The following is a 69282-nucleotide window of genomic DNA, read 5'->3' on the forward strand; positions in this document are numbered from 1 at the left end:
TGCTTTACTGCAAATTTACTTGCACAAGAATTCACGTGCAGTGTAGACGCGCCACAAGTTTTTGCACAAGAACAGTTGTTCTTGAGCAAAATGCCTGCAGTGCAGACGTGGCCTTGGTGTCACCCAGCACTGGACTGCCTGGCCAGGAGCAAGAGTTAGAGCCTCCCACTCGCCCCGCTGCCTCTCACGGGCTCCCGTCCGGCCCCAGCCCTGGGCTTTGCCCTAGCGCATCCCAGCAAGGCCTCTGGCCTGCACTAGACCCATTGACATGTGGAGAATCCACCACTGCCCTGGGGCGCTTTTGTCTATGGGACTCGGACTCACAGCTGAGCATGGAGCCTGATTTCTCCCAGGACTTGGGCTCTTTCCTGGCCAGGCCCTGGAACTGGTTCCACCTTTGTCTGCCAGGGACCGATACTGTCTCTCCAGGGAGGCCCTGCAGTGCAGGCACCTTCCTTTCCCCCCTCGGGAGCAGTCATTGTTCTGCACCCCACAAAGCAGTGGGGGGCTCCTGGCTGCCCCAGCTCCAATCTCTGAGCTTCTCTCTCAACGGGGGCCAGGCCTGGAGGCTCTAGTCCCCCTGGGTATGTATTTCTACACTACCCCGCTAGTTTGAACTAGGGGGGTAATGTATGCATACCGAACTTGCTAATGAAGCCCGGGATTTGAATTTCCCAGGCTTCATTAGCATAAAGCCGGCGCCGCCATTTTTAAAAGCCGCCTAGTGCGAACCCCGTGCCGCGCGGCTACACGCGGCACGGGATAGATAGTTCGGACTACGTAGCCATTCCGAACTATCTGTACTCCTCGTTCCACGGCACGGGGTTCGCACTAGCCGGCTTTTAAAAATGGTGGCGCCGGCTTTATGCTAATGAAGCCTGGGAAATTCAAATCCCGGGCTTCATTAGCAAGTTCGGTATGCATACATTACCCCCCTAGTTCGAACTAGCGGGGTAGTGTAGACATACCCCCTGAGACTCACTGGTGCTGGCTCACCCCCTGTCCTGCTCGTGGCTCCGTTGTCCTCCTCCCCGCAGCCCCCCCCAGCTGTAAATGCTGCTCACATCAGTTTCCCTTCCCCGTGGCCAGGCCCTGCAGGGCTCTGGGGGCTGGTTTGCTGCCCTCAGCCCTGCAGTAGCCTGCTCCCCAGTTTGCAGCCCCTCCCATCATGCGTGGGGTCTCCTGGTACCGGAGGGAGGACGGGGGCAGACCAGGAAGGTTAATTTGATGTTGCAGCGGCAGGAAGAGGAGGGGTGGCGCAGAGGAGCTGTCAGTACATTATCCCAATACGCCATCCCAGTGCAGGCGTCGCACTCAGCTCTACCTGCAGAGGAGTCTCTATCTGCGGTGAGCAGAAAGGGGGTCTAGGACACACACACAAGTAGCCCCAGAACCACGCAGGAGCAGAGTCGTTCTGCGAAAGGGAGAGGTTTATTGGGTCTGCGAGGGCGGCCGTAGGGGGGTGTCGTGTGTGTGCCACTCATCTCCGTCTGGGCAGCAGCACCGGTCGGGCTCAGAACTGGGCACAGGACCCGACCACGGCACCATCGATCTCCAGTGTATCCATCTGCTGGAAGCCGCGGCAGAGCTGAATTGCAGAACGGCTGCCCATTGGCAAAGACCTTGAAATTCTGGTTCCTGCAGCCGATGGAGAGGAACCCACTCCTCCTGGGGGGAGGAGCAGCCAAGAGAGGGACCCACTCAGACCGGTCTGGCAGCGTGACGTAGTGGAACCAGCGCTGCCTAGGTAGGGTTTTACCTCCCCCCAGTCTGCTTCTGAGACCGAGTTTCCCCCTCTGCCCCATGGGCTAACAACAAGGCACTTTACAAACATTCTCTGTGTCATCGGCATTGTATGAAGGGGGAAACTGAGGTATGGAGCGGCATTTGATTTATATAACTCAAGCCAGTCCCCACCCCTCTCGGTCTGCAGGAAAAGAAGCCAAGTGCTCTTGTTCCCACTACTCCTCCATTCCCCTGCTTCCACCTGATGTCAAATACACAAAGCTCACTACTTCTTCTTTCCTGCACTTAAGCCAAGCAGATCAGGATGGGGAGGAGACATGAGGGAGCCCCCAGGCTCTTGCTCTTTCTCGCACATACACACACATATATTACTTTAGAAAATGCCAGGTGTGAGCTAGAGGAGAATCTCCATTAACTGTTAGCACTATAGGGCATATGATACATACATACAGCATTTACAGTCCATCCAGCAGAGGGAAACAATACACCCCGCACACATGTAGCTCCCCCTCCTTTTCCAAATGCCCCAAGATTTAAACTACTGGAGACTACCCATTAGCTGTTAGTTGTATAGGAACTATGGGTATGTCTACACTACAAAGTTAATTCGAACTAACAGCCGTTAGTTGGAAGTAACTTTTATAGGTGCTACACATACAAACCGCTAGTTTGGACTTAATTCTAACTAGGTAAACCTCATTCTACCAGGAGTAACACCAAATTCGAATTCAGTAGTTGGAATTAAGGGCTGTGTAGCCACTTAATTCGAAGTAGCTGGAGGCCAGCCCTCCCCAGGTTCCCCTGGGTGGCTGCTCTGGGCCAAACCAGGAAAACTCCTCTCCTCTCCCCAGCCCTGGGGCCCTTAAAGGGGTAGACTCTGGCCAGACGGCACTTGCCAGAGCCAGCCCTGCCAGCAGTCTCTGCCCCGAACCAGCGGCTGCAGGATGAGCCAGGCAGCCAGTGCCAGCGAGCCGTCCCCCCGCCCAGTCCCCCAGCACCCAGGGGCCAGCCAGGGGCCGTAGATGGCGCGCACCCTCCTGGTCTAGTGTGGAGGTCATGGACCTCATTGAGGTTTGGGGGCAGGCCCCCAGCGTCCATGATCTCTGTACTAGGAGGAGGAACGTGGCCCAATAGGCACATGCATGTCTGAAGAGACCTGACATGCTCCTGACCCTGGGGCGGGACCCAGCAGGATGCTTTCCCTCCACACGTCTCCTCTACATGGAGGCAGGGGACATCTCCCCCCCCCCCGCCCGCCCACCGCCCCGGCCACACTATACATGGCACAGGGACATGGGTGCGGTCTTGGGGCAGCTCCCAGTCCCGGGGAGAGCCAGACATCCTGACCATGGCCTCTGTACAAGCACAGCGGCTCTGACGGTGCAGGGCATGGTCGCCCTCACGTTGCGGGGCGGGGGGAGGGGGCTGGGCATCATCTACTGTGTCCCCAGGGAGAAGTGACCACTCTCTTTCTCTACAGCTGTACCAGCTGCTCGTGCAGGGCGCACCACCCCACCCGGGACATGCTCCCGCACCCATGGCCTGCTCCGGTCCGCCACCACAGAGCAGGAGTACTGGGACCAGCACCTGGGGTCCTTGCGAGCCCTGCACCACACCGTCAAGGCCTGGATGTGGGAAGACCTGCAGCTCCGCCAGGAGCAGCTGGCTGAGGACCGAGCCAGAAATGCAAATCTGCAGGCCCTGCTGCAGAGCATGGTGCCCTGTGCTGATCCTGCACCTGCTGCCCCCCCAACAACTGTCCCTCCTCCCACTCCTGCCCCCCTCCCACCTCTTCCTCCTCAACCCCCACACCCTCCTCCTCCTCAATGTCCACACCCCCCACCTCAACCTCTGCACCCTCCACACCATCCCCCCGGGGACGCCGAGGCCCCCTCCCTTGCCGTGCTGGGAGGCGGTTGGCCCGGCGTCACCCCCACCCCGATCCCTGAGTTTCCCCTCCCCCTCTTTCCCCTTGCTTTCCCCTTCCAGCTCCCTCCTCCCCTCTCCCACACTCTCTCCTGCCCTTTCCTGCCTCCTTTCCCCCTCTCCCCACAGTTTTATTTCCCCTCCCCAGTTTTGTCAAATAAAGAGAGTTTGTATTTTATTTTTTTACATCAGGAAGCGGGGCTAGGGAGGGGTAAGTGGAAGAAGGTGAGGGAGGAATGGGGCATGAGCCCCCGATGGGGAGGACTAGGGTGGCTCTGCGGGCTCCTTGGGGTGGAAGCTCTCCTTCAGGGCCTCCTGGATCCTGACAGTCCCCCGATTGAATTCAAATTAGCTTTTAGGTCTAGATACACTAGTTCAAATTAGCTTAGTTCGAATTAACTAATTCGAATTAAGTTAGTTCGAATTCGTGCTGTAGTGTAGACATTCCCATTAATGACACACTCTTGCAGTTCTGATGCCATGCAACAGAGGGCAACAGACTGCACCGAAAACGTTGCGTATGAAAAAAAAAGCTTATTGAAGTTTTTCTACAATATTTTACCAACATTTTTAAAGCACAAATCGTTTAATTTAAGTTAAATCTTTGCCCTCAACACTTCACGTGCAATGATCTTGGGCATTCCACACAATAATTTAGCATTGAAAGGCGATCTTTTCCTGTGCTTTGCGGTGACAATTTGGATTTGGGCATCCAAATCCAAACTGGCAGGAAAATGTCTATTTGAAACTAAACCTCACACAAGCCATTTGTGCTTCTAACTGACCGTTCTGTCTCCTTTCATTTGCAAAAAACTCAAAACAAAGGAAAATGTCAAATAGAAGCCCAGGTGGGATGATACGTCTGGTGCCTCCTGCCACAGCAACCCCCCACCCAGTGAGTGCAGAGGAGGCAATAACTCACTGGCTGCCGGGTTACGACAGGGGCAGGGAATTCCAGAAGAAACTCGCCCAGCAGAAGGGTTTGGCATTCCCCCTCGGAAAGAGCCACTTTCCTGCCCTGAAAAGACATTTCCAGGCTCAGTCATGCTGGGCGAAGCCCAGGAAAGGGGCATGGAGACAAAGCATCTCATTGGACGAGCCCGCCCCCCCTGTTGTGTCATCATATTTCCTTTGGCATCCGTTGCCATGTGTGACGGACCGGACGGGGCCGTGTCTGGGCACAGCTGAGGGCATCCGCTCAGGGCGAATTGCTCAAATTCGGGGCTCCTTACAGCCCCCAGACTGGCGACCTTTCCAAACAGGCCACAAACCAGTCCCACGGAGCGCTTCAGCAGCCTGCCTGAAGCCTCCCGAGCAAAACCCCTCCGACACCCCAGCAATATCCGTGCCCCAGATGGCCCCGGGCCTCATACACCGGTGAGGTCACTCGTCAGGTCGGGCCGGTGAACTACGAGATCTATCAACCGGATCGGAAGAAGAAAACCCAAATATTTCATGTAAATTTCCTGAAGCACTGGCGAGAACGGGAGGCCCTGATGATTACCCCCTAGCCAGCGGAGCCCACTCTAGGGCCGGAAATACCTGATCTGGGGGAGGAAAGAGAGCCACAGCTGGGAAACACCCTCTCTGCAACCCAGGTGAAACAAGCACATTGTCTCATAGGGTATGTCGACACTACCCCGCTAGTTCGAACTAGCGGGGTAATGTAGGCATACCGCACTTGCAAATGAAGCCCGGGATTTGAATTTCCCAGGCTTCATTTGCATAAGCCGGCCGGCGCCATTTTTAAAACCCCGCTGGTTCGAACCCCGTGCAGCGCGGCTACACGGGGCACGAACTAGGTAGTTCGAACTAGGCTTCCTAGTTCAAACTACCGTTACTCCTCGTGCACGGGGTTCGAACCAGCGGGGTTTTAAAAATGGCGGCGCCCCGCTTATGCAAATGAAGCCTGGGAAATTCAAATCCCGGGCTTCATCTGCAAGTGCGGTATGCCTACATTACCCTCCTAGTTCGAACTAGGAGGGTAGTGTAGACATACCCAGAGAGACATTTCGAAAGACCTTCACAACCCAACCCGGCCATACTGGGGTAATAACACATAACATTTGGACCCCTCCAGGCCAAGTGGTACGAGAAGGTACTCGGCCTCTCCCCCGCCAGATGCGGAAGGTAGTCGAGGAGGAAGTCCAGTCGATGCTGCAACTGGGAGTGATAGAGCGCTCCCAGAGCGAGTGGCGTAGCCCAATCATCTTGGTGCCGAAGCCAGATGGCAGTGTCCGCTTCTGCATCGATTTCAGACGAGTAAATGAAATTTCAAAATTTGACGCCTACCCCATGCCGCGAACAGACGCACTGTTAGAACGCTTGGGGAGAGCCGACTTTATAACCACCCTAGATCTTACAGAGGGATATTGGCAGATCCCCCTGGACTCCGAATCGAGAGAAAAAACTGCCTTTTCAACTCCCCCGGGATTGTTCCATTTTATAAGGATGCCATTCGGACTCCATGGGGCCCCTGTAACATTTCAGCGAATGATGGACCGCTTGCTATCCCCGCATACGGCGTATGCCGCCGCGTACCTAGATGATGTGGTAATTTACAGCCAAGATTGGGAGGAACATCTCGAGCGGGTAGCGGCCGTAATGCGGACATTGCGGGATGCCGGCCTGACCACCAATCCCACGAAATGTAAACTTGGCTGGCAGGAAACCACCTACCTCGGGTACCAGCTGGGGTGGGGCCTAGTCCGGCCTCTAGTAGGGAAGGTGGAGGCGGTCCAAAACTAGCCGGCACCCAACTCCAAGAAGAAAGTAAGACAGTTTTTAGGGTTGGCAGGCTACTATCGCCGTTTTGTGCCACACTTTGCAACTCGAGCCGCGCCTCTCACGGCGCTCCTCAAGAAAGACAGTCCTCAAAGGATCAGGTGGTCGTCGGAATGCAAGACAGCTTTTCAGGACCTAAAAGCCGCTGTGTGCAGCGAGCCAGTTCTGTTCAGCCCCGATTTCTCCCGGCCCTTCATTGTCCAGACGGACGCGTCAGACTGCGGACTGGGGGCAGTACTGTCCCAGGAAATTGAGGGAGAAGAACACCCAGTGCTGTATATCAGCCGAAAACTATTTCCTCGAGAGCGCCGCTATGCCGCAATTGAGAAGGAGGCCCTAGCGATAAAGTGGGCCATCGAGGCGCTGCGGTATTACCTCCTTGGAGACTCTTTTATTCTTTTTACAGACCATGCACCCCTACAATGGCTCCATCAGATGCGGGATACCAACAGTCGCATCATGAGATGGTACCTGTCCCTCCAACCGTATGTATTCACAGTGAAACACCGAGCAGGGAGGGACAATGTCGATGTCCTGTCCCGCAGGGAGGAAGAGCAGAATCCCGGTCCCGGAGATTGGGAGCTGGACTTAAGGGGGGAGGAGTGTAGGGGGGTGGAATGGCCACCCACTGAGCCGGAGGCGGAGGAACCCCTCTGGGAGCCATTTTGGGCCCAGCCTAGCCCCGCCCCCTCACCTGACCGGAAGTCAAAGGGCGGGACTAGGACTATAAGAAGGCTGCCTGGGAGCTCAGTCAGGGCCCAGCCCAAAGTTATAGTGAGGAGGCTGCTGTCAGGCAGCCCCATCATTGGGGAGCTTCACAGATCCCATCGAGCCCTTGTGGGGGATGAGCCGGGGGCAGAGCCAGGATTGTGCACTGGGAGCAGGGTGGGCTCAACCCCCCTTGCAGCAGCAAGCGCCCCGCGATCTGCAGGGTGGGAGGCGAGTCCCAGTCCCCGCGATGGCCATGGTGCGAATCCTGAGCAGCGCCACTCGCCTTCCACAGGCATCTGTGGGGACTGGAAGAACCATTTCACAGCGGCGCAGAGCAAGGCCTTCGACGGGATCTACCGGGACCGCATGGGAGGCCTCCTGGGGGCGTTCCCCTGGGATGCGCCCTGGGATTGAACAGTGGGAATAAAGCATCCAGGAGACCACGAGGAGCCAGGGCTGAGTTGCTGGGAGTGGCTGGCTGCCGTGGTTCACACAGCCTATGGGAGGGAATGGCTCCGGCCTGGCAGGATGGACCAGGCTGAGGAGCGTTGCCTGGCTTGGGCATTTCATGCCAGTGCTACCTGCCATGCCCTTGCCCTCCCTCCCACCAGGTTCCATAATCAGCCTGGCCTCTTATTGCCACAGGGAGCACCTCCAGGGTCAGCCTCCAGCCACTGCAGCTCGCTCCCTCGGCCTGTGACACCTCCCTGAACCTTACCGGCACCGCTCTACAGACTGAGGTGCATGTTCTGGGAGTGAGGTGTTGTGTCATTGTCTGCCCTGGAACTCTGGGTGCCTTAAATGCTCTGCTGCTGGGTTCACAGCCTGACACCCATAGCCTCCGACAAGCCCACAGAGCCCTGTGTGCGCCAGCCTGTGGCTTCCTTCTTCCCTCCAGAGCTGAGTTTCCCCCAGGCAGGCTTTTCGCAGGAGTACGAGGTGCAGGCTTCCTGTCTCCTCCTTGCTGGCAGGGCCCATCCCACTTAGCTCTGACTCCTGCACTCCCCACACCGCCAGCCCCCTGCCCTGAAGGACCCGAGCAAGGCCAAGTAAGTCTTCTAGTAAAATATTACAGCTTAAAAAGAGAAGCAATGTTTTGGTAGGAGTGTGAAGGAGAGAGGTACAGATTGGCCTTTCTCACCCTCGTTGTCTGAAGAAACAGTTCAGCATTCAGTAAGTAAAGGGTTCACCCTGGAAAGTGGGTGACCAGGAAGTGTTGGCAGGTAGCCAGGAGAACCAATGGGAAGAACGTGTTAGAGTTGGCTTGAAAGGGAATCTGCCTGCTGCTTTTCCTTTGGGCATTCAAACCAAGAACTGGGGGGAAGGGAGATGAATACCCATGCCTAGAAATGGACTAGACTTTGGAAGTACAAACATGTGAGTAGATAGGGAATGTTTATAGTTATACACAATTTTCTTTGTTTTGGTGTTTAGTTACCCCCCCCCCCCCCTTACGCTGTAACTAAAACTGAATCCCAGGGAAGCAATTCTCTGTGTTTTAATCTATTCTTTTCTCAGCTGCTCTATAACACCTAGCAATGAAGTATCCTTTCTCAAGAATATCTTTTTGTTTTGTTAATAAGAACACCCTTTTAAAGACTAGGATCTGATTCTTGTGTCCTGGAAAGTAATAGGAGGTGGGTGAGTGCATGACTAAGACTGAGAGGTCAGCTATCAGAGATTATTGGGTTTTCTTCAAGCTTGCTAGTGGTAGCAGAGCTTGGGATACCCCTCTGAAGAAGTTCCCAGGAGCCAGCATCCCACACCGGCAGCTCCTCATAGTTGTGCCATCCTTAGCTGTGGCATCTCCTGTCTGGGATCGGATATCTCTGCTTGGGAAGAGGGAGGACGTGGCTTTGGAGGTCACTGGGGGGCCTGGTGCTGTGCAGAGGCAGCAGTCGGGCCCCACACACACTCCCCACATCAGTAGGAGCCATGGGGAAGCAGAGCACAACAGAGCAAGTGCATTTGTCCAGTGCTGTATGACTCCGCCATGGCTCCTGCCACACAGAGACTAGCGGGGGCATGACTGCTGCCTCCATGTGGTGCCAGCCCCCCAGTGATCCCCAAAGCTGCATCCTAGGGTACAAGATGCCACGCAGGGAGAGGGCGGGGTGATGGTGGGAAAGAGCAGGGCATGGGGCAGTAATGGACAGGAAGTCCCAGGCCAGATTGTGCAATTGCTCCAGCTGAGGATGGTCCATGGGCTGGGGACAGTGCTGCTGAACACGATCTGGGGGTTATCCAAGATCACAAATGGGCATATGAGTCAACAAGGTAATACAGCTGCAAAAAAGGGTTTGTCTAAACAGGGCTCTGGCTTGTCAGATCTGGGCGGTGCCTGTCCTCCTCCACCGGTCTCAGCTGACGGACTCTGTTGGGTTCTGGCTGCCACACTGTAGGGAAGATGTGGGCCAGGTGGAGCGAGTCCAGGGGAGAGTCACAAAAATGATAAAAGGTGTAAAATACCTGACCCATGAGAACGCCATAGACAGTCTTGAGAAAAGAAAAGGTAGGGAGGGCCGATAACAGGCCTTCCCATGTGTTACGGGCTCTTCTAAAGGGGCTGATGATCACTTGTCTCTATGTCCACTGAAGTTGGACAATGTGTGAGGGACTTTACCTGCACCGAGGGAGATTTAGGGGAACTTTCTGTCCCTAAGGGCAGTTAAGCTCTGGAAGAGGCTCCCAAAGGAGGCTGTGGAATCGCTGTCGCTGGAGGCGTTTAAAAAGAGGCTGGGCAGACACCTGTGAGGAATGGTCCAGGGTGACGTGCTCCCCTCACAGCTCAGACTTGAAGATTTCAGGGGGTTTCTTGACGCCCTGCCCCTCCAGGGCTCTGTGCTTTCTGCCTCGCTGCTCTGAACGAACTCCCCGAAAACATCCATTGAGCTGCCTCATCATCCCTTCCCTCCGTAGCACTCCCCGTCTCCATGACGCCTGCAAAGCCAGGAGAACCCTGGGGCTGATGGTGTGATGAGACCACTGCCTCTCCTGGAGACGATGACTCCTTGTGCTGCCCTCCCAGGCAGTCTGGGCGCTGAACTTCTCTTCACTGATCAGGTGCCCAGCACAGGGCGGTTCTCCTCATGGCGCAGCAAACGGCTTGGCTGGGGCTGTGACAGACCAGACTGTGTCTGGGCACAGCTGAGGGCTTCCGCTCAGGGCGAATTGCTCAACTTCGGGGCTCCTTACAGTCCCCAGACTGGTTACCTCTCCAAACAGGCCACAAACCAGTCTCACAGAGCGCTTCAGCTGCCTGCCTGAAGCCTCACGAGCAAAACCCCTCCGAAACCCCAGCAATATCCGTGCCCCAGATGGCCCCGGGCCTCATACACCGGTGGGGGGGTCTTAGCACCCAATCCCACATACCCCGAACAAGTACTGTCCGGTTCCAAGAAACCAGACACAGATCCCTGGTCAAATTACCCTCTGGAACTTACCCACAAATCATGCTGAGCCAATCCTTTAGCATCTAACACCTAAAGGTTTATTATTACAATAAAGAAAAGCATGAGAGTAAGGTTGTTAAAGGAATAGTATGTTACATGCACCGAATCTCCCAGTTCTCAATGCAGCCTCTAGCAGAGATGTTACAGCTGCTGGTTTAAGAGTTCTTGTTGCACATCCTAGGGTCAGGATGGGTTCACAGGTCTCTCGGGCTCTTCGATCCCTGCAATGCTGCCTCTGGGATGAAGTGCTGAGCTGAGAACCAAGATGGCATCGACCACATGGCCTATTTATCCCTCCTTCCTGGCCTCTTCTTGGCTGCAGGAGATCACCTGGTCCTCAGCCTCTCTCTGCTGGCCGCTCTTAGGTGTCCGCCCTCATGCTTTAGGTGTGTCCTTGGCCCATTCAGTGCCATTGTCCCACAGGGCCTCGCTAATTAGCATGTCCACAGGCTGGGCTCTGCCCAATGCTCAACCACATGCAGAGAAATAGTCAGGATCCACACAGACTACAGATTCCTAACTACACACACAGACGTTATACAACCACATAAATAGCTTACATAGGACTATCAGATAATAAGCTTCTATTCAGCACCCCACATGGCCCCCTTTTCTACCATTTTCTGGGGCCAACACCCCCACCTATGGGTGCAGCAGTGATCTGGCTGCTCCCCTCAAGATCCAGTAATGTGACAAAAGCGACGAAGAGTCCTGTGGCACCTTATAGACTAACTGAAGTGTAGGAGCATAAGCTTTCGTGGGCAAAGACCCACTTCGTCAGATGCATGTAGTGGAAATTTCCAGAGGCAGGAATAAATATGCAGGCCAGGATCAGGCTGGAGATGACCAGGTGGATCCAATCAAGGAGGATGAGGCCCACTTCTAGCAGCTGATCTGGAGGTGTGAATTCCAAGAGAATAGAAGCTGCTTTTGTAGTTAGCAAGCCATTCACAGTCTTTGTTTAATCCAGAGTTGATTGTGTCAAACTTAAAGATGAACTGTAGCTCAGCAGTTTCTCTTTGAAGTCTGGTCCTGAAGTTTTTTTGCTGCAGGATGGCTACTTTTAGATCTGCAATAGTGTGTCCAGGAAGATTGAAGTGTTCCCCTACAGGTTTTTGTATGTTGCCATTCCTAATATCAGATTTGTGTCCATTGATTCTTTTACGTAGGGACTGTCCTGTTTGGCCGATGTATATAGCAGTGGGGCATTGTTGGCACATGATGGCATATATTACGTTGGTGGATGTGCAGGAGAATGTACCAGTGACAGTATGGCTGATCTGGTTAGGTCCTGTGATGGTGTTGCTGGTGTATATATGTGGGCAGAGTTGGCACCGAGGTTTGTTGCAAGGATTGGTTCCTGAGTTCGAGTTATTATGGTGCGGTGTGTAGTTGCTGGTGAGAATATGCTTCAGGTTGGCGGGTTGTCTGTGGGCAAGGACCGGCCTACCTCCCAAGGCCTGTGAGAGCAAGGGATCATTGTCCAGGATGGGCTGAAGATCACTAATGATGCGTTGGAGAGGTTTTAGCTGGGGACTATAGGTGATGGCCAGTGGTGTTCTGTTGGTTTCTTTCTTGGGCTTGTCCCGTAGCAGGAGGCTTCTGGGTACACGTCTGGCTCTGTCAATCTGTCTCCTCACTTCCTCGTGTGGGTATCGCAGTTTACAGAATGCTTGTTGAAGGTCTTGTAGGTGTAGGTCTCTGTCTGAGGGGTTGGAGCATATGCGGTTGTACCTCAGTGCTTGGCTGTAAACAATGGATCGTGTGGTGTGTCCGGGATGGAAACTGGAGGCATGCAGGTAAGTATAGCGGTCGGTAGGTTTTCTGTATAGGGTGGTATTGATATGACCATCACTTATTTGTATCGTGGTGTCCAGGAAATGGACCTCCCGTGTAGATTGGTCCATGCTGAGGTTGATGGTGGGGTGGAAGCTGTTGAAATCATGGTGAAATTCTTCCAGAGTCTCCTTCCCATGGGTCCAGATGATGAAGATGTCATCGATGTAGCGTAGGTAGAGAAGGGGTGTAAGTGGATGAGAGCTGAGGAAGCGTTGTTCCAGGTCAGCCATAAAAATGTTGGCGTATTGTGGGGCCATGCGGGTGCCCATAGCAGTGCCACTGGTCTGGAGGTATATGTTGTCACCAAATCTGAAATAGTTGTGTGTGAGGATAAATTCACAGAGTTCAGCCACCAGTTGTGCTGTGGCATCATCAGGAATACTGTTCCTGACAGCTTGTACTCCATCTGCATGTGGGATGTTTGTGTAGAGAGCCTCTACATCCATGGTGGCTAGGATGGTGTTTTCTGGAAGATCACCTATGCATTGTAGTTTTCTCAGGAAATCCGTAGTGTCACGAAGGTAACTGGGAGTGCTGGTGGCGTAGGGTCTGAGCAGAGAATCCACATAGCCAGACAGTCCTTCAGTAAGAGTGCCAATGCCCGAGATGATGGGGCGTCCGGGATTTCCAGGTTTGTGGATCTTGGGTAATAGATAGAACAACCCTGGTCGGGGCTCTAAAGGTGTGTCGATTTGTTCCTGTGTTTGTTTGGGGAGTGTCCTGAGCAGATGGTGCAGTTTCTTAGTATATTCCTTAGTGGGATCTGAGGAAAGTGGCCTGTAGAATTTGGTATTGGAGAGTTGTCTGGCAGCCTCCTTTAGGTAGTCAGGCCTGTTCATGATGACAACAGCACCTCCTTTGTCAGCCTCTTTGATTATAATGTCAGAGTTGTTCCGGAGGCTGTGGATGGCATTGCGTTCTGCACGACTGAGGTTACCAGGCAAGCGATGCTGTTTTTCCACAATTTCTGCCTGTGCACGTCGGCGGAAGCATTCTATGTAGAGGTCCAGACTGTCATTTCGGCCCTCAGGAGGAGTCCATGTGGAGTTCTTCTTCTTGTGCTGTTGGTGGGAAGGTATCTGTGTGTCAGTGCACTGTTCAGTGTCGTGTTGGAAGTATTCCTTGAGACGGAGACGGCGAAAGTAGGCTTCCAGATCACCGCAGAACTGTATCATGTTAGTGGGGGTGGCGGGGCAAAAGGAGAGTCCCCGAGAAAGAACAGATTCTTCTGCCGAGCTGAGTGTGTAGTTGGAGAGATTGACGATATTGCTGGGTGAGTTGGGGGTACCATTGTTGTGGCCCCATGTGGCAGGTAGGATTTTAGACAGCTTACAGTCCTTTTTCCTCTGTAGAGAAGTGAAGTGTGTAATGTAGATCTCCTGTCTTATTTTAGTAAAGTAATGTGACAGGCAGTGACTGGAGGAGCTGCCTGGGCATAGACTGTAACCCAGGGGCCCACAGTGCAGCAATCATCAGCAGTGTCTGTGTCTCCCCAGCCCCCATTCAGAGCTGAGTACAGGTACCTCCCCAGCCCCCTCCCCACCCCCGTCTCCTGCTCACAGCAGGTCAATAGGGTTCTCCCATTCTTGGGCCTCTGGTTCCCATGCAGCTGCTCCCAACAGGAGTCCCTTGCAGCCCGGCAGGCTGGGGCAGGCCCCATCTCTCCAGCACCAAGGTGATGACGGATACAGACACCAGGAGGAGCGAGACGAGGGTGCAGCCAATGGCCTAGGGGGCAGGAGATGTGGCCGGCCCTGCAAATGGAAAGGACCTGGTGACAGTCGGGTGCAAAGTGGCAAATGGCTCTGCAGTGCCAGCACTAGGCACAGAGCAGCTGCCGTGTAGAGACCTTGTGTGAGTGCCCAGCGGGCTATATCTACAGGGGATCATGCTGCAGGGGGCATGTTCCCCCGACAGGAGGCCGAAGTGACAGAGGCTGTTGGGGACTCTCCTCCCTTTGCCCAGGTGGTGTTGGAGGAGCAGGGAAGGACCCAGGTTTGCTCAGGCTGCACCAGGACTCGATGCAAAGGCCTGACAGGAGCCAGCAACGGACACAGCAGCCCAGACCCTCTCGCCTCTCCCCAGTATGGCTGGCAGCTCACAGGGGCGAACCCGCCCTGGGCACGAGGCCTTGGCACCGGCTGTGGGCTCAGGAGGGGGCGGACATGGGACATAAGCGATGCCGAAGGGAGGGGTGTGGGCATTAGAGGCCACTACCATTGCCCCGCCCCCTTCCCCGCACCTACCCCTGCCCCTGTTCTGAGGCCACGCCCCCACTCATTCCACTCCCCCCTCCCTCTGCTGCTTGGGCTCCCCCACCCTCACTCAGGTTCGCTGGCCTGAGGCTGGGGTTACGGTGCAGGATGGCTGGGGAGTGGGGCGCGGGAGAGGCTGCGGGTTGCAGGCTCTGGGACAGGTTCAGGGCAGCGATGGGAGTTTGGGTGCAGACTCAGAGGCAGTTAACTGTGGGAGGAGGATCCAACAGGAGGCTGGGGTTTGGGGTGGGGGGTGTCTACCCCAGCTGCCTGAGAGATACTAGACTGACTCTGGTTTCCTTGTGTCTCCCCGGCTGGGCTCTCACTCCCACTTCTCCTCTCAGGGTCCCTGCCGGCTCCCCTGCTCTATCTGAATGCGTCCCTGGCGCCTCCACCCCCCCAAGCCTCACGAATGTGGCCCCGACTGAGACATCTCACTCCCCTGGCACTCCAGCCCCAGCACAGATTAGCTCTCCTGGGTTCCAGGGAGAGTGGCATTTGCGGGTCCCTCTCAATCTGAGGGGGGGCCAAAAATGAGGGATCCCCGAACCTCAGTCCTCCCTGTCCCTTCCCCTCACCTCAGTGAGGCTTGTGGGTTTTGGAAGAAGGGTTTTTGTATTTTGCTTTTCTCGTGTGTGGTCCCCAACTGGTTTTTCTGGGGGTCAGTGGCCCTGGAGACAAAAAAGGTTCCTCATCCCTGCCTTTAATAAAGAAAACTTTGAAACCCTTTGTGGTAGACAGAAATTAACATTTTACCTTATTTAAAATGAAGTTTCCTAAAGTTAAAACACCTAATCTGTGTAAACATTCAAATTAAACCAGTCACCCAAGCTCCAGCACTAGCACAATGGCGCCGCGTGATGATGCAATGGACGGTGCGCACCCAGGCTCCTACCCTCCGCTCTCTTCTGCACCCAACCGCCCCGTCGCAGACCCCAAACTCCTCGGTAGAAATGTGGCTCTTGACCACTTGCCAAAATGCCCCCCCCCCATTAAAAATTATTGACAAAGCCTGATCCAAATGTTTTTTGAAACGTTATTTAATCAGAATTTAAATACATTCTATACAATTGGGAGGGTTGGGGGGAGGGGGACGCAGCTGCTGGCTCCTCAGCTCCTTGTGCTCTCACTGGCTGTCTTCCTGCTGCAAGGGAAGCAGAATCCGTCACATTCATCCCAGGGGACTCAGGGGTACTGGGCCCCCCCAGCATTTCTACCCTCCTCCCCCCTGCGCTGAGACTTGTTCTGCTCTCTGGTCACCCCCCGTCAGGCCCGCAGGGTGAGCTTCTGACCCACCCAGCAGGGACGTGGGGTGGGGGCAGCATGAGGAAAGGGGCGGGGGACTCCCTGAGGGGATGGGAAGGAGACCCTGGCCCTGCCCCACTCTCCTGCATCTGCTCCGGCTGCTCACCATGTATCCCAGGAGCTGATGGGCCTGCCCATGCAGGGCGTGGGCCAGGACCAGCCCGGCCTGGCTGGGGCGCCTCAGGGGGGAGCGGGCAGCGAGCAGAGCCTTGTCTAAAAAGCAGTTCTCCTGCTCTGGGGTGAAGAGCTGCCCAAAGACCTGAAATCAAGAGCACGGGAGGTTTCAGCTGACGGCCCAGAGCCCGGCCCCAACTCCTGGGGCTAAAACAGCTTCCTCCTTCTGCAAACTCCCTTCCAGACCCTGCACCCAGACGCTCTCCTCACCCTGCACCCCAACCCCTGCCCCAGGTCACACCTTCCTCCTGCCCCCAAGACCCTCCCAGACCTCACCCCCCTCCGCACAACAGAGCAGCCCTAGGCCACTGGCCAACATCTTGGAGCGACCTCCATCAAAAAGTGTTGCCCCCCCCCGCCCTGCTTCCCCTGCTATGGGAGATCCGGGGCAAGGTGCGGCGCTGCCCCTAGGAAGCGCCGCCCCTTTGAAACGCCGGGACAGCGTCACAAAGGGGCAGCGCCGCCCTGTCCACGGCTCGAATAGTCGAGGGAAAATGCATCGACCATTCGATCAGCGACTCCCCGCTTCCACCCCGCGTCCTACCCGCACGAGGGCCCCAGCCAGCCCCCCCCCCCGAGCCCTGCCCTGCCCTGGCAGCGCGTCCTTACCTCTCCCACCCTGACGGTGTTGCTATGCGCCAGGACCCATCTCTCCTTATAGTAGTGCCTGCACCACAGGTCCTCTGCCTGGTGGATGTTGAGGCCTGCAAGAGACAAACCAGGGTGATTCTGCTGGCAGGTCTGAGCCCTTCCCCTCCCACGGGTCCCTGCAGGCATCCCTGGGCAAATGGAGGGGCACAGGGGGCAGAAGGGGAACACAGAGGGACGCATCCCCCCTTGGGCCAGTCTGGGGAAAAGGGCTGGGTCCCCTCCCCCCGCCGCCGGCACCCTCAGGGTGTCCCTGGGGCCCAGGTCCCGGCTGGGTTCCTTACCCCTGTGGTGCAGGAGGAGTCGGTACAGGCTGTGCACCCCCTTCCGGGCCAGCCGGCTGACGTCTTCGGATGGGTCCGAAATAAAAAGGCCCAGCTGGGCCACGTGGTGACCCATCCTCGGCCAGTCGGCGGAGTTCTGAGGGGAGAGAAGAGGGGGGGTCCCTCAGCATCCTGGGGCTGCACGTCCCATGCTAACGGCCGCCGAGGCGGTTCTGAGCTCGGGGACGGACAGAGACACCTCCCGGGGCGGGGCGGGGCGGGGCGGGGCGGGGCCGGCCTTGCGAGGAGACAGCCCTGAGCAATGGCCCCGACTGAAGGGTCACTCCGGGGGTGGAACAAGGGGATCCACTGACGGCCACTCCCCAGTCTGGGGCCCAGGTGCCCCCCGGAAAGGCCCAGGGTCGCCCCTCCCCGGGGAAAGGAGAACGCGGCCCATTCCCGGCCCATTCCCAGCTCTGCCTCCCGGGGACGCTCCCAGCCCCGCGCCCTGCAGCCCCAGACCCCCCGGCTCCGAGGTCACTTACCTCAAACCCTGGGAGGGTGGTGGCGACTCCCAGCAGGGCCGTGGTGCTGCCAAGGGCCCTGGCTCGCTCCTGGGGCAGGCGGGACTCCAGCCACGGGCTCAGGTGCTGGGGGGGAAAGAGGCAGGTCAGGACCCGTAGGGAGGCGCCGGTTCTGGGCAGAGCCTGGGGCTCCTCTCAGACTGTGCCCCCCCCCCCACCCCCAGCCACTGACACAGCTCCTCTCTCGGCCCCCCGAGGAAGCAGGGACAATGGCCCCGTCCCCCCCACGGGGCTCACCTCCATGATCAGCTGCAGCCTGGCGGTGTCTGGGGACTCGGCGAGGAGGCTTGCCAGTAGGGCCTGGAGGTCGACGGGAAGGGCCCGGATGAACTGCTGCAAGACAAGGGGGAGCCCTGGGTCAGAGGGGGGTTGGGGAATCCAGGCCACCCGCTGGCCCCGGGGTGCAGCCTTGAGCAGGGTCTGAGCCGCCTCGCAGAGCAGGGAGGAGCCCAGGCTGGGCATGGAAGGGACGGGCCCCCAGGGAGAGCAACGGGAAACCTGGAGGGAAGGATCCAAACCTGGAGCTTCTTCTCTCCCTCTGCCCCCACCCCCACTCCTCTCTGGAGCTCCAGCCCAGCCCGGGAGCAGGGCCCGGAGGGACGTACCTGTGTGTGGATGGGCTCCTGCTGCCAGTCCCCAGACACAGTCTGTCCCACGGCCGCCCTCAGCAGGGGGCTCAGGAGCTGGGCCTGTAGGGGAGGCTGCAAGGTGCTGGCAGGAGAGAGGGGCAGAGACTGTTAATTCAGCAGCAGGGCTGTGTCCAGACTCAGGGGTTTTTTCGGGAAAAGTAGCCTTTTTCCGAAAAAACTTCACCTGCATCTAGACTGCAGTCGCGTTCTTTCGAAATTAAATCGAAAGAACGCGGCTTTTCTTTCCACGGCGGTAAACCTCATTTCACGAGGAAGAACACCTGCTTTGGAAAGTGCTTCTTTCGAACGAAGGCGTTCTTGAATGTAACTAGGGCTTCTTCGAAAGAGAGCATCCAGACTCACTGGGTGCTCTCTTTCGAAAGAGGCTTGCAGTCTAGACATAGCCCAGGAGACAGAGACTTTCCCACTCCCTGGTCAGGGGATCTGCTCCGGGGGGGAGTCGGCGGGGGGGGGTCGGTACCTGAGGCTGCAGGCGGCGTTGAGGCAGTCGGCCAAGACCAGTGGGGGGGGGGGAGTCCTCCATGATCTCCTGTGAGACCCAAGGAGACAAAGGGGCTTGTGAGGCTGGGGCCCCCAAGAGACGCTCACACGGCCAGCGCCCCCACCCAGCAGGATCCAACCCCACTGCCTCCCGATGGCCTGTAGCCCCCCTGCCCGGCACAGGGCCCCTCCCAGCACTCCCCTCCCAAACCGGGACCAGCTCAATCCTTGTCCCCAGGCCGTCTCCTGCCCCTCACTGCCCTGGTGACCAGCCTCTGAACCTCCTCATCCCTGCTCCCCAGGCGCATCCTCAGCAGCCCGCTCTGCTAACCTTCCAGCTCCCCCCCCATGGCCCGGGGAGACCCCTCCCTGTTCCGAATCCCCCTCCCTGTCTAGCACCCCAGACCTGCCCCATTTCTGTGTCCCTCCCTCCTCCAGCATCCCCACCCACCCTCCCCATGTCCACCTCCCCCTCCCCCTCCAGCACTCCTGGCCCCACCCATCCCATTTCCAGCACCCCCACCCGCCGCCATGGCCCAGGCAGACCCCTGTCCACCCCACGTATCCCCTCCACTCCTCCCGGCCGCCGCCACTCGCTCACCACGATCCTGGCCATCATGGTGTCCTTGCAGCAGCGCGGCGCCAGGGTGTCCTCGCCCCTTTGGAGGGCGGCGAGGCAGGCGGGGGGGACGGCCAGGAGGAACCGCTGCAGGGCGGCTGGGCTCTGCACCCCAGAGAGAGTCTGTGAGCCTGGGGCCTGCCTGCCCCCCACGGACAGCTGCAGGGCTCAGGCCTCCCAGGAGTGGAGGTGGGAGCTGCCGGTTGTCCAAGCACCCACACTCCCCCCCCAACTGCTGCCTCAGGCTTGTGGGGGCCCAGCTGGTGCATGACAAGAGACCTCAGCTTGGGGGGCCCAGGTCATGCAGGAGAAGGGGCCCCAGGGGGATCCCCAGGGACAAGCCCCTCCCGGAGGGGGGGACGTGCTGGGAAGGGGCCGGACAATCTCGGGTCCCCCCCGTGTGGAGAAGGTTCCTACCGTGTCCCGGGTGTGGAGCTGCTCTTCAATATCATAGATGGCCCCTTCCTCCACCCGGGAGTCCATCCGCTCCTGGCAGAGCTCCGCCGAGGCGCAGGGGGGCTCTGTGCGGGAGGGAAGGGACCAGGGTGACTCCAGCGGCCAGCAGGGGTCACGCGCCCCCATGTCAGGGACCCAGGGCAGGTTGGGCCCCACACACCCCTCACAGGGACCCATCCCCCTTCCACCCTCACATCTGCCAACGCCCTCAGCAGAGCCCCCACCAGGAACAAGAGAGCCAAGCAGCAGCTCCCGCCCCCATCCATTGCCCTGGCTGCGGGGCAGACACTGGGGCTGCCCCTCCCCCCCCGTGTACTGGGTGAGCCCCTGGGCCCAGCATGTTCACGGCCCCTCACCTGGATCTGAGCGGCTGCAGGAGGTGGCCCGGCTGCAGCTGGAGGCCCAGGCGCTGCTGCTCACTGAGCTGGACCCACAGCTGCAGGGGCTGGTGCGGAGAGGCTGGGGGCTCCCGGAGACTGGCAGGTCCCCGGGGGCCGGGCAGGGCGATGCCCCCTGGTGGTAATGGGGGCTGGGCTCCTGGGGCAGGTGTTTCTCTCCACAGAGGAGGCCCCAGAGCCACCCTACCCGGCTGCCCCGCTGGGCTGGGTCCCGCCTTCCCAGCCGCCTCTGGAGCCAGGTCCGGAGGGGCCTGGCCGGTGGGCGAGTCGCCCCGAGCTGGTGGGATTCAGCTTCCCCGCCCGCGGGGACGGAGGAGCTGCTTCCCACCGGCCCTGGGGCCATCTTCAGGGCTTTCCGGAACCACAGCCTGATGTGTTTGGCCATGCTGCAAATGAGGGGAGCAAAGGGGAGCTTGGGGCGCAGCCTGCAGAGCGAAATCCAGGGGTTCCAGCTCCCCAGAGCGACTGCCCCCAGCCCCCAAATGGCCCCTTGCTTATCGGCTCGGTCTTGCACAGGCACTTCTGGCCCTTGACCGAGGCCTAGGCCTGCCTGGAACCCAGCCGGCCCCGGGCGGGATCCAAACCCCTGGGGGCTCTTACCTTCTGCAAAACGCTGTCCGGATGTGGAACTCACAGAGGACAAAGCAACTGTGAGCAGGAGACGCACCAGAGCTAAAGCAACCGGGGGTCTCCAAAGTCCCCTGGGCCCGCCCCCCCCTTTTATCAGCCTGAGATGTGGGTTCCTCTGTGAGGTCACCACCTCCCCACCTGCCCTTTGCCTGATCTGCTGAGGGCTGCCCAAAGCCCCTGTGAGGTCACTGCCCCCCCCACCTCACCCTGCCAGGCAAATGTCCTGCCTCTGGCCACCCCTCTGGGAAGTTGGAGCCATTCCTAGGGGTCCCCCCCACTCCCTGACTGGGCATCCTGCAGCCAGCAGCTCCAGTAGCCCCATAGGCTGCTCCCTGCCCTACACTGCAGGCTTCTTGCACAAGAACTGTTTTACACCGGAGTTCTTGCGCAAAAGGTCTCGTGCAAGAGCACCTCCACCCTGCCATGTGCTTTTGCACAAGAGTGTCCATGGCACTGTGAACGCTTTCTTGTGCAAGAAAGCTCTGATGACCATTTTAGCCATAAAAGTGTCTTGCTCAAGAAGCCCCTGGTGCCCGTCCACGCTGCCTTCTTGCACAACAGCTCTTGCACAAAAGGGGCTTATTCCTCGTGGGGAGAGGAATAACTCCTGTGCAAGAAGCCCTCTTTTCTGATGCTTTACTGCAAATTTACTTGCACAAGAATTCACGTGCAGTGTAGACGCGCCACAAGTTTTTGCACAAGAACAGTTGTTCTTGAGCAAAATGCCTGCAGTGCAGACGTGGCCTTGGTGTCACCCAGCACTGGACTGCCTGGCCAGGAGCAAGAGTTAGAGCCTCCCACTCGCCCCGCTGCCTCTCACGGGCTCCCGTCCGGCCCCAGCCCTGGGCTTTGCCCTAGCGCATCCCAGCAAGGCCTCTGGCCTGCACTAGACCCATTGACATGTGGAGAATCCACCACTGCCCTGGGGCGCTTTTGTCTATGGGACTCGGACTCACAGCTGAGCATGGAGCCTGATTTCTCCCAGGACTTGGGCTCTTTCCTGGCCAGGCCCTGGAACTGGTTCCACCTTTGTCTGCCAGGGACCGATACTGTCTCTCCAGGGAGGCCCTGCAGTGCAGGCACCTTCCTTTCCCCCCTCGGGAGCAGTCATTGTTCTGCACCCCACAAAGCAGTGGGGGGCTCCTGGCTGCCCCAGCTCCAATCTCTGAGCTTCTCTCTCAACGGGGGCCAGGCCTGGAGGCTCTAGTCCCCCTGGGTATGTATTTCTACACTACCCCGCTAGTTTGAACTAGGGGGGTAATGTATGCATACCGAACTTGCTAATGAAGCCCGGGATTTGAATTTCCCAGGCTTCATTAGCATAAAGCCGGCGCCGCCATTTTTAAAAGCCGCCTAGTGCGAACCCCGTGCCGCGCGGCTACACGCGGCACGGGCTAGATAGTTCGGACTACGTAGCCATTCCGAACTATCTGTACTCCTCGTTCCACGGCTCGGGGTTCGCACTAGCCGGCTTTTAAAAATGGTGGCGCCGGCTTTATGCTAATGAAGCCCGGGAAATTCAAATCCCGGGCTTCATTAGCAAGTTCGGTATGCATACATTACCCCCCTAGTTCGAACTAGCGGGGTAGTGTAGACATACCCCCTGAGACTCACTGGTGCTGGCTCACCCCCTGTCCTGCTCGTGGCTCCGTTGTCCTCCTCCCCGCAGCCCCCCCCAGCTGTAAATGCTGCTCACATCAGTTCCCCTTCCCCGTGGCCAGGCCCTGCAGGGCTCTGGGGGCTGGTTTGCTGCCCTCAGCCCTGCAGTAGCCTGCTCCCCAGTTTGCAGCCCCTCCCATCATGCGTGGGGTCTCCTGGTACCGGAGGGAGGACGGGGGCAGACCAGGAAGGTTAATTTGATGTTGCAGCGGCAGGAAGAGGAGGGGTGGCGCAGAGGAGCTGTCAGTACATTATCCCAATACGCCATCCCAGTGCAGGCGTCGCACTCAGCTCTACCTGCAGAGGAGTCTCTATCTGCGGTGAGCAGAAAGGGGGTCTAGGACACACACACAAGTAGCCCCAGAACCACGCAGGAGCAGAGTCGTTCTGCGAAAGGGAGAGGTTTATTGGGTCTGCGAGGGCGGCCGTAGGGGGGTGTCGTGTGTGTGCCACTCATCTCCGTCTGGGCAGCGGCACCGGTCGGGCTCAGAACTGGGCACAGGACCCGACCACGGCACCATCGATATCCAGTGTATCGATCTGCTGGAAGCCGCGGCAGAGCTGAATTGCAGAACGGCTGCCCATTGGCAAAGACCTTGAAATTCTGGTTCCTGCAGCCGATGGAGAGGAACCCACTCCTTCTGGGGGGAGGAGCAGCCAAGAGAGGGACCCACTCAGACCGGTCTGGCAGCATGACGTAGTGGAACCAGCGCTGCCTAGGTAGGGTTTTACCTCCCCCCAGTCTGCTTCTGAGGCCGAGTTTCCCCCTCTGCCCCATGGGCTTACAACAAGGCACTTTACAAACATTCTCTGTGTCATCGGCATTGTATGAAGGGGGAAACTGAGGCATGGAGCGGCATCTGATTTATATAGCTCAAGCCAGTCCCCACCCCTCTCGGTCTGCAGGAAAAGAAGCCAAGTGCTCTTGTTCCCACTACTCCTCCATTCCCCTGCTTCCACCTGATGTCAAATACACAAAGCTCACTACTTCTTCTTTCCTGCACTTAAGCCAAGCAGATCAGGATGGGGAGGAGACATGAGGGAGCCCCCAGGCTCTTGCTCTTTCTCGCACATACACACACATATATTACTTTAGAAAATGCCAGGTGTGAGCTAGAGGAGAATCTCCATTAACTGTTAGCACTATAGGGCATATGATACATACATACAGCATTTACAGTCCATCCAGCAGAGGGCAACAATACACCCCGCACACATGTAGCTCCCCCTCCTTTTCCAAATGCCCCAAGATTTAAACTACTGGAGACTACCCATTAGCTGTTAGTTGTATAGGAACTATGGGTATGTCTACACTACAAAGTTAATTCGAACTAACAGCCGTTAGTTGGAAGTAACTTTTATAGGTGCTACACATACAAACCGCTAGTTTGGACTTAATTCGAACTAGGTAAACTTCATTCTACCAGGAGTAACACCAAATTCGAATTCAGTAGTTGGAATTAAGGGCTGTGTAGCCACTTAATTCGAAGTAGCTGGAGGCCAGCCCTCCCCAGGTTCCCCTGGTGGCTGCTCTGGGCCAAACCAGGAAAACTCCTCTCCTCTCCCCAGCCCTGGGGCCCTTAAAGGGGTAGACTCTGGCCAGACGGCACTTGCCAGAGCCAGCCCTGCCAGCAGTCTCTGCCCCGAACCAGCGGCTGCAGGATGAGCCAGGCAGCCAGTGCCAGCGAGCCGTCCCCCCGCCCAGTCCCCCAGCACCCAGGGGCCAGCCAGGGGCCGTAGATGGCACGCACCCTCCTGGTCTAGTGTGGAGGTCATGGACCTCATTGAGGTTTGGGGGCAGGCCCCCAGCGTCCATGATCTCTGTACTAGGAGGAGGAACGTGGCCCAATAGGCACATGCATGTCTGAAGAGACCTGACATGCTCCTGACCCTGGGGCGGGACCCAGCAGGATGCTTTCCCTCCACACGTCTCCTCTACATGGAGGCAGGGGACATCTCCCCCCCCCCCCCGCCCGCCCACCGCCCCGGCCACACTATACATGGCACAGGGACATGGGTGCGGTCTTGGGGCAGCTCCCAGTCCCGGGGAGAGCCAGACATCCTGACCATGGCCTCTGTACAAGCACAGCGGCTCTGACGGTGCAGGGCATGGTCGCCCTCACGTTGCGGGGCGGGGGGAGGGGGCTGGGCATCATCTACTGTGTCCCCAGGGAGAAGTGACCACTCTCTTTCTCTACAGCTGTACCAGCTGCTCGTGCAGGGCGCACCACCCCACCCGGGACATGCTCCCGCACCCATGGCCTGCTCCGGTCCGCCACCACAGAGCAGGAGTACTGGGACCAGCACCTGGGGTCCTTGCGAGCCCTGCACCACACCGTCAAGGCCTGGATGTGGGAAGACCTGCAGCTCCGCCAGGAGCAGCTGGCTGAGGACCGAGCCAGAAATGCAAATCTGCAGGCCCTGCTGCAGGGCATGGTGCCCTGTGCTGATCCTGCACCTGCTGCCCCCCCAACAACTGTCCCTCCTCCCACTCCTGCCCCCCTCCCACCTCTTCCTCCTCAACCCCCACACCCTCCTCCTCCTCAATGTCCACACCCCCCACCTCAACCTCTGCACCCTCCACACCATCCCCCCGGGGACGCCGAGGCCCCCTCCCTTGCCGTGCTGGGAGGCGGTTGGCCCGGCGTCACCCCCACCCCGATCCCTGAGTTTCCCCTCCCCCTCTTTCCCCTTGCTTTCCCCTTCCAGCTCCCTCCTCCCCTCTCCCACACTCTCTCCTGCCCTTTCCTGCCTCCTTTCCCCCTCTCCCCACAGTTTTATTTCCCCTCCCCAGTTTTGTCAAATAAAGAGAGTTTGTATTTTATTTTTTTACATCAGGAAGCGGGGCTAGGGAGGGGTAAGTGGAAGAAGGTGAGGGAGGAATGGGGCATGAGCCCCCGATGGGGAGGACTAGGGTGGCTCTGCGGGCTCCTTGGGGTGGAAGCTCTCCTGCAGGGCCTCCTGGATCCTGACAGTCCCCCGATTGTATTCAAATTAGCTTTTAGGTCTAGATACACTAGTTCAAATTAGCTTAGTTCGAATTAACTAATTCGAATTAAGTTAGTTCGAATTCGTGCTGTAGTGTAGACATTCCCATTAATGACACACTCTTGCAGTTCTGATGCCATGCAACAGAGGGCAACAGACTGCACCGAAAACGTTGCGTATGAAAAAAAAAGCTTATTGAAGTTTTTCTACAATATTTTACCAACATTTTTAAAGCACAAATCGTTTAATTTAAGTTAAATCTTTGCCCTCAACACTTCACGTGCAATGATCTTGGGCATTCCACACAATAATTTAGCATTGAAAGGCGATCTTTTCCTGTGCTTTGCGGTGACAATTTGGATTTGGGCATCCAAATCCAAACTGGCAGGAAAATGTCTATTTGAAACTAAACCTCACACAAGCCATTTGTGCTTCTAACTGACCGTTCTGTCTCCTTTCATTTGCAAAAAACTCAAAACAAAGGAAAATGTCAAATAGAAGCCCAGGTGGGATGATACGTCTGGTGCCTCCTGCCACAGCAACCCCCCACCCAGTGAGTGCAGAGGAGGCAATAACTCACTGGCTGCCGGGTTACGACAGGGGCAGGGAATTCCAGAAGAAACTCGCCCAGCAGAAGGGCTTGGCATTCCCCCTCGGAAAGAGCCACTTTCCTGCCCTGAAAAGACATTTCCAGGCTCAGTCATGCTGGGCAAAGCCCAGGAAAGGGGCATGGAGACAAAGCATCTCATTGGACGAGCCCGCCCCCCCTGTTGTGTCATCATATTTCCTTTGGCATCCGTTGCCATGTGTGACGGACCGGACCGGGCCGTGTCTGGGCACAGCTGAGGGCATCCGCTCAGGGCGAATTGCTCAAATTCGGGGCTCCTTACAGCCCCCAGACTGGCGACCTTTCCAAACAGGCCACAAACCAGTCCCACGGAGCGCTTCAGCAGCCTGCCTGAAGCCTCCCGAGCAAAACCCCTCCGACACCCCAGCAATATCCGTGCCCCAGATGGCCCCGGGCCTCATACACCGGTGAGGTCACTCGTCAGGTCGGGCCGGTGAACTACGAGATCTATCAACCGGATCGGAAGAAGAAAACCCAAATATTTCATGTAAATTTCCTGAAGCACTGGCGAGAACGGGAGGCCCTGATGATTACCCCCTAGCCAGCGGAGCCCACTCTAGGGCCGGAAATACCTGATCTGGGGGAGGAAAGAGAGCCACAGCTGGGAAACACCCTCTCTGCAACCCAGGTGAAACAAGCACATTGTCTCATAGGGTATGTCGACACTACCCCGCTAGTTCGAACTAGCGGGGTAATGTAGGCATACCGCACTTGCAAATGAAGCCCGGGATTTGAATTTCCCAGGCTTCATTTGCATAAGCCGGCCGGCGCCATTTTTAAAACCCCGCTGGTTCGAACCCCGTGCAGCGCGGCTACACGGGGCACGAACTAGGTAGTTCGAACTAGGCTTCCTAGTTCAAACTACCGTTACTCCTCGTGCACGGGGTTCGAACCAGCGGGGTTTTAAAAATGGCGGCGCCCCGCTTATGCAAATGAAGCCTGGGAAATTCAAATCCCGGGCTTCATCTGCAAGTGCGGTATGCCTACATTACCCTCCTAGTTCGAACTAGGAGGGTAGTGTAGACATACCCAGAGAGACATTTCGAAAGACCTTCACAACCCAACCCGGCCATACTGGGGTAATAACACATAACATTTGGACCCCTCCAGGCCAAGTGGTACGAGAAGGTACTCGGCCTCTCCCCCGCCAGATGCGGAAGGTAGTCGAGGAGGAAGTCCAGTCGATGCTGCAACTGGGAGTGATAGAGCGCTCCCAGAGCGAGTGGCGTAGCCCAATCATCTTGGTGCCGAAACCAGATGGCAGTGTCCGCTTCTGCATCGATTTCAGACGAGTAAATGAAATTTCAAAATTTGACGCCTACCCCATGCCGCGAACAGACGAACTGTTAGAACGCTTGGGGAGAGCCGACTTTATAACCACCCTAGATCTTACAGAGGGATATTAGCAGATCCCCCTGGACTCCGAATCGAGAGAAAAAACTGCCTTTTCAACTCCCCCGGGATTGTTCCATTTTATAAGGATGCCATTCGGACTCCATGGGGCCCCTGTAACATTTCAGCGAATGATGGACCGCTTGCTATCCCCGCATACGGCGTATGCCGCCGCGTACCTAGATGATGTGGTAATTTACAGCCAAGATTGGGAGGAACATCTCGAGCGGGTAGCGGCCGTAATGCGGACATTGCGGGATGCCGGCCTGACCACCAATCCCACGAAATGTAAACTTGGCTGGCAGGAAACCACCTACCTCGGGTACCAGCTGGGGTGGGGCCTAGTCCGGCCTCTAGTAGGGAAGGTGGAGGCGGTCCAAAACTAGCCGGCACCCAACTCCAAGAAGAAAGTAAGACAGTTTTTAGGGTTGGCAGGCTACTATCGCCGTTTTGTGCCACACTTTGCAACTCGAGCCGCGCCTCTCACGGCGCTCCTCAAGAAAGACAGTCCTCAAAGGATCAGGTGGTCGCCGGAATGCAAGACAGCTTTTCAGGACCTAAAAGCCGCTGTGTGCAGCGAGCCAGTTCTGTTCAGCCCCGATTTCTCCCGGCCCTTCATTGTTCAGACGGAAGCGTCAGACTGCGGACTGGGGGCAGTACTGTCCCAGGAAATTGAGGGAGAAGAACACCCAGTGCTGTATATCAGCCAAAAACTATTTCCTCGAGAGCGCCGCTATGCCGCAATTGAGAAGGAGGCCCTAGCGATAAAGTGGGCCATCGAGGCGCTGCGGTATTACCTCCTTGGAGACTCTTTTATTCTTTTTACAGACCATGCACCCCTACAATGGCTCCATCAGATGCGGGATACCAACAGTCGCATCATGAGATGGTACCTGTCCCTCCAACCGTATGTATTCACAGTGAAACACCGAGCAGGGAGGGACAATGTCGATGTCCTGTCCCGCAGGGAGGAAGAGCAGAATCCCGGTCCCGGAGATTGGGAGCTGGACTTAAGGGGGGAGGAGTGTAGGGGGGTGGAATGGCCACCCACTGAGCCGGAGGCGGAGGAACCCCTCTGGGAGCCATTTTGGGCCCAGCCTAGCCCCGCCCCCTCACCTGACCGGAAGTCAAAGGGCGGGACTAGGACTATAAGAAGGCTGCCTGGGAGCTCAGTCAGGGCCCAGCCCAAAGTTATAGTGAGGAGGCTGCTGTCAGGCAGCCCCATCATTGGGGAGCTTCACAGATCCCATCGAGCCCTTGTGGGGGATGAGCCGGGGGCAGAGCCAGGATTGTGCACTGGGAGCAGGGTGGGCTCAACCCCCCTTGCAGCAGCAAGCGCCCCGCGATCTGCAGGGTGGGAGGCGAGTCCCAGTCCCCGCGATGGCCATGGTGCGAATCCTGAGCAGCGCCACTCGCCTTCCACAGGCATCTGTGGGGACTGGAAGAACCATTTCACAGCGGCGCAGAGCAAGGCCTTCGACGGGATCTACCGGGACTGCATGGGAGGCCTCCTGGGGGCGTTCCCCTGGGATGCGCCCTGGGATTGAACAGTGGGAATAAAGCATCCAGGAGACCACGAGGAGCCAGGGCTGAGTTGCTGGGAGTGGCTGGCTGCCGTGGTTCACACAGCCTATGGGAGGGAATGGCTCCGGCCTGGCAGGATGGACCAGGCTGAGCAGCGTTGCCTGGCTTGGGCATTTCATGCCAGTGCTACCTGCCATGCCCTTGCCCTCCCTCCCACCAGGTTCCATAATCAGCCTGGCCTCTTATTGCCACAGGGAGCACCTCCAGGGTCAGCCTCCAGCCACTGCAGCTCGCTCCCTCGGCCTGTGACACCTCCCTGAACCTTACCGGCACCGCTCTACAGACTGAGGTGCATGTTCTGGGAGTGAGGTGTTGTGTCATCGTCTGCCCTGGAACTCTGGGTGCCTTAAATGCTCTGCTGCTGGGTTCACAGCCTGACACCCATAGCCTCCGACAAGCCCACAGAGCCCTGTGTGCGCCAGCCTGTGGCTTCCTTCTTCCCTCCAGAGCTGAGTTTCCCCCAGGCAGGCTTTTCGCAGGAGTACGAGGTGCAGGCTTCCTGTCTCCTCCTTGCTGGCAGGGCCCATCCCACTTAGCTCTGACTCCTGCACTCCCCACACCGCCAGCCCCCTGCCCTGAAGGACCCGAGCAAGGCCAAGTAAGTCTTCTAGTAAAATATTACAGCTTAAAAAGAGAAGCAATGTTTTGCTAAGAGAGTGAAGGAGAGAGGTACAGATTGGCCTTTCTCACCCTCGTTGTCTGAAGAAACAGTTCAGCATTCAGTAAGTAAAGGGTTCACCCTGGAAAGTGGGTGACCAGGAAGTGTTGGCAGGTAGCCAGGAGAACCAATGGGAAGAACGTGTTAGAGTTGGCTTGAAAGGGAATCTGCCTGCTGCTTTTCCTTTGGGCATTCAAACCAAGAACTGGGGGGAAGGGAGATGAATACCCATGCCTAGAAATGGACTAGACTTTGGAAGTACAAACATGTGAGTAGATAGGGAATGTTTATAGTTATACACAATTTTCTTTGTTTTGGTGTTTAGTTACCCCCCCCCCCCCCCTTACGCTGTAACTAAAACTGAATCCCAGGGAAGCAATTCTCTGTGTTTTAATCTATTCTTTTCTCAGCTGCTCTATAACACCTAGCAATGAAGTATCCTTTCTCAAGAATATCTTTTTGTTTTGTTAATAAGAACACCCTTTTAAAGACTAGGATCTGATTCTTGTGTCCTGGAAAGTAATAGGAGGTGGGTGAGTGCATGACTAAGACTGAGAGGTCAGCTATCAGAGATTATTGGGTTTTCTTCAAGCTTGCTAGTGGTAGCAGAGCTTGGGATACCCCTCTGAAGAAGTTCCCAGGAGCCAGCATCCCACACCGGCAGCTCCTCATAGTTGTGCCATCCTCAGCTGTGGCATCTCCTGTCTGGGATCGGATCTCTCTGCTTGGGAAGAGGGAGGACGTGGCTTTGGAGGTCACTGGGGGGCCTGGTGCTGTGCAGAGGCAGCAGTCGGGCCCCACACACACTCCCCACATCAGTAGGAGCCATGGGGAAGCAGAGCACAACAGAGCAAGTGCATTTGTCCAGTGCTGTCTGACTCCGCCATGGCTCCTGCCACACAGAGACTAGCGGGGGCATGACTGCTGCCTCCATGTGGTGCCAGCCCCCCAGTGATCCCCAAAGCTGCATCCTAGGGTACAAGATGCCACGCAGGGAGAGGGCGGGGTGATGGTGGGGAAGAGCAGGGCATGGGGCAGTAATGGACAGGAAGTCCCAGGCCAGATTGTGCAATTGCTCCAGCTGAGGATGGCCCATGGGCTGGGGACAGTGCTGCTGAACACGATCTGGGGGTTATCCAAGATCACAAATGGGCATATGAGTCAACAAGGTAATACAGCTGCAAAAAAGGGTTTGTCTAAACAGGGCTCTGGCTTGTCAGATCTGGGCGAAGCCTGTCCTCCTCCACCGGTCTCAGCTGACGGACTCTGTTGGGTTCTGGCTGCCACACTGTAGGGAAGATGTGGGCCAGGTGGAGCGAGTCCAGGGGAGAGTCACAAAAATGATAAAAGGTGTAAAATACCTGACCCATGAGAACGCCATAGACAGTCTTGAGAAAAGAAAAGGTAGGGAGGGCCGATAACAGGCCTTCACGTGTGTTACGGGCTCTTCTAAAGGGGCTGATGATCACTTGTCTCTATGTCCACTGAAGTTGGACAATGTGTGAGGGACTTTACCTGCACCGAGGGAGATTTAGGGGAACTTTCTGTCCCTAAGGGCAGTTAAGCTCTGGAAGAGGCTCCCAAAGGAGGCTGTGGAATCGCTGTCGCTGGAGGCGTTTAAAAAGAGGCTGGGCAGACACCTGTGAGGAATGGTCCAGGGTGACGTGCTCCCCTCACAGCTCAGACTTGAAGATTTCAGGGGGTTTCTTGACGCCCTGCCCCTCCAGGGCTCTGTGCTTTCTGCCTCGCTGCTCTGAACGAACTCCCCGAAAACATCCATTGAGCTGCCTCATCATCCCTTCCCTCCGTAGCACTCCCCGTCTCCATGACGCCTGCAAAGCCAGGAGAACCCTGGGGCTGATGGTGTGATGAGACCACTGCCTCTCCTGGAGACGATGACTCCTTGTGCTGCCCTCCCAGGCAGTCTGGGCGCTGAACTTCTCTTCACTGATCAGGTGCCCAGCACAGGGCGGTTCTCCTCATGGCGCAGCAAACGGCTTGGCTGGGGCTGTGACAGACCGGACTGTGTCTGGGCACAGCTGAGGGCTTCCGCTCAGGGCGAATTGCTCAACTTCGGGGCTCCTTACAGTCCCCAGACTGGTTACCTCTCCAAACAGGCCACAAACCAGTCTCACAGAGCGCTTCAGCTGCCTGCCTGAAGCCTCACGAGCAAAACCCCTCCGAAACCCCAGCAATATCCGTGCCCCAGATGGCCCCGGGCCTCATACACCGGTGGGGGGGTCTTAGCACCCAATCCCACATACCCCGAACAAGTACTGTCCGGTTCCAAGAAACCAGACACAGATCCCTGGTCAAATTACCCTCTGGAACTTACCCACAAATCATGCTGAGCCAATCCTTTAGCATCTAACACCTAAAGGTTTATTATTACAATAAAGAAAAGCATGAGAGTAAGGTTGTTAAAGGAATAGTATGTTACATGCACCGAATCTCCCAGTTCTCAATGCAGCCTCTAGCAGAGATGTTACAGCTGCTGGTTTAAGAGTTCTTGTTGCACATCCTAGGGTCAGGATGGGTTCACAGGTCTTCCAGGCTCTGCGATCCCTGCAATGCTGCCTCTGGGATGAAGTGCTGAGCTGAGAACCAAGATGGCATCGACCACATGGCCTATTTATCCCTCCTTCCTGGCCTCTTCTTGGCTGCAGGAGATCACCTGGTCCTCAGCCTCTCTCTGCTGGCCGCTCTTAGGTGTCCGCCCTCATGCTTTAGGTGTGTCCTTGGCCCATTCAGTGCCATTGTCCCACAGGGCCTCGCTAATTAGCATGTCCACAGGCCGGGCTCTGCCCAATGCTCAACCACATGCAGAGAAATAGTCAGGATCCACACAGACTACAGATTCCTAACTACACACACAGACGTTATACAACCACATAAATAGCTTACCTAGGACTATCAGATAATAAGCTTCTATTCAGCACCTCACATGGCCCCCTTTTCTACCATTTTCTGGGGCCAACACCCCCACCTATGGGTGCAGCAGTGATCTGGCTGCTCCCCTCAAGATCCAGTAATGTGACAGGCAGTGACTGGAGGAGCTGCCTGGGCATAGACTGTAACCCAGGGGCCCACTGTGCAGCAATCATCAGCAGTGTCTGTGTCTCCCCAGCCCCCATTCAGAGCTGAGTACAGGTACCTCCCCAGCCCCCTCCCCACCCCCGTCTCCTGCTCACAGCAGGTCAATAGGGTTCTCCCATTCTTGGGCCTCTGGTTCCCATGCAGCTGCTCCCAACAGGAGTCCCTTGCAGCCCGGCAGGCTGGGGCAGGCCCCATCTCTCCAGCACCAAGGTGATGACGGATACAGACACCAGGAGGAGCGAGACGAGGGTGCAGCCAATGGCCTAGGGGGCAGGAGATGTGGCCGGCCCTGCAAATGGAAAGGACCTGGTGACAGTCGGGTGCAAAGTGGCAAATGGCTCTGCAGTGCCAGCACTAGGCACAGAGCAGCTGCCGTGTAGAGACCTTGTGTGAGTGCCCAGAGGGCTAGATCTCCAGGGGATCATGCTGCAGGGGGCATGTTCCCCCGACAGGAGGCCGAAGTGACAGAGGCTGTTGGGGACTCTCCTCCCTTTGCCCAGGTGGTGTTGGAGGAGCAGGGAAGGACCCAGGTTTGCTCAGGCTGCACCAGGACTCGATGCAAAGGCCTGACAGGAGCCAGCAACGGACACAGCAGCCCAGACCCTCTCGCCTCTCCCCAGTATGGCTGGCAGCTCACAGGGGCGACCCCGCCCTGGGCACGAGGCCTTGGCACCGGCTGTGGGCTCAGGAGGGGGGGACATGGGACATAAGCGATGCCGAAGGGAGGGGTGTGGGCATTAGAGGCCACTACCATTGCCCCGACCCCTTCCCCGCACCTACCCCTGCCCCTGTTCTGAGGCCACGCCCCCACTCATTCCACTCCCCCCTCCCTCTGCTGCTTGGGCTCCCCCACCCTCACTCAGGTTCGCTGGCCTGAGGCTGGGGTTACGGTGCAGGATGGCTGGGGAGTGGGGCGCGGGAGAGGCTGCGGGTTGCAGGCTCTGGGACAGGTTCAGGGCAGCGATGGGAGTTTGGGTGCAGACTCAGAGGCAGTTAACTGTGGGAGGAGGATCCAACAGGAGGCTGGGGTTTGGGGTGGGGGGTGTCTACCCCAGCTGCCTGAGAGATACTAGACTGACTCTGGTTTCCTTGTGTCTCCCCGGCTGGGCTCTCACTCCCACTTCTCCTCTCAGGGTCCCTGCCGGCTCCCCTGCTCTATCTGAATGCGTCCCTGGCGCCTCCACCCCCCCAAGCCTCACGAATGTGGCCCCGACTGAGACATCTCACTCCCCTGGCACTCCAGCCCCAGCACAGATTAACTCTCCTGGGTTCCAGGGAGAGTGGCATTTGCGGGTCCCTCTCAATCTGAGGGGGGGCCAAAAATGAGGGATCCCCGAACCTCAGTCCTCCCTGTCCCTTCCCCTCACCTCAGTGAGGCTTGTGGGTTTTGGAAGAAGGGTTTTTGTATTTTGCTTTTCTCGTGTGTGGTCCCCAACTGGTTTTTCTGGGGTCAGTGGCCCTGGAGACAAAAAAGGTTCCTCATCCCTGCCTTTAATAAAGAAAACTTTGAAACCCTTTGTGGTAGACAGAAATTAATATTTTACCTTATTTAAAATGAAGTTTCCTAAAGTTAAAACACCTAATCTGTGTAAACATTCAAATTAAACCAGTCACCCAAGCTCCAGCACTAGCACAGTGGCTCCGCGTGATGATGCAATGGACGGTGCGCATCCAGGCTCCTACCCTCCGCTCTCTTCTGCACCCAACCGCCCCGTCCCAGACCCCAAACTCCTCGGTAGAAATGTGGCCCTTGACCACTTGCCAAAATGCCCCCCCCCATTAAAAATTATTGACAAAGCCTGATCCAAATGTTTTTTGAAACGTTATTTAATCAGAATTTAAATACATTCTATACAATTGGGAGGGTTGGGGGGAGGGGGACGCAGCTGCTGGCTCCTCAGCTCCTTGTGCTCTCACTGGCTGTCTTCCTGCTGCAAGGGAAGCAGAATCCGTCACATTCATCCCTGGGGACTCAGGGGTACTGGGCCCCCCCAGCATTTCCACCCTCCTCCCCCCTGCGCTGAGACTTGTTCTGCTCTCTGGTCGCCCCCCGTCAGGCCCGCAGGGTGAGCTTCTGACCCACCCAGCAGGGACGTGGGGTGGGGGCAGCATGAGGAAAGGGGCGGGGGACTCCCTGAGGGGATGGGAAGGAGACCCTGGCCCTGCCCCACTCTCCTGCATCTGCTCCGGCTGCTCACCATGTATCCCAGGAGCTGATGGGCCTGCCCATGCAGGGCGTGGGCCAGGACCAGCCCGGCCTGGCTGGGGCGCCTCAGGGGGGAGCGGGCAGCGAGCAGAGCCTTGTCTAAAAACCAGTTCTCCTGCTCTGGGGTGAAGAGCTGCCCAAAGACCTGAAATCAAGAGCACGGGAGGTTTCAGCTGACGGCCCAGAGCCCGGCCCCAACTCCTGGGGCTAAAACAGCTTCCTCCTTCTGCAAACTCCCTTCCAGACCCTGCACCCAGACGCTCTCCTCACCCTGCACCCCAACCCCTGCCCCAGGTCACACCTTCCTCCTGCCCCCAAGACCCTCCCAGACCTCACCCCCCTCCGCACAACAGAGCAGCCCTAGGCCACTGGCCAACATCTTGGAGCGACCTCGATCAAAAAGTGTTGCCCCCCCCCCGCCCTGCTTCCCCTGCTATGGGAGATCCGGGGCAAGGTGCGGCGCTGCCCCTACGAAGCGCCGCCCCTTTGAAACGCCGGGACAGCGTCACAAAGGGGCAGCGCCGCCCTGTCCACGGCTCGAATAGTCGAGGGAAAATGCATCGACCATTCGATCAGCGACTCCCCGCTTCCACCCCGCGTCCTACCCGCACGAGGGCCCCAGCCAGCCCCACCCCCGAGCCCTGCCCTGCCCTGGCAGCGCGTCCTTACCTCTCCCACCCTGACGGTGTTGCTATGCGCCAGGACCCATCTCTCCTTATAGTAGTGCCTGCACCACAGGTCCTCTGCCTGGTGGATGTTGAGGCCTGCAAGCGACAAACCAGGGTGATTCTGCTGGCAGGTCTGAGCCCTTCCCCTCCCACGGGTCCCTGCAGGCATCCCTGGGCAAATGGAGGGGCACAGGGGGCAGAAGGGGAACACAGAGGGACGCATCCCCCCTTGGGCCAGTCTGGGGGAAAAGGGCTGGGTCCCCTCCCCCCGCCGCCGGCACCCTCAGGGTGTCCCTGGGGCCCAGGTCCCGGCTGGGTTCCTTACCCCTGTGGTGCAGGAGGAGTCGGTACAGGCTGTGCACCCCCTTCCGGGCCAGCCGGCTGACGTCTTCGGATGGGTCCGAAATAAAAAGGCCCAGCTGGGCCACGTGGTGACCCATCCTCGGCCAGTCGGCGGAGTTCTGAGGGGAGAGAAGAGGGGGGGTCCCTCAGCATCCTGGGGCTGCACGTCCCATGCTAACGGCCGCCGAGGCGGTTCTGAGCTCGGCGACGGACAGAGACACCTCCCGGGGCGGGGCGGGGCGGGGCGGGGCGGGGCCGGCCTTGCGAGGAGACAGCCCTGAGCAATGGCCCCGACTGAAGGGTCACTCCGGGGGTGGAACAAGGGGATCCACTGACGGCCACTCCCCAGTCTGGGGCCCAGGTGCCCCCCGGAAAGGCCCAGGGTCGCCCCTCCCCGGGGAAAGGAGAACGCGGCCCATTCCCGGCCCATTCCCAGCTCTGCCTCCCGGGGACGCTCCCAGCCCCGCGCCCTGCAGCCCCAGACCCCCCGGCTCCGAGGTCACTTACCTCAAACCCCGGGAGGGTGGTGGCGACTCCCAGCAGGGCCGTGGTGCTGCCAAGGGCCCTGGCTCGCTCCTGGGGCAGGCGGGACTCCAGCCACGGGCTCAGGTGCTGGGGGGGAAAGAGGCAGGTCAGGACCCGTAGGGAGGCGCCGGTTCTGGGCAGAGCCTGGGGCTCCTCTCAGACTGTGCCCCCCCCCCCCAGCCACTGACACAGCTCCTCTCTCGGCCCCCCGAGGAAGCAGGGACAATGGCCCCGTCCCCCCCACGGGGCTCACCTCCATGATCAGCTGCAGCCTGGCGGTGTCTGGGGACTCGGCGAGGAGGCTTGCCAGTAGGGCCTGGAGGTCGAAGGGAAGGGCCCGGATGAACTGCTGCAAGACAAGGGGGAGCCCTGGGTCAGAGGGGGGTTGGGGAATCCAGGCCACCCGCTGGCCCCGGGGTGCAGCCTTGAGCAGGGTCTGAGCCGCCTCGCAGAGCAGGGAGGAGCCCAGGCTGGGCATGGAAGGGACGGGCCCCCAGGGAGAGCAACGGGAAACCTGGAGGGAAGGATCCAAACCTGCAGCTTCTTCTCTCCCTCTGCCCCCACCCCCACTCCTCTCTGGAGCTCCAGCCCAGCCCGGGAGCAGGGCCCGGAGGGACGTACCTGTGTGTGGATGGGCTCCTGCTGCCAGTCCCCAGACACAGTCTGTCCCACGGCCGCCCTCAGCAGGGGGCTCAGGAGCTGGGCCTGTAGGGGAGGCTGCAAGGTGCTGGCAGGAGAGAGGGGCAGAGACTGTTAATTCAGCAGCAGGGCTGTGTCCAGACTCAGGGGTTTTTTCGGGAAAAGTAGCCTTTTTCCGAAAAAACATCACCTGCGTCTAGACTGCAGTCGCGTTCTTTCGAAATTAAATCGAAAGAACGCGGCTTTTCTTTCCACGGCGGTAAACCTCATTTCACGAGGAAGAACGCCTGCTTTGGAAAGTGCTTCTTTCGAACGAAGGCGTTCTTGAATGTAACTAGGGCTTCTTCGAAAGAGAGCATCCAGACTCACTGGGTGCTCTCTTTCGAAAGAGGCTTGCAGTCTAGACATAGCCCAGGAGACAGAGACTTTCCCACTCCCTGGTCAGGGGATCTGCTCCGGGGGGGAGTCGGCGGGGGGGGGGGGGGGTCGGTACCTGAGGCTGCAGGCGGCGTTGAGGCAGTCGGCCAAGACCAGTGGGTGGGGGGAGTCCTCCATGATCTCCTGTGAAACCCAAGGAGACAAAGGGGCGTGTGAGGCTGGGGCCCCCAAGAGACGCTCACACGGCCAGCGCCCCCACCCAGCAGGATCCAACCCCACTGCCTCCCGCTGGCCTGTAGCCCCCCTGCCCGGCACAGGGCCCCTCCCAGCACCCCCCTCCCAAACCGGGACCAGCTCAATCCTTGTCCCCAGGCCGTCTCCTGCCCCTCACTGCCCTGGTGACCAGCCTCTGAACCTCCTCATCCCTGCTCCCCAGGCGCATCCTCAGCAGCCCGCTCTGCTAACCTTCCAGCTCCCCCCCCCATGGCCCGGGGAGACCCCTCCCTGTTCCGAATCCCCCTCCCTGTCCAGCACCCCAGACCTGCCCCATTTCTGTGTCCCTCCCTCCTCCAGCATCCCCACCCACCCTCCCCATGTCCACCTCCCCCTCCCCCTCCAGCACTCCTGGCCCCACCCATCCCATTTCCAGCATCCCCACCCGCTGCCATGGCCCAGGCAGACCCCTGTCCACCCCACGTATCCCCTCCCCTCCTCCCGGCCGCCGCCACTCGCTCACCACGATCCTGGCCATCATGGTGTCCTTGCAGCAGCGCGGCGCCAGGGTGTCCTCGCCCCTTTGGAGGGCGGCGAGGCAGGCGGGGGGGACGGCCAGGAGGAACCGCTGCAGGGCGGCTGGGCTCTGCACCCCAGAGAGAGTCTGTGAGCCTGGGGCCTGCCTGCCCCCCACGGACAGCTGCAGGGCTCAGGCCTCCCAGGAGTGGAGGTGGGAGCTGCCGGTTGTCCAAGCACCCACACTCCCCCCCCAACTGCTTCCTCAGGCTTGTGGGGGCCCAGCTGGTGCATGACAAGAGACCTCAGCTTGGGGGGCCCAGGTCATGCAGGAGAAGGGGCCCCAGGGGGATCCCCAGGGACAAGCCCCTCCCGGAGGGGGGGACGTGCTGGGAAGGGGCCGGACAATCTCGGGTCCCCCCCGTGTGGAGAAGGTTCCTACCGTGTCCCGGGTGTGGAGCTGCTCTTCAATATCATAGATGGCCCCTTCCTCCACCCGGGAGTCCATCCGCTCCTGGCAGAGCTCCGCCGAGGCGCAGGGGGGCTCTGTGCGGGAGGGAAGGGACCAGGGTGACTCCAGCGGCCAGCAGGGGTCACGCGCCCCCATGTCAGGGACCCAGGGCAGGTTGGGCCCCACACGCCCCTCGCAGGGACCCATCCCCCTTCCACCCTCACATCTGCCAACGCCCTCAGCAGAGCCCCCACCAGGAACAAGAGAGCCAAGCAGCAGCTCCCGCCCCCATCCATTGCCCTGGCTGTGGGGCAGACACTGGGGCTGCCCCTCCCCCCCCGTGTACTGGGTGAGCCCCTGGGCCCAGCATGTTCACGGCCCCTCACCTGGGTCTGAGCGGCTGCAGGAGGTGGCCCGGCTGCAGCTGGAGGCCCAGGCGCTGCTGCTCACTGAGCTGGACCCACAGCTGCAGGGGCTGGTGCGGAGAGGCTGGGGGCTCCCGGAGACTGGCAGGTCCCCGGGGGCCGGGCAGGGCGATGCCCCCTGGTGGTAATGGGGGCTGGGCTCCTGGGGCAGGTGTTTCTCTCCACAGAGGAGGCCCCAGAGCCACCCTACCCGGCTGCCCCGCTGGGCTGGGTCCCGCCTTCCCAGCCGCCTCTGGAGCCAGGTCCGGAGGGGCCTGGCCGGTGGGCGAGTCGCCCCGAGCTGGTGGGATTCAGCTTCCCCGCCCGCGGGGACGGAGGAGCTGCTTCCCACCGGCCCTGGGGCCATCTTCAGGGCTTTCCGGAACCACAGCCTGATGTGTTTGGCCATGCTGCAAATGAGGGGAGCAAAGGGGAGCTTGGGGCGCAGCCTGCAGAGCGAAATCCAGGGGTTCCAGCGCCCCAGAGCGACTGCCCCCAGCCCCCAAATGGCCCCTTGCTTATCGGCTCGGTCTTGCACAGGCACTTCTGGCCCTTGACCGAGGCCTAGGCCTGCCTGGAACCCAGCCGGCCCCGGGCGGGATCCAAACCCCTGGGGGCTCTTACCTTCTGCAAAGCGCTGTCCGGATATGGAACTCACAGAGGACAAAGCAACTGTGAGCAGGAGACGCACCAGAGCTAAAGCAACCGGGGGTCTCCAAAGTCCCCTGGGCCCGCCCCCCCCTTTTATCAGCCTGAGATGTGGGTTCCTCTGTGAGGTCACCACCTCCCCACCTGCCCTTTGCCTGGTCTGCTGAGGGCTGCCCAAAGCCCCTGTGAGGTCACTGCCCCCCCCACCTCACCCTGCCAGGCAAATGTCCTGCCTCTGGCCACCCCTCTGGGAAGTTGGAGCCATTCCTAGGGGTCCCCCCCACTCCCTGACTGGGCATCCTGCAGCCAGCAGCTCCAGTAGCCCCATAGGCTGCTCCCTGCCCTACACTGCAGGCTTCTTGCACAAGAACTGTTTCACACCGGAGTTCTTGCGCAAAAGGTCTCGTGCAAGAGCACCTCCACCCTGCCATGTGCTTTTGCACAAGAGTGTCCATGGCACTGTGAACGCTTTCTTGTGCAAGAAAGCTCTGATGACCATTTTAGCCATAAAAGTGTCTTGCTCAAGAAGCCCCTGGTGCCCGTCCACGCTGCCTTCTTGCACAACAGCTCTTGCACAAAAGGGGCTTATTCCTCGTGGGGAGAGGACTAACTCCTGTGCAAGAAGCCCTCTTTTCTGATGCTTTACTGCAAATTTACTTGCACAAGAATTCACGTGCAGTGTAGACGCGCCACAAGTTTTTGCACAAGAACAGTTGTTCTTGAGCAAAATGCCTGCAGTGCAGACGTGGCCTTGGTGTCACCCAGCACTGGACTGCCTGGCCAGGAGCAAGAGTTAGAGCCTCCCACTCGCCCCGCTGCCTCTCACGGGCTCCCGTCCGGCCCCAGCCCTGGGCTTTGCCCTAGCGCATCCCAGCAAGGCCTCTGGCCTGCACTAGACCCATTGACATGTGGAGAATCCACCACTGCCCTGGGGCGCTTTTGTCTATGGGACTCGGACTCACAGCTGAGCATGGAGCCTGATTTCTCCCAGGACTTGGGCTCTTTCCTGGCCAGGCCCTGGAACTGGTTCCACCTTTGTCTGCCAGGGACCGATACTGTCTCTCCAGGGAGGCCCTGCAGTGCAGGCACCTTCCTTTCCCCCCTCGGGAGCAGTCATTGTTCTGCACCCCACAAAGCAGTGGGGGGCTCCTGGCTGCCCCAGCTCCAATCTCTGAGCTTCTCTCTCAACGGGGGCCAGGCCTGGAGGCTCTAGTCCCCCTGCGTATGTATTTCTACACTACCCCGCTAGTTTGAACTAGGGGGGTAATGTATGCATACCGAACTTGCTAATGAAGCCCGGGATTTGAATTTCCCAGGCTTCATTAGCATAAAGCCGGCGCCGCCATTTTTAAAAGCCGCCTAGTGCGAACCCCGTGCCGCGCGGCTACTGCAGTAGCCTCCTCCCCAGTTTGCAGCCCCTCCCATCATGCGTGGGGTCTCCTGGTACCGGAGGGAGGACGGGGGCAGATCAGGAAGGTTAATTTGATGTTGCAGCGGCAGGAAGAGGAGGGGTGGCGCAGAGGAGCTGTCAGTACATTATCCCAATACGCCATCCCAGTGCAGGCGTCGCACTCAGCTCTACCTGCAGAGGAGTCTCTATCTGCGGTGAGCAGAAAGGGGGTCTAGGACACACACACAAGTAGCCCCAGAACCACGCAGGAGCAGAGTCGTTCTGCGAAAGGGAGAGGTTTATTGGGTCTGCGAGGGCGGCCGTAGGGGGGTGTCGTGTGTGTGCCACTCATCTCCGTCTGGGCAGCGGCACCGGTCGGGCTCAGAACTGGGCACAGGACCCGACCACGGCACCATCGATCTCCAGTGTATCCATCTGCTGGAAGCCGCGGCAGAGCTGAATTGCAGAACGGCTGCCCATTGGCAAAGACCTTGAAATTCTGGTTCCTGCAGCCGATGGAGAGGAACCCACTCCTTCTGGGGGGAGGAGCAGCCAAGAGAGGGACCCACTCAGACCGGTCTGGCAGCGTGACGTAGTGGAACCAGCGCTGCCTAGGTAGGGTTTTACCTCCCCCCAGTCTGCTTCTGAGACCGAGTTTCCCCCTCTGCCCCATGGGCTAACAACAAGGCACTTTACAAACATTCTCTGTGTCATCGGCATTGTATGAAGGGGGAAACTGAGGCATGGAGCGGCATCTGATTTATATAGCTCAAGCCAGTCCCCACCCCTCTCGGTCTGCAGGAAAAGAAGTCAAGTGCTCTTGTTCCCACTATTCCTCCATTCCCCTGCTTCCACCTGATGTCAAATACACAAAGCTCACTACTTCTTCTTTCCTGCACTTAAGCCAAGCAGATCAGGATGGGGAGGAGACATGAGGGAGCCCCCAGGCTCTTGCTCTCTCTCGCACATACACACACATATATTACTTTAGAAAATGCCAGGTGTGAGCTAGAGGAGAATCTCCATTAACTGTTAGCACTATAGGGCATATGATACATACATAAAGCATTTACAGTCCATCCAGCAGAGGGCAACAATACACCCCGCACACATGTAGCTCCCCCTCCTTTTCCAAATGCCCCAAGATTTAAACTACGGGAGACTACCCATTAGCTGTTAGTTGTATAGGAACTATGGGTATGTCTACACTACAAAGTTAATTCGAACTAACAGCCGTTAGTTGGAATTAACTTTCATAGGTGCTACACATACAAACCGCTAGTTTGGACTTAATTCGAACTAGGTAAACTTCATTCTACCAGGAGTAACGCCAAATTCGAATTCAGTAGTTGGAATTAAGGGCTGTGTAGCCACTTAATTCGAAGTAGCTGGAGGACAGCCCTCCCCAGGTTCCCCTGGTGGCTGCTCTGGGCCAAACCAGGAAAACTCCTCTCCTCTCCCCAGCCCTGGGGCCCTTAAAGGGGTAGACTCTGGCCAGACGGCACTTGCCAGAGCCAGCCCTGCCAGCAGTCTCTGCCCCGAACCAGCGGCTGCAGGATGAGCCAGGCAGCCAGTGCCAGCGAGCCGTCCCCCCGCCCAGTCCCCCAGCACCCAGGGGCCAGCCAGGGGCCGTAGATGGCGCGCACCCTCCTGGTCTAGTGTGGAGGTCATGGACCTCATTGAGGTTTGGGGGCAGGCCCCCAGCTTCCATGATCTCTGTACTAGGAGGAGGAACGTGGCCGTCTACGGGCGCATAGCGGCCGCCATGGCCCGAAAGGGACACAGGCCACCCAGGAGCAGGTGCACCTGAAAGTAAAACAGCTGCGGCAGGCGTACGCCAGGGCCACCAGGGGCGGCGCCGCAGCAGGGGCTGCCACCTGCCCCTACTTCCCTGCCCTCGACCGACTCTTGGGGGGCGGGGCGGTCCGTGCCAGCCCGGGAGGCAGCGAGCCGGGACTGGAGGGCCCTGACCTGGGCACACCGGAGGGGCCACCACAAGGAGTTCCAGCACCGGAGTCGGAAGGGTCATCCAGGGAGACCGTACCGGGGAAGTAGTTCGAATTAAGTAGTTCGGGGGAGGAGGCGGGAGGGAGACCAGGGACCGCGCACGTGGGCCATGCCTCCCACGGATCACACAGACACCTGTGCACGTGCAAGCACATGCCATGCCACGCTCCAGCTGCGTGACACCCAGGGGCCGTGGCCCAATAGGCACATGCATGTCTGAAGAGACCTGACATGCTCCTGACCCTGGGGCGGGACCCAGCAGGATGCTTTCCCTCCACACGTCTCCTCTACATGGAGGCAGGGGACATCTCCCCCCCCCCCCGCCCGCCCACCGCCCCGGCCACACTATACATGGCACAGGGACATGGGTGCGGTCTTGGGGCAGCTCCCAGTCCCGGGGAGAGCCAGACATCCTGACCATGGCCTCTGTACAAGCACAGCGGCTCTGACGGTGCAGGGCATGGTCGCCCTCACGTTGCGGGGCGGGGGGAGGGGGCTGGGTATCATCTACTGTGTCCCCAGGGAGAAGTGACCACTCTCTTTCTCTACAGCTGTACCAGCTGCTCGTGCAGGGCGCACCACCCCACCCGGGACATGCTCCCGCACCCATGGCCTGCTCCGGTCCGCCACCACAGAGCAGGAGTACTGGGACCAGCACCTGGGGTCCTTGCGAGCCCTGCACCACACCGTCAAGGCCTGGATGTGGGAAGACCTGCAGCTCCGCCAGGAGCAGCTGGCTGAGGACCGAGCCAGAAATGCAAATCTGCAGGCCCTGCTGCAGAGCATGGTGCCCTGTGCTGATCCTGCACCTGCTGCCCCCCCAACAACTGTCCCTCCTCCCACTCCTGCCCCCCTCCCACCTCTTCCTCCTCAACCCCCACACCCTCCTCCTCCTCAATGTCCACACCCCCCACCTCAACCTCTGCACCCTCCACACCATCCCCCCGGGGACGCCGAGGCCCCCTCCCTTGCCGTGCTGGGAGGCGGTTGGCCCGGCGTCACCCCCACCCCGATCCCTGAGTTTCCCCTCCCCCTCTTTCCCCTTGCTTTCCCCTTCCAGCTCCCTCCTCCCCTCTCCCACACTCTCTCCTGCCCTTTCCTGCCTCCTTTGCCCCTCTCCCCACAGTTTTATTTCCCCTCCCCAGTTTTGTCAAATAAAGAGAGTTTGTATTTTATTTTTTTACATCAGGAAGCGGGGCTAGGGAGGGGTAAGTGGAAGAAGGTGAGGGAGGAATGGGGCATGAGCCCCCGATGGGGAGGACTAGGGTGGCTCTGCGGGCTCCTTGGGGTGGAAGCTCTCCTGCAGGGCCTCCTGGATCCTGACAGTCCCCCGATTGAATTCAAATTAGCTTTTAGGTCTAGATACACTAGTTCAAATTAGCTTAGTTCGAATTAACTAATTCGAATTAAGTTAGTTCGAATTCGTGCTGTAGTGTAGACATTCCCATTAATGACACACTCTTGCAGTTCTGATGCCATGCAACAGAGGGCAACAGACTGCACCGAAAACGTTGCGTATGAAAAAAAAAGCTTATTGAAGTTTTTCTACAATATTTTACCAACATTTTTAAAGCACAAATCGTTTAATTTAAGTTAAATCTTTGCCCTCAACACTTCACGTGCAATGATCTTGGGCATTCCACACAATAATTTAGCATTGAAAGGCGATCTTTTCCTGTGCTTTGCGGTGACAATTTGGATTTGGGCATCCAAATCCAAACTGGCAGGAAAATGTCTATTTGAAACTAAACCTCACACAAGCCATTTGTGCTTCTAACTGACCGTTCTGTCTCCTTTCATTTGCAAAAAACTCAAAACAAAGGAAAATGTCAAATAGAAGCCCAGGTGGGATGATACGTCTGGTGCCTCCTGCCACAGCAACCCCCCACCCAGTGAGTGCAGAGGAGGCAATAACTCACTGGCTGCCGGGTTACGACAGGGGCAGGGAATTCCAGAAGAAACTCGCCCAGCAGAAGGGTTTGGCATTCCCCCTCGGAAAGAGCCACTTTCCTGCCCTGAAAAGACATTTCCAGGCTCAGTCATGCTGGGCAAAGCCCAGGAAAGGGGCATGGAGACAAAGCATCTCATTGGACGAGCCCGCCCCCCCCTGTTGTGTCATCATATTTCCTTTGGCATCCGTTGCAATGTGTGACGGACCGGACCGGGCCGTGTCTGGGCACAGCTGAGGGCATCCGCTCAGGGCGAATTGCTCAAATTCGGGGCTCCTTACAGCCCCCAGACTGGCGACCTTTCCAAACAGGCCACAAACCAGTCCCACGGAGCGCTTCAGCAGCCTGCCTGAAGCCTCCCGAGCAAAACCCCTCCGACACCCCAGCAATATCCGTGCCCCAGATGGCCCCGGGCCTCATACACCGGTGAGGTCACTCGTCAGGTCGGGCCGGTGAACTACGAGATCTATCAACCGGATCGAAAGAAGAAAACCCAAATATTTCATGTAAATTTCCTGAAGCACTGGCGAGAACGGGAGACCCTGATGATTACCCCCTAGCCAGCGGAGCCCACTCTAGGGCCGGAAATACCTGATCTGGGGGAGGAAAGAGAGCCACCGCTGGGAAACACCCTCTCTGCAACCCAGGTGAAACAAGCACATTGTCTCATAGGGTATGTCGACACTACCCCGCTAGTTCGAACTAGCGGGGTAATGTAGGCATACCGCACTTGCAAATGAAGCCCGGGATTTGAATTTCCCGGGCTTCATTTGCATAAGCCGGCCGGCGCCATTTTTAAAACGCCGCTGGTTCGAACCCCGTGCAGCGCGGCTACACGGGGCAGGAACTAGGTAGTTCGAACTAGGCTTCCTAGTTCAAACTACCGTTACTCCTCGTGCACGGGGTTCGAACCAGCGGGGTTTTAACCCAGTGAGGGACTTTACCTGCACCGAGGGAGATTTAGGGGAACTTTCTGTCCCTAAGGGCAGTTAAGCTCTGGAAGAGGCTCCCAAAGGAGGCTGTGGAATCGCTGTCGCTGGAGGCGTTTAAAAAGAGGCTGGGCAGACACCTGTGAGGAATGGTCCAGGGTGACGTGCTCCCCTCACAGCTCAGACTTGAAGATTTCAGGGGGTTTCTTGACGCTCTGCCCCTCCAGGGCTCTGTGCTTTCTGCCTCGCTGCTCTGAACGAACTCCCCGAAAACATCCATTGAGCTGCCTCATCATCCCTTCCCTCCGTAGCACTCCCCGTCTCCATGACGCCTGCAAAGCCAGGAGAACCCTGGGGCTGATGGTGTGATGAGACCACTGCCTCTCCTGGAGACGATGACTCCTTGTGCTGCCCTCCCAGGCAGTCTGGGCGCTGAACTTCTCTTCACTGATCAGGTGCCCAGCACAGGGCGGTTCTCCTCATGGCGCAGCAAACGGCTTGGCTGGGGCTGTGACAGACCGGACTGTGTCTGGGCACAGCTGAGGGCTTCCGCTCAGGGCGAATTGCTCAACTTCGGGGCTCCTTACAGTCCCCAGACTGGTTACCTCTCCAAACAGGCCACAAACCAGTCTCACAGAGTGCTTCAGCTGCCTGCCTGAAGCATCACGAGCAAAACCCCTCCGAAACCCCAGCAATATCCATGCCCCAGATGGCCCCGGGCCTCAAACACCGGTGGGGGGGGGGGGGGGGTTTAGCACCCAATCCCACCGACCCCGAACAAGTACTGTCCGGTTCCAAGAAACCAGCCACAGATCCCTGGTCAATTTACCCTCTGGACCTTACCCACAAATCATGCTGAGCCAATCCTTTATCATCTAACATCTAAAGGTTTATTATTACAATAAAGAAAAGCATGAGAGTAAGGTTGTTAAAGGATAGTACATTACATGCATCAAATTTCCCGGTTCTCGATGCAGCCTCTAGCAGAGATGTTACAGCTGCTGGCTTACGAGTCCTTGTTGCGCATCCTAGGGTCAGGATGGGCACACAGTTCTTCCTGGCTCTTCGATCCCTGCACTGCTGCCTCTGGGATGAAGTGCTGAGCTGAGTACCAAGATGGAGTCGACCACATGGCCTATTTATCCCTCCTTCCTGGTCTCTTCTTGGCTACAGCAGGTCACCTGGCCCATGGCTTATCCCTGTGTTCCCTGCTGGTAGCCACTAGGTATGAGTCACCACTCTTGAGGTGTGTCCTTGGCCTAAAGAGGGCTATTGTTCCAGAGCTTTACTCGTTAGCATATCCATAGGCTGAGCTGCTTTGCCCATAGTTCAACCACATACAGAGAAACATTTGGTATCCACACAAAATTCATGCTTATAACTTCACATACCAACATTATACAATCACATGAATAGCATATATGGAATCAGAAGAAAGTAGGCTTCTACTGGACACCTCACTTGGCCCCCCTTTGTGCCACTTTTGGGGCCAACACCCCCACATGGGTGCAGCAGTGATCTGGCTGCTCTCCTCAACATCCAGTAACATGACTGGGGGCAGGGAGGAAAAGTTGCTTTCCTCTCCCCCACATTGTTTCCTAAAAATCCCCCCTCACTTTCTGTGTCTAGCGTCAGGAGTGAAAGCAACTTAAAATTCTTGCAGGTACTGTGGTACCACACCTCCCTTTGTGGAGGTCAAGGCAAGAGCTTGAATCACAGAATCATAGAATAATAGGACTGGAAGGGACCTCAAGAGGTCATCGAGTCCAGCCCCCCGCCCTCAAGGCAGGACCAAGCTCAGTCTACACCATCCCTGACAGATGTCTATCTAACCTGTTCTTAAATATCTCCAGAGAGGGAGATTCCACCACCTCCCTTGGCAATTTATTGCAATATTTGACCACCCTGACAGTTAGGAATGTTTTCCTAATGTCCAATCTAAACCTCCCCTGCTGCACTTTAAGCCCATTACTCCTTGTCCTGTCCTCAGAAACCAAGAGGAACAAATTTTCTCCTTCCTCCTTGTGACACCCTTTTAGATATTTGAAAACCGCTATCATGTCCCCCCTTAATCTTCTTTTTTCCAAAGTAAACAAGCCCAGTTCATGAAGCCTGGCTTCATAGGTCATGTTCTCTAAACCTTTAATCATTCTTGTCGCTCTTCTCTGTACCCTTTCCAATTTCTCCACATCTTTCTTGAAATGTGGCGCCCAGAACTGGACACAGTACTCCAGCTGAGGCCTAACTAGTGCAGAGTAGAGCGGCAGAATGACTTCACGAGTTTTGCTTACAACACACCTGTTGATACAACCTAGAATCATATTTGCTTTTTTTGCAACAGCATCACACTGTTGACTCATATTCAACTTGTGGTCCACTATGACCCCTAGATCTCTTTCCGCCATGCTCCTTCCTAGACAGTCGCTTCCCATCTTGTATGTATGGAACTGATTGTTCCTTCCTAAGTGGAGCACTTTGCATTTCTCTTTATTAAACCTCATCCTGTTTACCTCTGACCATTTCTCTAACTTGCCAAGGTCATTTTGAATTATGTCCCTCTCCTCCAAAGAAGTTGCAACCCCACCCAGTTTGGTATCATCTGCAAACTTAATAAGCGTACTCTCTATCCCAATATCTACATCATTGATGAAGATATTGAACAGTACGGGTCCCAAAACAGACCCTTGAGGAACTCCACTTGTTATCCCTTTCCAGCAGGATTTAGAACCGTTAACAACAACTCTCTGACTACGGTTATACAGCCAATTATGCACCCACCTTATCATGGCCCTATCTAAGTTATATTTGCCTAGTTTATCAATAAGAATATCATGCGAGACCGTATCAAATGCCTTACTAAAGTCTAAGTATATGACATCCACCGCTTCTCCCATATCCACAAGGCTTGTTATCCTATCAAAGAAAGCTATCAGATTAGTTTGGCATGACTTGTTCTTCACAAACCCATGTTGGCTATTCCCTATCACTTTATTACCTTCCAAGTGTTTGCATATGATTTCCCTAATTACCTGCTCCATTATCTTCCCTGGGACAGATGTTAAACTGACCGGTCTGTAGTTTCCTGGGTTGTTCTTATTCCCCTTTTTATAGATGGGCACAATATTTGCCCTTTTCCAGTCTTCTGGAATCTCCCCTGTCTGCCATGATTTTTCAAAGATCATAGCTAAAGGCTCAGATAGCTCCTCTATCAGCTCCTTGAGTATCCTGGGATGCATTTCATCAGGACCTGGTGACTTGCTGACATCTAACTTTCCTAAGTGATTTTTAACTTGTACTTTGTGTATCCTATCTTCTAAACTTACCCTCTCTCTGCTTGTATTCACTATGTTAGGCACACCTCCAGACTTCTCGGTGAAGACCGAAACAAAGAAGTCATTGAGCATCTCTGCCATTTCCAAGTTTCCTGTTACTGCTTCTCCCTCCTCACTAAGCAGTGGGCCTACCCACTTGGTCTTCCTCTTGCTTTTAATGTATTTATAAAAGGTCTTCTTGTTTCCCTTTATGCCTGTAGCTAGTTTGATCTCATTTTGTGCCTTTGCTTTTCTAATCTTGCTCCTGCATTCCCGTGTTGCTTGCCTATATTCATCCTTTGTTAGTTGTCCTAGTTTCCATTTTTTATACGACTCCTTTTTTATTTTGAGATCATGCAAGATCTCCTTGTTAAGCCAAGCTGGTCTTTTGCCATATTTTCTATCTTTCCTACGCAGCGGAATTGTTTGCTTTTGGGCCTTTAACAACGTCCCTTTGAAATACTTCCAACTCTCCTCAGTTGTTTTTCCCTTCAGTCTTGCTTCCCATGGGACCTTACCTACAAGTTCTCTGAACTTATCAAAATCTGCCTTCCTGAAATCCATTAGCTCAATTGTGCTGGTCTCCCTTCTACCTTTCCTTAAGATCATGAACTCTATTATTTCATGATCACTGTCCCCTATACTGTCTTCCACTTTCAAGTTCTCAACTAGTTCCTCCCTATTTCTTAAAACCAAATCCAGAACAGCTTCTCCTCTGGTAGCTTTTTAACCTTCTGAAACAGAAAGTTGTCTCCAATGCAGTCCAGAAACTTATTGGATAGCCTGCGCCCCGCTGTGTTAGTTTCCCAACATATGTCTGGATAGTTGACGTCCCCCATCACCACCAAATCTTGGGCTTTGGCTAGTTTTGTTAATTGTTTAAAAAAGTCCTCATCCACCTCTTCCACCTGGCTAGGTGGCCTGTAGTAGACTCCTAGCATGATATCACCCTCGTTTTTTACCCCTTTTAGCTTAACCCAGAGACTGTCTACACAGCTATCTCCTACGTTCATCTCCACTTCAGTCCAAGTGTGTATATTTTTAATATACAAGGCCACCCCTCCTCCCTTTTTTCCCTGTCCGTCCTTCCTGAGCAAGCCGTACCCTTCCATACCAACATTCCAATCGTGCGTCCCATCCCACCAGGTTTCTGTAATACCAATGATATCAAAGTTGTACCAATGATATCAAAGATGCCCAAATCCAAATTGTCACCGCAAAGCACAGGAAAAGATCGCCTTTCAATGCTAAATTATTGTGTGGAATGCCCAAGATCATTGCACGTGAAGTGTTTGAGGGCAAAGATTTAACTTAAATTAAACGATTTGTGCTTTAAAAATGTTGGTAAAATATTGTAGAAAAACTTCAATAAGCTTTTTTTTTCATACGCAACGTTTTCGGTGCAGTCTGTTGCCCTCTGTTGCATGGCATCAGAACTGCAAGAGTGTGTCATTAATGGGAATGTCTACACTACAGCACGAATTCGAACTAACTTAATTCGAATTAGTTAATTCGAACTAAGCTAATTTGAACAAGTGTATCTAGACCTAAAAGCTAATTTGAATTCAATTGGGGGACTGTCAGGATCCAGGAGGCCCTGCAGGAGAGCTTCCACCCCAAAGACCCTGCAGAGCCACCCTAGTCCTCCCCATCGGGGGCTCATGCCCCATTCCTCCCTCACCTTCTTCCACTTACCCCTCCCTAGCCCCCCTTCCTGATGTAAAAAAATAAAGGACACGTGTGTTCAAAAATACAAACTCTCTTTATTTAACAAAACTGGGGAGGGGAAATAAAACTGTGGGGAGACGGGGGAAAGGAGGCAGGAAAGGGCAGGAGAGAGTGTGGGAGAGGGGAGGGGGAAAACTGGGAGGAGGGAGCTGGAAGGGGAAAGCAAGGGGAAAGAGGGGGAGGGGAAACTCAGAGATCGGGGTGGGGGTGACGCCGGGCCAACCGCCTCCCAGCACGGCAAGGGAGGGGGCCTCGGCGTCCCCGGGGGGATGGGGTGGAGGGTGCAGAGGTTGAGGTGGGGGGTGTGGACATTGAGGAGGAGGAGGGTGTAGGGGTTGAGGAGGAAGAGGTGGGAGGGGGGCAGGAGTGGGAGGAGGGACAGTTGTTGGGGGGGCAGCAGGCGCAGGATCAGCACTGGGCACCATGCTCTGCAGCAGGGCCTGCAGATTTGCATTTCTGGCTCGGTCCTCAGCCAGCTGCTCCTGGCGGAGCTGCAGGTCTTCCCACATCCAGGCCTTGACGGTGTGGTGCAGGGCTCGCAAGGACCCCAGGTGCTGGTCCCAGTACTCCTGCTCTGTGGTGGCGGACCGGAGCAGGCCATGGGTGCGGGAGCATGTCCCGGGTGGGGTGGTGCGCCCTGCACGAGCGGCTGGTACAGCTGTAGAGAAAGAGAGTGGTCACTTCTCCCTGGGGACACAGTAGATGATGCCCAGCCCCCTCCCCCCGCCCCGCAACGTGAGGGCGACCATGCCCTGCACCGTCAGAGCCGCTGTGCTTGTACAGAGGCCATGGTCAGGATGTCTGGCTCTCCCCGGGACTGGGAGCTGCCCCAAGACAGCACCCATGTCCCTGTGCCATGTATAGTGTGGCCGGGGCGGTGGGCGGGCGGGGGGGGGGGAGATGTCCCCTGCCTCCATGTAGAGGAGACGTGTGGAGGGAAAGCATCCTGCTGGGTCCCGCCCCAGGGTCAGGAGCATGTCAGGTCTCTTCAGACATGCATGTGCCTATTGGGCCACGGCCCCTGGGTGTCACGCAGCTGGAGCGTGGCATGGCATGTGCTTGCACGTGCACAGGTGTCTGTGTGATCCGTGGGAGGCATGGCCCACGTGCGCGGTCCCTGGTCTCCCTCCCGCCTCCTCCCCCGAACTACTTAATTCGAACTACTTCCCCGGTACGGTCTCCCTGGATGACCCTTCCGACTCCAGTGCTGGAACTCCTTGTGGTGGCCCCTCCGGTGTGCCCAGGTCAGGGCCCTCCAGTCCCGGCTCGCTGCCTCCCGGGCTGGCACGGACCGCCCCGCCCCGCCCCCCAAGAGTCGGTCGAGGGCAGGGAAGTAGGGGCAGGTGGCAGCCCCTGCTGCGGCGCCGCCCCTGGTGGCCCTGGCGTACGCCTGCCGCAGCTGTTTTACTTTCAGGTGCACCTGCTCCTGGGTGGCCTGTGTCCCTTTCGGGCCATGGCGGCCGCTATGCGCCCGTAGACGGCCACGTTCCTCCTCCTAGTACAGAGATCATGGAAGCTGGGGGCCTGCCCCCAAACCTCAATGAGGTCCATGACCTCCACACTAGACCAGGAGGGTGCGCGCCATCTACGGCCCCTGGCTGGCCCCTGGGTGCTGGGGGACTGGGCGGGGGGACGGCTCGCTGGCACTGGCTGCCTGGCTCATCCTGCAGCCGCTGGTTCGGGGCAGAGACTGCTGGCAGGGCTGGCTCTGGCAAGTGCCGTCTGGCCAGAGTCTACCCCTTTAAGGGCCCCAGGGCTGGGGAGAGGAGAGGAGTTTTCCTGGTTTGGCCCAGAGCAGCCACCAGGGGAACCTGGGGAGGGCTGGCCTCCAGCTACTTCGAATTAAGTGGCTACACAGCCCTTAATTCCAACTACTGAATTCGAATTTGGCGTTACTCCTGGTAGAATGAAGTTTACCTAGTTCGAATTAAGTCCAAACTAGCGGTTTGTATGTGTAGCACCTATGAAAGTTAATTCCAACTAACGGCTGTTAGTTCGAATTAACTTTGTAGTGTAGACATACCCATAGTTCCTATACAACTAACAGCTAATGGGTAGTCTCCCGTAGTTTAAATCTTGGGGCATTTGGAAAAGGAGGGGGAGCTCCATGTGTGCGGGGTGTATTGTTGCCCTCTGCTGGATGGACTGTAAATGCTGTATGTATGTATCATATGCCCTATAGTGCTAACAGTTAATGGAGATTCTCCTCTAGCTCACACCTGGCATTTTCTAAAGTAATATATGTGTGTGTATGTGCGAGAGAGAGCAAGAGCCTGGGGGCTCCCTCATGTCTCCTCCCCATCCTGATCTGCTTGGCTTAAGTGCAGGAAAGAAGAAGTAGTGAGCTTTGTGTATTTGACATCAGGTGGAAGCAGGGGAATGGAGGAGTAGTGGGAACAAGAGCACTTGGCTTCTTTTCCTGCAGACCGAGAAGGGTGGGGACTGGCTTGAGCTATATAAATCAGATGCCGCTCCATGCCTCAGTTTCCCCCTTCATACAATGCCGATGACACAGAGAATGTTTGTAAAGTGCCTTGTTGTTAGCCCATGGGGCAGAGGGGGAAACTCGGTCTCAGAAGCAGACTGGGGGGAGGTAAAACCCTACCTAGGCAGCGCTGGTTCCACTACGTCACGCTGCCAGACCGGTCTGAGTGGGTCCCTCTCTTGGCTGCTCCTCCCCCCAGGAGGAGTGGGTTCCTATCCATCGGCTGCAGGAACCAGCATTTCAAGGTCTTTGCCAATGGGCAGCCGTTCTGCAATTCAGCTCTGCCGCGGCTTCCAGCAGATGGATACACTGGAGATCGATGGTGCCGTGGTCGGGTCCTGTGCCCAGTTCTGAGCCCGACCGGTGCCGCTGCCCAGACGGAGATGAGTGGCACACACACGACACCCCCCTACGGCCGCCCTCGCAGACCCAATAAACCTCTCCCTTTCGCAGAACGACTCTGCTCCTGCGTGGTTCTGGGGCTACTTGTGTGTGTGTCCTAGACCCCCTTTCTGCTCACCGCAGATAGAGACTCCTCTGCAGGTAGAGCTGAGTGCGACGCCTGCACTGGGATGGCGTATTGGGATAATGTACTGACAGCTCCTCTGCGCCACCCCTCCTCTTCCTGCCGCTGCAACATCAAATTAACCTTCCTGGTCTGCCCCCGTCCTCCCTCCGGTACCAGGAGACCCCACGCATGATGGGAGGGGCTGCAAACTGGGGAGCAGGCTACTGCAGGGCTGAGGGCAGCAAACCAGCCCCCAGAGCCCTGCAGGGCCTGGCCACGGGGAAGGGGAACTGATGTGAGCAGCATTTACAGCTGGGGGGGGCTGCGGGGAGGAGGACAACGGAGCCACGAGCAGGACAGGGGGTGAGCCAGCACCAGTGAGTCTCAGGGGGTATGTCTACACTACCCCGCTAGTTCGAACTAGGGGGGTAATGTATGCATACCGAACTTGCTAATGAAGCCCGGGATTTGAATTTCCCAGGCTTCATTAGCATAAAGCCGGCGCCACCATTTTTAAAAGCCGGCTAGTGCGAACCCCGAGCCGTGGAACGAGGAGTACAGATAGTTCGGAATGGCTACGTAGTCCGAACTATCTAGCCCGTGCCGCGTGTAGCCGCGCGGCACGGGGTTCGCACTAGGCGGCTTTTAAAAATGGCGGCGCCGGCTTTATGCTAATGAAGCCTGGGAAATTCAAATCCCGGGCTTCATTAGCAAGTTCGGTATGCATACATTACCCCCCTAGTTCAAACTAGCGGGGTAGTGTAGAAATACATACCCAGGGGGACTAGAGCCTCCAGGCCTGGCCCCCGTTGAGAGAGAAGCTCAGAGATTGGAGCTGGGGCAGCCAGGAGCCCCCCACTGCTTTGTGGGGTGCAGAACAATGACTGCTCCCGAGGGGGGAAAGGAAGGTGCCTGCACTGCAGGGCCTCCCTGGAGAGACAGTATCGGTCCCTGGCAGACAAAGGTGGAACCAGTTCCAGGGCCTGGCCAGGAAAGAGCCCAAGTCCTGGGAGAAATCAGGCTCCATGCTCAGCTGTGAGTCCGAGTCCCATAGACAAAAGCGCCCCAGGGCAGTGGTGGATTCTCCACATGTCAATGGGTCTAGTGCAGGCCAGAGGCCTTGCTGGGATGCGCTAGGGCAAAGCCCAGGGCTGGGGCCGGACGGGAGCCCGTGAGAGGCAGCGGGGCGAGTGGGAGGCTCTAACTCTTGCTCCTGGCCAGGCAGTCCAGTGCTGGGTGACACCAAGGCCACGTCTGCACTGCAGGCATTTTGCTCAAGAACAACTGTTCTTGTGCAAAAACTTGTGGCGCGTCTACACTGCACGTGAATTCTTGTGCAAGTAAATTTGCAGTAAAGCATCAGAAAAGAGGGCTTCTTGCACAGGAGTTAGTCCTCTCCCCACGAGGAATAAGCCCCTTTTGTGCAAGAGCTGTTGTGCAAGAAGGCAGCGTGGACGGGCACCAGGGGCTTCTTGAGCAAGACACTTTTATGGCTAAAATGGTCATCAGAGCTTTCTTGCACAAGAAAGCGTTCACAGTGCCATGGACACTCTTGTGCAAAAGCACATGGCAGGGTGGAGGTGCTCTTGCACGAGACCTTTTGCGCAAGAACTCCAGTGTGAAACAGTTCTTGTGCAAGAAGCCTGCAGTGTAGGGCAGGGAGCAGCCTATGGGGCTACTGGAGCTGCTGGCTGCAGGATGCCCAGTCAGGGAGTGGGGGGGACCCCTAGGAATGGCTCCAACTTCCCAGAGGGGTGGCCAGAGGCAGGACATTTGCCTGGCAGGGTGAGGTGGGGGGGGCAGTGACCTCACAGGGGCTTTGGGCAGCCCTCAGCAGACCAGGCAAAGCGCAGGTGGGGAGGTGGTGACCTCACAGAGGAACCCACATCTCAGGCTGATAAAAGGGGGGGGCGGGCCCAGGGGACTTTGGAGACCCCCGGTTGCTTTAGCTCTGGTGCGTCTCCTGCTCACAGTTGCTTTGTCCTCTGTGAGTTCCATATCCGGACAGCGTTTTGCAGAAGGTAAGAGCCCCCAGGGGTTTGGATCCCGCCCGGGGCCGGCTGGGTTCCAGGCAGGCCCAGCCCTCGGTCAAGGGCCAGAAGTGCCTGTGCAAGACCGAGCCGATAAGCAAGGGGCCATTTGGGGGCTGGGGGCAGTCGCTCTGGGGAGCTGGAACCCCTGGATTTCGCTCTGCAGGCTGCGCCCCAAGCTCCCCTTTGCTCCCCTCATTTGCAGCATGGCCAAACACATCAGGCTGTGGTTCCGGAAAGCCCTGAAGATGGCCCCAGGGCCGGTGGGAAGCAGCTCCTCCGTCCCCGCGGGCGGGGAAGCTGAATCCCACCAGCTCGGGGCGACTCGCCCACCGGCCAGGCCCCTCCGGACCTGGCTCCAGAGGCGGCTGGGAAGGCGGGACCCAGCCCAGCGGGGAAGCCGGGTAGGGTGGCTCTGGGGCCTCCTCTGTGGAGAGAAACACCTGCCCCAGGAGCCCAGCCCCCATTACCACCAGGGGGCATCGCCCTGCCCGGCCCCCGGGGACCTGCCAGTCTCCGGGAGCCCCCAGCCTCTCCGCACCAGCCCCTGCAGCTGTGGGTCCAGCTCAGTGAGCAGCAGCGCCTGGGCCTCCAGCTGCAGCCGGGCCACCTCCTGCAGCCGCTCAGACCCAGGTGAGGGGCCGTGAACATGCTGGGCCCAGGGGCTCACCCAGTACACGGGGGGGGGAGGGGCAGCCCCAGTGTCTGCCCCGCAGCCAGGGCAATGGATGGGGGCGGGAGCTGCTGCTTGGCTCTCTTGTTCCTGGTGGGGGCTCTGCTGAGGGCGTTGGCAGATGTGAGGGTGGAAGGGGGATGGGTCCCTGCGAGGGGCGTGTGGGGCCCAACCTGCCCTGGGTCCCTGACATGGGGGCGCGTGACCCCTGCTGGCCGCTGGAGTCACCCTGGTCCCTTCCCTCCCGCACAGAGCCCCCCTGCGCCTCGGCGGAGCTCTGCCAGGAGCGGATGGACTCCCGGGTGGAGGAAGGGGCCATCTATGATATTGAAGAGCAGCTCCACACCCGGGACACGGTAGGAACCTTCGCCACACGGGGGGGACCCGAGATTGTCCGGCCCCTTCCCAGCACGTCCCCGCCTCCGGGAGGGGCTTGTCCCTGGGGATCCCCCTGGGGCCCCCAAGCTGAGGTCTCTTGTCATGCACCAGCTGGGCCCCCACAAGCCTGAGGAAGCAGTTGGGGGGGGAGTGTGGGTGCTTGGACAACCGGCAGCGCCCACCTCCACTCCTGGGAGGCCTGAGCCCTGCAGCTGTCCGTGGGGGGCAGGCAGGCCCCAGGCTCACAGACTCTCTCTGGGGTGCAGAGCCCAGCCGCCCTGCAGCGGTTCCTCCTGGCCGTCCCCCCCGCCTGCCTCGCCGCCCTCCAAAGGGGCGAGGACACCCTGGCGCCGCGCTGCTGCAAGGACACCATGATGGCCAGGATCGTGGTGAGCGAGTGGCGGCGGCCGGGAGGAGGGGGCGGGATACGTGGGGTGGACAGGGGTCTGCCTGGGCCATGGCGGCGGGTGGGGGTGCTGGAAATGGGATGGGTGGGGCCAGGAGTGCTGGAGGGGGAGGGGGAGGTGGACATGGGGAGGGTGGGTGGGGATGCTGGAGGAGGGAGGGACACAGAAATGGGGCAGGTCTGGGGTGCTGGACAGGGAGGGGGATTCGGAACAGGGAGGGGTCTCCCCGGGCCATGGGGGGGGGGAGCTGGAAGGTTAGCAGAGCGGGCTGCTGAGGATGCGCCTGGGGAGCAGGGATGAGGAGGTTCAGAGGCTGGTCACCGGGGCAGTGAGGGGCAGGAGACGGCCTGGGGACAAGGATTGAGCTGGTCCCGGTTTGGGAGGGGGGTGCTGGGAGGGGCCCTGTGCCGGGCCGGGGGGCTACAGGCCAGCGGGAGGCAGTGGGGTTGGATCCTGCTGGGTGGGGGCGCTGGCCGTGTGAGCGTCTCTTGGGGGCCCCAGCCTCACACGCCCCTTTGTCTCCTTGGGTTTCACAGGAGATCATGGAGGACTCCCCCCACCCACTGGTCTTGGCTGACTGCCTCAACGCCGCCTGCAGCCTCAGGTACCGACCCCCCCCTCCGACTCCCCCCCAGAGCAGATCCCCTGACCAGGGAGTGGGAAAGTCTCTGTCTCCTGGGCTATGTCTAGACTGCAAGCCTCTTTCGAAAGAGAGCACCCAGTGAGTCTGGATGCTCTCTTTCGAAGAAGCCCTAGTTACATTCAAGAACGCCTTCGTTCGAAAGAAGCACTTTCCAAAGAAGGCGTTCTTCCTCGTGAAATGAGGTTTACCGCCGTGGAAAGAAAAGCCGCGTTCTTTCGATTTAATTTCGAAAGAACGCGACTGCAGTCTAGACGCAGGTGAAGTTTTTTCGGAAAAAGGCTACTTTTCCCGAAAAAACCCCTGAGTCTGGACACAGCCCTGCAGCTGAATTAACAGTCTCTGCCCCTCTCTCCTGCCAGCACCTTGCAGCCTCCCCTACAGGCCCAGCTCCTGAGCCCCCTGCTGAGGGCGGCCGTGGGACAGACTGTGTCTGGGGACTGGCAGCAGGAGCCCATCCACACGCAGGTACGTCCCTCCGGGCCCTGCTCCCGGGCTGGGCTGGAGCTCCAGAGAGGAGTGGGGGTGGGGGCAGAGGGAGAGAAGAAGCTGCAGGTTTGGATCCTTCCCTCCAGGTTTCCCGTTGCTCTCCCTGGGGGCCCGTCCCTTCCATGCCCAGCCTGGGCTCCTCCCTGCTCTGCGAGGCGGCTCAGACCCTGCTCAAGGCTGCACCCCGGGGCCAGCGGGTGGCCTGGATTCCCCAACCCCCCTCTGACCCAGGGCTCCCCCTTGTCTTGCAGCAGTTCATCCGGGCCCTTCCCGTCGACCTCCAGGCCCTACTGGCAAGCCTCCTCGCCGAGTCCCCAGACACCGCCAGGCTGCAGCTGATCATGGAGGTGAGCCCCGTGGGGGGGACGGGGCCATTGTCCCTGCTTCCTCGGGGGGCCGAGAGAGGAGCTGTGTCAGTGGCTGGGGGGGGGGGCACAGTCTGAGAGGAGCCCCAGGCTCTGCCCAGAACCGGCGCCTCCCTACGGGTCCTGACCTGCCTCTTTCCCCCCCAGCACCTGAGCCCGTGGCTGGAGTCCCGCCTGCCCCAGGAGCGAGCCAGGGCCCTTGGCAGCACCACGGCCCTGCTGGGAGTCGCCACCACCCTCCCGGGGTTTGAGGTAAGTGACCTCGGAGCCGGGGGGTCTGGGGCTGCAGGGCGCGGGGCTGGGAGCGTCCCCGGGAGGCAGAGCTGGGAATGGGCCGGGAATGGGCCGCGTTCTCCTTTCCCCGGGGAGGGGCGACCCTGGGCCTTTCCGGGGGGCACCTGGGCCCCAGACTGGGGAGTGGCCGTCAGTGGATCCCCTTGTTCCACCCCCGGAGTGACCCTTCAGTCGGGGCCATTGCTCAGGGCTGTCTCCTCGCAAGGCCGGCCCCGCCCCGCCCCGCCCCGCCCCGCCCCGGGAGGTGTCTCTGTCCGTCCCCGAGCTCAGAACCGCCTCGGCGGCCGTTAGCATGGGACGTGCAGCCCCAGGATGCTGAGGGACCCCCCCTCTTCTCTCCCCTCAGAACTCCGCCGACTGGCCGAGGATGGGTCACCACGTGGCCCAGCTGGGCCTTTTTATTTCGGACCCATCCGAAGACGTCAGCCGGCTGGCCCGGAAGGGGGTGCACAGCCTGTACCGACTCCTCCTGCACCACAGGGGTAAGGAACCCAGCCGGGACCTGGGCCCCAGGGACACCCTGAGGGTGCCGGCGGCGGGGGGAGGGGACCCAGCCCTTTTCCCCAGACTGGCCCAAGGGGGGATGCGTCCCTCTGTGTTCCCCTTCTGCCCCCTGTGCCCCTCCATTTGCCCAGGGATGCCTGCAGGGACCCGTGGGAGGGGAAGGGCTCAGACCTGCCAGCAGAATCACCCTGGTTTGTCTCTTGCAGGCCTCAACATCCACCAGGCAGAGGACCTGTGGTGCAGGCACTACTATAAGGAGAGATGGGTCCTGGCGCATAGCAACACCGTCAGGGTGGGAGAGGTAAGGACGCGCTGCCAGGGCAGGGCAGGGCTCGGGGGGGGGGGGCTGGCTGGGGCCCTCGTGCGGGTAGGACGCGGGGTGGGAGCGGGGAGTCGCTGATCGAATGGTCGATGCATTTTCCCTCGACTATTCGAGCCGTGGACAGGGCGGCGCTGCCCCTTTGTGACGCTGTCCCGGCGTTTCAAAGGGGCGGCGCTTCCTAGGGGCAGTGCCGCACCTTGTCCCGGATCTCCCATAGCAGGGGAAGCAGGGCGGGGGGGGGCAACACTTTTTGATGGAGGTCGCTCCAAGATGTTGGCCAGTGGCCTAGGGCTGCTCTGTTGTGCGGAGGGGGGTGAGGTCTGGGAGGGTCTTGGGGGCAGGAGGAATGTGTGACCTGGGGCAGGGGTTGGGGTGCAGGGTGAGGAGAGCGTCTGGGTGCAGGGTCTGGAAGGGAGTTTGCAGAAGGAGGAAGCTGTTTTAGCCCCAGGAGTTGGGGCCGGGCTCTGGGCCGTCAGCTGAAACCTCCCGTGCTCTTGATTTCAGGTCTTTGGGCAGCTCTTCACCCCAGAGCAGGAGAACTGCTTTTTAGACAAGGCTCTGCTCGCTGCCCGCTCCCCCCTGAGGCGCCCCAGCCAGGCCGGGCTGGTCCTGGCCCACGCCCTGCATGGGCAGGCCCATCAGCTCCTGGGATACATGGTGAGCAGCCGGAGCAGATGCAGGAGAGTGGGGCAGGGCCAGGGTCTCCTTCCCATCCCCTCAGGGAGTCCCCCGCCCCTTTCCTCATGCTGCCCCCACCCCACGTCCCTGCTGGGTGGGTCAGAAGCTCACCCTGCGGGCCTGACGGGGGGTGACCAGAGAGCAGAACAAGTCTCAGCGCAGGGGGGAGGAGGGTGGAAATGCTGGGGGGGCCCAGTACCCCTGAGTCCCCAGGGATGAATGTGACGGATTCTGCTTCCCTTGCAGCAGGAAGACAGCCAGTGAGAGCACAAGGAGCTGAGGAGCCAGCAGCTGCGTCCCCCTCCCCCCAACCCTCCCAATTGTATAGAATGTATTTAAATTCTGATTAAATAACGTTTCAAAAAACATTTGGATCAGGCTTTGTCAATAATTTTTAATGGGGGGGGGGGCATTTTGGCAAGTGGTCAAGGGCCACATTTCTACCGAGGAGTTTGGGGTCTGCGACGGGGCAGTTGGGTGCAGAAGAGAGCGGAGGGTAGGAGCCTGGGTGCGCACCGTCCATTGCATCATCACGCGGAGCCACTGTGCTAGTGCTGGAGCTTGGGTGACTGGTTTAATTTGAATGTTTACACAGATTAGGTGTTTTAACTTTAGGAAACTTCATTTTAAATAAGGTAAAATGTTAATTTCTGTCTACCACAAAGGGTTTCAAAGTTTTCTTTATTAAAGGCAGGGATGAGGAACCTTTTTTGTCTCCAGGGCCACTGACCCCCAGAAAAACCAGTTGGGGACCACACACGAGAAAAGCAAAATACAAAAACCCTTCTTCCAAAACCCACAAGCCTCACTGAGGTGAGGGGAAGGGACAGGGAGGACTGAGGTTCGGGGATCCCTCATTTTTGGCCCCCCCTCAGATTGAGAGGGACCCGCAAATGCCACTCTCCCTGGAACCCAGGAGAGTTAATCTGTGCTGGGGCTGGAGTGCCAGGGGAGTGAGATGTCTCAGTCGGGGCCACATTCGTGAGGCTTGGGGGGGTGGAGGTGCCAGGGACGCATTCAGATAGAGCAGGGGAGCCGGCAGGGACCCTGAGAGGAGAAGTGGGAGTGAGAGCCCAGCCGGGGAGACACAAGGAAACCAGAGTCAGTCTAGTATCTCTCAGGCAGCTGGGGTAGACACCCCCCACCCCAAACCCCAGCCTCCTGTTGGATCCTCCTCCCACAGTTAACTGCCTCTGAGTCTGCACCCAAACTCCCATCGCTGCCCTGAACCTGTCCCAGAGCCTGCAACCCGCAGCCTCTCCCGCGCCCCACTCCCCAGCCATCCTGCACCGTAACCCCAGCCTCAGGCCAGCGAACCTGAGTGAGGGTGGGGGAGCCCAAGCAGCAGAGGGAGGGGGGAGTGGAATGAGTGGGGGCGTGGCCTCAGAACAGGGGCAGGGGTAGGTGCGGGGAAGGGGGCGGGGCAATGGTAGTGGCCTCTAATGCCCACACCCCTCCCTTCGGCATCGCTTATGTCCCATGTCCGCCCCCTCCTGAGCCCGCAGCCGGTGCCAAGGCCTCGTGCCCAGGGCGGGTTCGCCCCTGTGAGCTGCCAGCCATACTGGGGAGAGGCGAGAGGGTCTGGGCTGCTGTGTCCGTTGCTGGCTCCTGTCAGGCCTTTGCATCGAGTCCTGGTGCAGCCTGAGCAAACCTGGGTCCTTCCCTGCTCCTCCAACACCACCTGGGCAAAGGGAGGAGAGTCCCCAACAGCCTCTGTCACTTCGGCCTCCTGTCGGGGGAACATGCCCCCTGCAGCATGATCCCCTGGAGATCTAGCCCTCTGGGCACTCACACAAGGTCTCTACACGGCAGCTGCTCTGTGCCTAGTGCTGGCACTGCAGAGCCATTTGCCACTTTGCACCCGACTGTCACCAGGTCCTTTCCATTTGCAGGGCCGGCCACATCTCCTGCCCCCTAGGCCATTGGCTGCACCCTCGTCTCGCTCCTCCTGGTGTCTGTATCCGTCATCACCTTGGTGCTGGAGAGATGGGGCCTGCCCCAGCCTGCCGGGGTGCAAGGGACTCCTGTTGGGAGCAGCTGCATGGGAACCAGAGGCCCAAGAATGGGAGAACCCTATTGACCTGCTGTGAGCAGGAGACGGGGGTGGGGAGGGGGCTGGGGAGGTACCTGTACTCAGCTCTGAATGGGGGCTGGGGAGACACAGACACTGCTGATGATTGCTGCACAGTGGGCCCCTGGGTTACAGTCTATGCCCAGGCAGCTCCTCCAGTCACTGCCTGTCACATTACTGGATCTTGAGGGGAGCAGCCAGATCACTGCTGCACCCATAGGTGGGGGTGTTGGCACCAGAAAATGGTAGAAAAGGGGGCCATGTGGGGTGCTGAATAGAAGCTTATTATCTGATAGTCCTAGGTAAGCTATTTATGTGGTTGTATAACGTCTGTGTGTGTAGTTAGGAATCTGTAGTCTGTGTGGATCCTGACTATTTCTCTGCATGTGGTTGAGCATTGGGCAGAGCCCGGCCTGTGGACATGCTAATTAGCGAGGCCCTGTGGGACAATGGCACTGAATGGGCCAAGGACACACCTAAAGCATGAGGGCGGACACCTAAGAGCGGCCACCAGAGAGAGACTGAGGACCAGGTGATCTCCTGCAGCCAAGAAGAGGCCAGGAAGGAGGGATAAATAGGCCATGTGGTCGATGCCATCTTGGTTCTCAACTCAGCACTTCATCCCAGAGGCAGCATTGCAGGGATCGAAAAGCCCGAGAGACCTGTGAACCCATCCTGACCCTAGGATGTGCAACAAGAACTCTTAAACCAGCAGCTGTAACATCTCTGCTAGAGGCTGCATCGAGAACTGGGAGATTCGGTGCATGTAACATACTATTCCTTTAACAACCTTACTCTCATGCTTTTCTTTATTGTAATAATAAACCTTTAGGTGTTAGATGCTAAAGGATTGGCTCAGCATGATTTGTGGGTAAGATCCAGAGGGTAAATTGACCAGGGATCTGTGGCTGGTTTCTTGGGACCAGACAGAACTTGTTCGGGGTAGGTGGGATTGGGTGCTAGGACCCCCACTGGTGTATGAGGCCCGGGGCCATCGGGGGCATGGATATTGCTGGGGTGCCGGAGGGGTTTTGCTCGTGAGGCTTCAGGCAGGCAGCTGAAGCGCTCTGTGGGACTGGTTTGTGGCCTGTGTGGAGAGGTCACCAGTCTGGGGGCTGTAAGGAGCCCCGGATTTGAGCAATTCGCCCTGAGCAGACGCCCTCAGCTGTGCCCAGACACGGCCCGGTCCGTCACACTGCCCCTCAGCCTGCAGGCCTCTCCTCGCTCTCAGCCAGGCCAAGGGCTGAGCCCTGCTGTGGCCTGCCCCAGCCAGCCAGCCAGCCCAGCTCCTCCTCCTGCACAAACAGTCCCGCCTGCTCCTTTAGCAAAGCAGAGCGGGCTGGTTGTGGAACTTCTGGGAGACTGAGGTTCAAGTCCCAGGTCTGCTGCAGAGCCCTTGGCCCTGCCACTCCCCTGAGTGGGCCTCAGCTCCCGTCTGTGAAACGGGGACACTGATTCTAACTCGTCTAAGGGGAGAATTTTCAAAGCCCTAAGGGAGTTGGGAGCACAAGTGTGTGACTGTGCTTTGTGCCCACTGCTTGGTGCTCCTAAATCCCCCAGGTGCTTAGCTTGGGAGCTTTTCCGGGCAGGGGCTGCGGCTAGGGTTGCCAGGTTTCCCGTTTGAACCGGACAGTCCAGTATTTGAGCTTTCTGTTCAGGAGATAAATTGAGAAAATCTCTCAATTTTCTAAATAAGATGTACTCTAGGTTGTGATGCAATGGCAAGTATGACTGGTATTTTTATTGACCATCTGGCAACCCTGGCTGCGGCTGCCTCTCACTACTCTGGTGTGGACAAAGCACTGCAGTCATCCCGGGACAACGCCCCCAGAGACGCTCTCCCTCTGGGGCAGGGTCCTTTAATGCTTTTCACACTGACATAGGCTACGGGACAGCCCCTTGGACACGGGCATGAGTGTCCCCGCGGGGCGGTATCCCCCGGACGCTGCGCAATGCAGAGAAGAGGGGTGAGTCCTGGGGGATTGGTGGGACAAGAGACGTTCCGTTATTTTAACCCCACCCGCTATAAAGCAGCAAAACCCTGGGTCCAGGTACTCAAAAGTGCAGGGCTCTGCTTCTGCGGGATTAGCCGCCCCTTCTCGGCTGGGAACACGCAGGCGAAGCATCAAAGGGCTCCCACCCCACTGAGATGGTGACTGCATGTCTCGGGAAGGGAAGAATCCAGCCATGGGGGGGGAGGGATCCCCTCTGGCACTGACAGAGAGGCCCAGAGACATGCAGAAGGAAAGTTCGGGAGGGAGGGGGCAGAGATACCAGGTAGGGAGGAGGACGGAGGTGCAGCTAACTCTGGTACTCGTGACACCCAGACCCCATCTCTCCCCACCTCCTTGGACCCAGGCAGCACCTGCTCCTTTTTGTCTCCTCTCCCATTGACTGCCGCCCTCCTCACCACCAGGTCTCCCAAAGGTTCCTCTCCCCAAATGTTTCCCACTCCCCTCCCACTGTTCCTCGCTCCCAAATCCCTGGGGTCCTGTCAAACAAACGTCTCTTCCTCCCTCCTGTCGCTGGCACCTCCATTTCCTGTAGCCTGGCCCCCCCTCCCTTTACTCCATCCTTCACCAACCCTTCCAGCTCCTTGAGTTCCATCTCTTCCAGCCTCCACCCCAACTCCCTACATCTGCATCTCCACCCCAGCCCTGCCTCCCAGCCCCGCCTCTTAGCCCCCGGCCCCAAACCTTCCCTTCCCTGGTTCTTCCCTCCCCAAACTGCCTGTTCTGGTTATTTCTAGGCCAGGGGTGAAGCAGGAGCCAATCTGCTGGGCACTCTGCAAACACAGAACAAGGACAGTCCCAGCCCCACACATCTGGCCCTTGAAGAACAAACCCAGAGGCAGAGGGACCTGGACAGACGGGGTGGTGGGGAACAATTTCCCTCAGCAGCTTGGGCCGTCCTGGCAGAATGGTGTCTCAGTCTCCTAGGAGATCACGGTAGTGGGAACCAACTGTCCATGATGTGCTAGACAAGGGTGATAGGAAGCCGCTCTGGGGTGCCCCACTAAGCCTGGCGGGCTGGGGGCGGGGCTTTGGGTGCTGTCAGCACGCTGGGCTGCACAGCCACAGTGTACTCCAGGGATCTGGTGGCCAAGTAGTGTAGTGGCTGCACTCCCAGTCCCCTGCCCTGAGCCTCCAAACACCCCCCACCACCTACCCCTGACTCCTGCACCACAATCCCTGCACTGCGCCCCCCCTCACTCCTGGACTCCCTGCCCTGAGCTCCCCATACCCATACACTCCCCAGCCCCCTGTCCTGAGCTCCACCATACCCCTGCCCTGAGCTCCCCATCCTCCCACACTCCCCACCCCCTGCCCTGAGCTCCCCCACATCCTCACACTCCTCATCCCCCGCCCTGAGCTCCCCATACTCCCACATTCCCCATCCCACTGCTCTGAGCTCCCCCACATCTACAGACTTCCCACCCCCCTGCCCTGAGCTCCCCCACATCCTCACACTCCATCCCCCTAACCTGAGTTCCCCACACCCACACACCCCAGCCCTGAGCTCCCTGGATTCCACACATTCAAATTTCTCACAGGTAATTTCCTGTCATTCAGTTTGGACACAGACTGGCTAACCTTGTGAGGAGGGCTTTAAACTAGGTTCGACGGGGACAGGTGAGCAAAGCCCACAGGTAAGTGCTGAATGTGCGGGACTGGGAGATGGGTTGGAAATGGGGGGGACTACGGCCTATAATGGGAAGGAGCAAGGAGGGTCAGGGCACAACAGGGAGGCAAGATCAAATCAGTATCTTAGATGCCTATATACAAACAAGGCCTTCCCGCTCCTGGAAAGGTGAACTCCATCTCCGCCAAGCAGTCCTTCCTGGAAGAGCACCCCGTGATCAAGGAAGCCAAATCCCTCCTGGCGACACCATCTTTGCAGCCAGGCATTCACCTCCAGGATGCACCTCTATCTGCCCGGGCCCCTACCTTTGACAGGAAGGATCGAAGAGAATACCACTTGTGCGCCAAACTCCTTCACCCGTACTCCCAAAGCCCTGTAGTCACACTTGATCCGCTCAGTGTCACACCTGGCAGTATCATTTGTGCCCACATGGATGAGTAGCATGGGGTAGTAGTCAGAGGGCTGGATAATCCTTGACAGTGCCTCCATAACATCTCTGATACGGGCCCCTGGCAGACAGCATACCTCTCGAGATGAACTGTCAGGGTGACAGATGGGTGCCTCCGTTCCCCTCATAAGAGAGTCTCCAACCACCACTACCCTACGTTTCTTCCTCGCAGTGATGGCAGAAGACGGCTCAATCTTGGTGGTGTAAGGCCTGGTCTCCTCCACTGTGGGGGGTGACTCTTTGTCTCCTGCAGAAAGTAAAGTGTAACGGTTATGTAACAACACAGTGGGAGGGTTAGGAGCAGGGGTGGAACACTGCCTGCTGCCGGAAGTAACCAGCTGCTAGTGCTCACCCTGCACCACCGTCTCCTTCATAAGTGTCTGGTAAACAGTCCAACATCCTAGGACAGTGACCTCAGTGGACTCCACAGGAATACTGTCCAGGAATTCCTCATGGCCTCGAATTCCTCATGGCCTCGAATGCACCTCAGCCTGAATAAGGAGATGCTGGGGGCTAGAAAGTGGCCATAAATGTTTTTTAGAGCCCATTTGTACAATGACACAGTTAATACTGGGTTTTGTTATTTGGTTCTGCTTTGTTAATATGTGATAGGTACATTTCAAAAAGTATAGAGCTATTGCAAAGATAGCTTTCACAAGCTGCAGAGTTAGACGACCATACAAAAAAACTAGATGAATTGATAGATGCTAGAAGAACAAAAGCTTATTTGATCCCTACTTTGAGATTTTTCTAATACTCCCGGGTTCTGCAAAACCACTCTGAGTCCTTTCACTTTATGGAACCCCCACTATAAGCCTTCTAGGGAAAGTTCCTCTGATACATATGTAGACCTCATTGCAAGTTCAGGCAGTCTCTCTGCTCAGCCACAGCTAGTGTTTTGTCAAGCATTTGTATATACTGTATACATACAAGCCCATAGTTTGTATTCATAAGAACATAAGAACGGCCATACTGTGTCAGATCAAAGATCCATCTAGCTTAGTATCCTGTCTTCCAACAGTGGCCAATACCAGATGCCCCAGAAGGAGGGAACACAACAGGTAATCATCATGTGATCCCTCTCCTGTCATCCATCTCCAGACAGTGACTAGGGACACCATTCCTATCCATCCTGGCTAACAGCCATTGATGGACCTAACCCCCATGAATCTATCTAGCTCCTTTTTTGTATAAGTGGTTGTATTTCTGTTTGGGGGTTACTTGCTGGTTGCCTCAAAGAGACGATGTGCTGAGATTGTGTCTGTCTGTCTGTCTGTCTGTCTGTTTGTTTGTAGATTCAAGTGCTGAGCTATTTGTCTGAAGGACTATGTGCTGTGGCCAGCAGTTGAAAGCTGTGAGCTTCTTAATGAGGATTTGAAAGCTAGAACCCTCTGTCCATTGATCTACCCTTAGCCAGGGGGCAGGTCTATCAAGAAGGCCAGGACTTTATAAAGCCCATGAGTAAGTGACCAGGAAGCTTTGCGAACAGGGGCAACTAACAGGGATTTTTGTGAGAGAGTATAGAGTGGGAGTTGGAAGGGGGTTAGATACACTTGGCATTCTTTCCAATTTTTAAACTGAACTAAAACCAAAACTACCTGATTTAAATAAAAACACTATCAATAACCTAATTATCTGTAGGAGTGAATGCAGGTAGAAATCCAGTAGCAAAGTGGGGGATATCCTGTTTATCGCACCCAATGTAGCATGTATGATTACCTCTTTTATGGACAGGTAGCATATGTGTGCATTCAGTGCAAGGAACTCCTGGCCCTCAGAGACTGTGTACAGGTTTTGGAGGCCAGGGTGGCTGAATTGAAGGAGCTTAGGGAGGCAGAGGGATACACAGATGAGGCTTTCTGGGACACTGTAGAACTGTCCCACGTCCAGTCACACAGCCCCTGTGCTATTAAGGAGGATGAAAGGCTCAGGGAAGGAGAACAGTCAACAGGAGCAGAGGAAAATGATTCCATAGTTGGGACCCTCCTTTCAGATGAGGGTATGGTATCCTCTTACACTAAGGGGGAGGAAACTTCAGTTATTAGGAAAAGGCAGGTGTTAATAATGGGGGATTCAATCATTAGAAATATAGATAGCTGGGTTTGTGATGACTGGGAGA

At 57.6% G+C, this 69282-nt stretch overlaps 2 protein-coding genes across 2 annotated transcripts; one reads left to right on the forward strand and one right to left on the reverse strand.

Moving 5' to 3' along the window:
* Positions 1-17649: 17649 nt before the first annotated feature.
* On the reverse strand, positions 17650-39796 carry LOC142818376 (uncharacterized). Its single transcript, XM_075897752.1, has 16 exons — positions 39250-39796; positions 38855-38958; positions 38420-38542; positions 37799-37866; positions 37288-37393; positions 36920-37015; positions 36649-36753; positions 36125-36260; positions 35801-35895; positions 20249-20702; positions 19854-19957; positions 19419-19541; positions 18798-18866; positions 18293-18398; positions 17925-18020; positions 17650-17753 (listed from the first exon to the last, which is right to left on the reverse strand). The coding sequence occupies exons 1-16, from the start codon at positions 39674-39676 to the stop codon at positions 17650-17652; spliced, it is 2316 nt and encodes a 771-aa protein (XP_075753867.1). The 5' UTR covers positions 39677-39796.
* A 16418-nt stretch (positions 39797-56214) lies between these two features.
* LOC142818400 (uncharacterized) lies at positions 56215-60082 on the forward strand. The gene is made up of 7 exons (XM_075897762.1): positions 56215-56885; positions 57178-57281; positions 57570-57692; positions 58247-58314; positions 58713-59186; positions 59352-59456; positions 59845-60082. The coding sequence occupies exons 1-5, from the start codon at positions 56459-56461 to the stop codon at positions 59176-59178; spliced, it is 1188 nt and encodes a 395-aa protein (XP_075753877.1). The 5' UTR covers positions 56215-56458; the 3' UTR covers positions 59179-59186; positions 59352-59456; positions 59845-60082.
* The last annotated feature ends 9200 nt before the right edge of the window (positions 60083-69282 follow it).

Source organism: Pelodiscus sinensis, chromosome 15 (genome assembly GCF_049634645.1).
Source record: "Pelodiscus sinensis isolate JC-2024 chromosome 15, ASM4963464v1, whole genome shotgun sequence".
Lineage (NCBI taxonomy): Eukaryota > Metazoa > Chordata > Testudines > Trionychidae > Pelodiscus > Pelodiscus sinensis.

Excerpts from the sequence above, each read along its gene's own strand:
- LOC142818400 (XM_075897762.1), top strand. The coding sequence starts at position 56,459 with ATGGCCAAACACATCAGGCTGTGGTTCCGGAAAGCCCTGAAGATGGCC. Across the intron at positions 57,282-57,569 it reads AGCTCCACACCCGGGACACG|AGCCCAGCCGCCCTGCAGCG; the intron begins GTAGGAACCTTC and ends TCTGGGGTGCAG. Across the intron at positions 58,315-58,712 it reads AACGCCGCCTGCAGCCTCAG|CACCTTGCAGCCTCCCCTAC; the intron begins GTACCGACCCCC and ends CTCTCCTGCCAG.
- LOC142818376 (XM_075897752.1), bottom strand. The coding sequence starts at position 39,676 with ATGGCCAAACACATCAGGCTGTGGTTCCGGAAAGCCCTGAAGATGGCC. Across the intron at positions 38,959-39,249 it reads CTGCAGCCGCTCAGACCCAG|AGCCCCCCTGCGCCTCGGCG; the intron begins GTGAGGGGCCGT and ends CCTCCCGCACAG. Across the intron at positions 37,394-37,798 it reads AACGCCGCCTGCAGCCTCAG|CACCTTGCAGCCTCCCCTAC; the intron begins GTACCGACCCCC and ends CTCTCCTGCCAG.